Source organism: Panthera leo, chromosome E2 (genome assembly GCF_018350215.1).
Source record: "Panthera leo isolate Ple1 chromosome E2, P.leo_Ple1_pat1.1, whole genome shotgun sequence".
In the NCBI taxonomy this organism is placed as follows: Eukaryota; Metazoa; Chordata; class Mammalia; order Carnivora; family Felidae; genus Panthera; species Panthera leo.
Window position 1 is genome coordinate 28238986 of NC_056693.1, and position 70899 is coordinate 28309884.

At 51.5% G+C, this 70899-nt stretch overlaps 2 long non-coding RNA genes across 2 annotated transcripts; one reads left to right on the top strand and one right to left on the bottom strand.

Moving 5' to 3' along the window:
* The first annotated feature begins 15405 nt into the window (after positions 1-15405).
* LOC122208494 lies at positions 15406-29515 on the top strand. Its single transcript, XR_006197257.1, has 4 exons — positions 15406-15482; positions 16327-16837; positions 27676-27761; positions 29023-29515. It is a non-coding gene; the product is annotated as an uncharacterized LOC122208494 (long non-coding RNA).
* Positions 29516-42722: 13207 nt separating this feature from the next.
* Positions 42723-44794, bottom strand: LOC122208484. Its single transcript, XR_006197248.1, has 2 exons — positions 44460-44794; positions 42723-43057 (listed from the first exon to the last, which is right to left on the bottom strand). It is a non-coding gene; the product is annotated as an uncharacterized LOC122208484 (long non-coding RNA).
* Between the last annotated feature and the right edge of the window lie 26105 nt (positions 44795-70899).

The following is a 70899-nucleotide window of genomic DNA, read 5'->3' on the forward strand; positions in this document are numbered from 1 at the left end:
GAATGCAGGCGTCCTGACCTATTTCATGCCCTTTAGATGCAAAAGACCTTCAAGGGCAAGGACTGATCCTAGACGGGGAAGGGAGAGGCTGAAGCAGACCAGCCTGCTTCTCTTCCACCAGGGCGTGAGAGAGGCGGGTGAGGGCATGGCCACTGCTTTGGGCGTCTGGAGGCTGTATCCTTACCCTACTTCCCACCAGCTCTGAGTTCTGAGCCAAGTCCCCTCATGTGGAAGACATCGCCTGACCTCTTGCCTGTGTCTCTATTTTTAAACTGTAAACTGGGAGCTCCCTCGAGCTGAAGCTTCCTGATTTATCTTTGAGCAATCCACCTGTCAGCGGAGGGCACTCCGTTTATAAGATGCACATAAAACAGATCCTATACTCACATCTTGGAGTGGGGGGTGGGTGGGCAACCAAGCTCTCCCGAGATTTCTGCAAGGTTAAGGTGTCGACAGTTTCACGGTCATTGCTGGCTCTGACTCCCTGTCCCCCGCCCCATCTCCTCTCTTACTTTCTCTCTCCTCTATGACTGTGTCCTTCCCTGTCCCTGTCCCAGCCCCAGAGTGGACCCAGATTCTTTCCCCATATGCCCTGCAAACACCACTGACACTAGTCATTCCCTGGCACGGCAGACTTAGCTGGTTGGGGGTTTCAGGAGGAGGAAGGTCACGTTCTAGAAACTAACCGGTTCAAATCCGTGTTGGTCATCCTTCCCTGGAAAAGCCCCTTAGCCCTTGCCCCCATAGACATTTTTCACTCGATGCCTTTCTATGTGAGCTCCTGCTATGCACCTACTGTTTTCTCCAGCAAGCCCTTGATCCCTGCGAAACCCGTATGCAGGGCAATTCAGTTTATTACCATCTTCCGAACATGCACATCAAAGCCTAACCCTCACACACCAAGTGCCCCAGCAAGATATTTTTCTCAACAAAAGTTTCTCTTTAAAAGGGATTCTGGAACTGTGAAATGGCTTCCCCCACCCCCTCAATCAACGTGCACCCTAGTACACACCCTCTCTGGGTCTGTCTTCCCTCTCTTGTCTGTGGTGATCACCGTATCTACCTTTCCATCCCACGACCCTGTCGTGTTGGATCAAGACAGACTAATGTACAAGGAAACAAAAGGGCCGCACAAATGGTTGAATCCTCCTTGGAATAAATATTCCATGATGATGAAAATGGCTCTACAAAACTCGGGAAGAACTTTGGTCTCTCCAGTTTGGATCCCCACGTAGGAAGTTTTTGACCTTGCTGACAAAATAGCACTGTGCTCTCCCCACCGCTGAGATTTGCCAAATGCTGGAAGGATGGTCAGAAACTCTGAGGTTACCTGTTAGAGAGGAGAAAAGTTGTCTGTCTCCTCTCATTTGGTCCCTCTGTGGGGAGAGGGTCGGTTTTATTCTCTCCCCTCTTCTTTTTTTATTTTCTTTTTTTATTTTTTACCATATGCAAATCTTCCTCTTGGCTTCCCTCACAGCTTGATAAGTGATTGGTTCTTGCTTTCAACATCAATAGCAAGGCATATATTTTTTTTTACTTATGCGCGATTCTGTGTCTAAGTTCTCGGGCACTGAGAGAAAACAATATAGTTCTCCTGCAGGAGGTAGACTGTGTAAATATATATTAGTTTGGGGAGAAGGAATGAGGAATGATAAAATATTCAGAAAGCGGTCTGTTCTTGAGGGATGTTATTCTGCACAGCCAGGGAGCAGATTAATGACACCGTTTGCGAGGAAGGGAGACCAGCCCCATAAAATATGTATTAGTGGGGATGGTGGTGGGGTGGGCGGGGGTGTTTGGGGTTGGGTGTGCAGGCCCCAGCCTCAGAATCTGGTGCCCACCCTTGGGCTCCCTCATCGGAGCTCCCAACGGCCGGGTCCAGGGCCCTGGAGGGTGAACGCTCCTACGTGGGATGCACTGGCCATACAATGGGCAGCCGCAGGTCACCCGATGGGTTCTTGGGAGGGAAGAGTTGGGAGGCCCGGCCCTGCCTCTAACCTGCTGTGTGGCCTCAGCCAAGTCACTTAAGTCTCTGAGTCTTTGTTTCTTCTACTCTAACATGAAAAGTAAAGGCTTCTTAATAGGGCTTAAGTGGCAGGGGAGTGGGTAGGGTTTTTTCTGGAAACGAAGCAAGATGGCAAAGTCAAATTTGCTAGGCCTCAGGAGCGTACCGTGCATGGCTTGAAGGAATTCTCCGATAAGCCAGTTGGAGGTGGGGGGTAAGACCCCTCAGGACCCCGCTTGAGTAACAAGGGATGGTCCCCAAACTGCCCTCTGGAGTGGACAGTGCTGTTAACATTAGGGTTTGGTATGGCTCAGTAGGAGTGCAAGTTTGAGCTGAACTGCTTGGGGCAGTGGCAGGAGGAGAGGCTGAGCACGGCCAGCACTGTTCGGCCTGCCCTGGAAGGCAAGCGTGGACATATATTTACACTCTGTCAGCCTGGGTGTCTAGGACCAGGGCTGATCCCTTGGGTTACTTCTGCCTCAGCCGCTTCAGCTTTCTTTGGCCCATTTCTACCCCCGCCCCCCCCCCCCCCATTCAAGCCCTTCCCCGAGCCGAACTCCGCCAAATTTAGATTTTACTACGAAAGGTGGCCTCCTGTTACCCCCTCGGATTTCACATGGCAAGAGTAAAAAGTTTGTACAACCCACCCCATGTGCTAGGCATTGTGTTACAAGTACCATCTCATCTCGCCCCCAGAACAATCCTATCGTGTAAATGCTATGATTGGCCCATTTTACAAATGAGAAGGCTGGGGCTCAGAGAAGTCAAGGAACAAGTCCAAGGTAACACAGCGGTACGTCAGATGCAGAGGCCAAGGCTTCAACCACTGTGCAATAGCTCCATGGGACTATCTCCTCGCTTCGAATTGTACTGAAGCTTCTCAGGGGAGGGTTTTGGTTCCACTGGCCCCCCGTGAGGCAGAGCCCAGACCTGGCTGCAGGGGGCTCGGCAGACGACGGTAATCGATTGATTTCCCCATACTGGGCCTTCCCAGCCTCTCATTGGCAGATTCCTTGTCAAGTTACAGGTCTGGGCTGGCGAATCTCACGGGACATCTGCCTGGGGTCACCGAGGCTCTCATGTCTCGGATTTAGAGGACACTCCCAAGTGTGTTTGCCAGCGAGGACTCACTTATGACTGGTTCTCCTCTGAGCACCCCATGCTGCCTTATCTGTGGTTTCTAGCACCATGTGGATGAACCTGGAGACCGGCCTATGAGCCTCTGGATCAGTGATGGGTCTCCTAGCTCAGAGCCCAAGAGTTCATGCAGCCCCCACGGGACAGCTGAGGAACCACTCAGACTTTGACTGAGTCAGAACAAGTGGCCATGCATGAGACAAAAGACATTGTAGCTAAAACGGGGAGTGGGGTGCCTGGGTGGCTCAGTTATGAGCCCGACTTTGGCTCCGGTCATGATCTCATGGTTCATGGGTTCGAGCCCCACATCTGGCTCTCTGCTGTCAGCACAGAGCCCACTTGGGATTCTCTGTCCCCACCCCGCCCCCCCCGCCCCTTCCCTTGCTCCCTCTCTCTCAAAGATAAATAAACTTAAAAAAATACAAGCATTTTAAATTAAAAAAAAATAAAACTGGGAGTAAATATTTGTAAGCACGTAATAGAAATATATTCCTACCTGCACCATCCAAACAGCCTACCAAATATAAGAAAGAAGGCAAACAGCCCAATAGAAAGTAGGCAAAGGGTAGGAATGGGCAATTCCCAAGAGAGGTGACTCACAGGGCCGATGAAGCAGGGCAAGACTCAAAATACTTAGGCGTGGGCATCTGAACAGGTGCAGCCTGCCTGGGGACCAGCATGCAGTCAAAGCATCAGACGACCCTCCATCCACTCGTGATCCAGGGAATGCATGGCCCAGGAACAGTGTGGTAGAGCTCTGACAGGCCCTCCTTGGCCCTCCCCTCAGACCTGGCTTCCCTCCCAGTCTCCCCCGCAACCCGAATTCCCCAGGAAACATTCAGCTCACCGGGTGAGGTTTTTCTCAGGATTCGAGGCCGGAAGGTGTGAGTTGGTCTTCAGGTTCTGAGAATCTGTTCCCTGAAGATTCCCTAAAATGGGGCCCTCCCTTCTTACTCAAGATCAGAAGAGGAGGTGCCCTCTCCCCATCTTTCCCCGTTCTGGGAGCAGGTTGTGGGAAGTCACAGCAAACCGGAGGTCTGGTCACCTGCCTCTCTGATCTGATTTGGTACAGTCATCACAACAGGGATGGATGAGACATGCCATCTGACATCGTCCAGGGTCTTAGGCAGGATAGGCAGGAGCTTCCTCCCAGACTTCTTCTTCCCTGCAGTGACCTTGGGAGGGGGATGGATCCCTCTGTCTCGTGCTGTTAGAGGAAGCCCAAAGTGCTTAGGGGGTGCCATGCCTGGGAGAAGGGCTCATTTCAGCACTTCAAGATGCATGAGGCTGGACATCAGTCCCGGTGTTGAGCAGAGGGGAGAGAGCCCCGCCCTGCACTGTGTGAGGGCCTCGGGAGCAAGATGAAGCTGCCACCTGCACGGAAAAATACCCTTGGCCTTTGCTTTAGGGGGCACAGGTAGCGGTCACGGGGCTGGGTGAACTTGTAGGGGCGCAAAGCTCTGTCCTTCTTCCCACAGATGTAACAGGTGCAGCCCGTGCTCCTTCCAAATCCCCCCACCCTGCACCTGTTCACTACTTCCAAATCCCCCCACTCTGTACCATCTGTGGCTCTTTCTGGATGCTTCCTCTGGCTGCTGGGACTTATGCAATGGAAGTGCAGGGGAGTCAATGTCTGACAGCACTCTTACCCCGCTGGTGGGATACCTGAGGTGGGCTCTACGCAATCCCCAGTAGGAGTGAGCCTGGGCTGCCCACAGGGGACCTGCTCACTAACGCACCCCCTGACCAGCTTCTGTGCCCCCCCACTCCCTTGCAGGTGCTTTCTAGGATCACCCCCTGAATGCATTCCCTGTTTCAAATCCTGGTTTCAGAGTCTGCTTCTGGGAAGCCCCACTTAAGACAATAGTTGTATCAGAACTAAAAAATTATGGGTTTGGGGGTGTAATCCGCAGAAGCTATTCACAGATGACCCCAAAGCAAGAGAGCCTCACTGTATTGCCCAACCCTGGGACACTAGTGAATCCAGCCCTCCTCTCCTGGGCACATAGTTGTTGTTTTTTTTTTTTTAATTACATTTCCCCTGTTGATAAACCACTTGTGATTTTCACACCATAAAAACATAGAATCGTGTCTGGGGTTTCACAGTTTTGCCAGCTGCTTCAGCACGCATTTGACAGTTCTGGTGTGTTTTAACTGTCTGCAGTATCTACATCAGGAAGGGGTGCGTTCCCCTGAAGCTATGTTTGCCCACGCTCTTGCCCCAGGCTATATCAAGCTGTCCCAAGAGGGAGCCCCTGTCGCCTCTTCCCATCCCAAGCCCAAAGGAGGGCTGGCCTCATCTGCAGAAAGTGACTGTCTCAAGTTGGGCCAGCACAAGGTGACTTATAGAGTCAGGGGTGATGAGAGCCCCAGGGAGACCTTGAGGGATTGGCCTGGAGATCCTTCTCAGATGGACCGTCGGCAAGTCTAGGCTTTGCACATGAATTGTAGGCTGGCAAAAAACTGAGTGGAGATCCTACGGGAGAGAGTTGGGACAAGTCTTGAGATGCTCCATGGGGGTCCAGAATGGGAGGAGAGGAGGGGGCTATGTCCATATTTGACCCCTGGGCCTCAAGAGTTATGGGACAGATGTGCAAAGTGCCAGGCTAGAGAGACTGAGTGGTCACCGTCCAGAGGGCTAAGTCATGCTGACTTTCTCAGGACAGCTGGTGGGGGCTCTGAAAAGATGGGCAGGCAAGGGGGCTGGAAAGGTCCCCGGGTCCCCTCTGGGGGACTGAGCTCACCTCCCCCAACCATGCATCTGTGGGCCCATTGGGCTCCTGTGATGAGGAGTGAGTTTAGAAGGCTGTCACCTGCTGGATATCTGCTGGCAATCTCTCACGATGAGGACAGAATCATGTGACACTGTGATTGCCAGTGGCTTATCTGGAAGATGATCCCGGGAAACCCCAGCAAAAGAGCAGGATAGCAAGATGGGGAGGGGAGGGGAGGGTGGCAATGTGACAAAGGGAAGGACATGTCCTCAAGCGAGGTAGGGGAGCCCTGGGAGCCGGTGTAGAACATGCACTCTGGGCTATCCCGCCCCCGGAGTATTTCCAGACCACCGCCCCTCTGACACAGGAGGGTGGCTGCCCTGGGACACTGCTGGTTTTGCAGCCGTGCTGTCCTGTGGCCCGAGTGGACATGTGGGACTCTGGCCGTCAGAGAAACCCTCAGTAGGAAAGACGCACAGGCTACGGGCAGGGCAGCAACAGCCTCTACTATACTCCGGCCCCAAACCTCGCCACCGCTCGGACACAACTCAGCCCCGGCCACCTTGCCAGGCTCGCTTCACCCCACAGCCCTGTTCAGAGTGGGCCCCGGTCGTTTCTGCTCTCACCCGTCACCTTTCCTGTCCCTCCTCCTGACTTCTTCTCCTGCATGGTCAGCAGCCCCAACCCCTCCTCCTTCAGCCAGGACCTCAGCGCTAGTGCCCCGGAGGCTTCTGGGAGCCCTGACCGTCCGTGGCGCTCACTTTGTCCTAACACAGGTCGGGTCAGGGTGGTGTTCTCTTTCCCGGGTTGGGTTGGCTGGGGTAGCTTGTGTCCTCGAAGAGGCAGCACCCTTGTGTCTTATGCAGCTCTGGGTCGCAATGCCTGGAACAGCATCGGACACATAGTAGGTCCTCAGTAAGTGCTTATTGTTTTTGTTGATGGCATGGGGATGGTGGTGGTGAAGGTGACGAGGTCGCCAACGAGCAGGTCACGGGTCTCACTCTGTAGCTACTTGCTCTGTTTCTTCTTTTTTTTAAAGTTTATTTTGAATGAGAGAGAGAGAGAGAGAGAGAGAACACACGTGTGTGCGAGCAAGAGAGGGGCAGAGACACAGAATCCCAAGCAGGTTCTGCACTGTCAGCACAGAGCCCAATGTAGGGCTCAAACTCACAAACCGTGAGATCGTGACCTGAGCCCAAGAGCCCGACGCCTCACTGACGGAGCCATCCAGGCACCCCTTGCTCTGTTTCTCCGGATGGCTCACATCATCTCTCCGAATCTCTTTTCTTGTAACAGACCCTTTAGCTGGTTGTTTTAAATGGTTCCCTTTTCCTCCTGGCAACGCGGGGAACCTACGCTCTCCTGCATCCTTGGTGGTTGGGATCAGCCGTGTGACCGAGTGATGGAATGTGGCAGAAGTGACGCCTCCACCTCAGGGGTTTGTCTCGTAAACCCTCCGAGGCACATCCTTCGCTGCCTTTCTCCCATCTTGCACTAAACGTGGAAGGAGCCCGGCCACTGGCACCAGGGAAGACGGACACCCCCGTGGGGCTCCCGTGTGGGTATTACTGTGGCAAGCCCCTCAAGTGTAAGGTTAACTGTAGCCGTCCATCTAACTGTGATTAATGTGAAAATATTTATTTCTTTGCTTGTCTAATGTTTACTTATTTATTTTGAGAGAGTGAGTGTGAGCGGGGGAGGAGCAGAGAGAGAGGGAAGAGAGAGAATCCCGAGCAGGCTCCACGCTCAGCACGGAGTCCGGCGCGGGGCTCGATCCCACGACCCTGGGATGATGACCTGAGCCGAAATCAAGAGTCGGATGCTTAATTGACTGAACCTTCCAGACGTCCCTAATGTGGAAATATTTAAAAACAAGAATAATATCGACATGAATGGGCTGTCACCAACATTGATGATATGACCTGCTCAGAAGATGCCACATTAGTTTCCTAGGGCAGCCATAACAAACGACCTCGGGGTGGGGTGGCTTCAGCCACAGAAATTCATCCTCTTTTAGTTCTAGGGGCTGGAAGTCCCAGATCAAGGTGCTGGCAGGATTGGTTTCTTCTGAGGCCTTTCTCCTGGGCGTGTGGATGTCTGCCTTCGCCCTGAATCTTCACCTCGTCTTGCCCCCGGGTGTCCGTGTTCAAATTCCCTCCTCTTATAAGGACACTGTCATGCGGATATGGGCCCACCCCAATGACCTCGTTTTAGCCGAATCACCTCTTTAAAGACCCTGTCTCCAAATACAGTCACCTTCCAAGGTCCTGGGGTTTAAGACTTCAAACTATGAATTTGGGGGGGGGGCACAATCTGGCCCATAGCAGAAGCTCAGGAAGCGTTCCTTCCCTTCCTCTCCAGGAAATTCTAAGACACTCCGGTAACTAAGAATGATGTCCACAGCATGTCCAACTCGCTCTGAACTGTGGTGTCCACGAATGTCACACTGGCCCTTTGTTCAAAGTCTAATGGTTTGATGGAAGTACATCAGAGACGCTGTGACTCTATGACGTAAAATGTGACAAGTGCGAGGCCACTGGGGAAGTGGGTTGCCCACGCTGGGCTTGGCGGGGGGCAGGGCAGCAAGATGGACCATGCAGCACTCTCGGCCTTGACCCCGTGGACTTGACTTCATCTGTACTTCGGCAGGGCTTTAAGAGACCAAGCCATAATAATGACATCAACCACAATTTCTCGAGCACTTACTAAGTGTTCGACACTTGGCTAAGCACACCCTGTGCGTTATGTCACTGAGCGCTCTCTAAGTGGGTTCTCTGGTTATCTCCCTTTGAAGAGAGGCCCAGAGTGTAGACAGCTTGCTCAAGTTCACACAGCAGGGGAGAAGCAAGGATGGTGGGTCGGGCCAGCGGCTGTGGGTTGGCCGGATCATTTGATGAACGACGCAGACGTGGCTTCTTTGACATGGCCACCGGGTGCCGGTCACACCAACCGTGCGGCCCCTGCCATTTCCATCGGTGGCTTGGGCTGGGGCCTGCCCTCTTCTGCCTTCAGGGTAAGAAAGCCCCCTCCAGCCTCCTTCCGTGTTCATCCTGAAGGCTGGCCGCCCTCCCTGCCAGCGGCTGGGAGCTTTCATTCGAGTGGAATTGAGCCGAGGACTTTTGTAGCACTTCATTTACATGTATGCCAACAAGCTGAAATGTGCAGCAACCTTGGAACACTTTCAAAGGCAGGAATAATTCCTCTGAAATAGGTCTTCCGAAAGCTTTATCTTGTCCTTTCTTTTTTTGTTAATCTTGGAGCCCCTTAGCATGTCAAAGCAATTTTTCTAATGTCACATCTCTTAGACATTAGCATGAAAGGGCTTTAAGAGATGATTTGAAAAAGAATAAATGTTGAATGAGCATTTATTATAGAGTCGCTTACGCTACATTTGCATTTTGACTCTATTTCTGCCGTGTGGGCTGGAGAAGCAGGCTGATTTGAAAGTCAATGGTGTCTAAACAGGCGACGCTACAACTCTGTTTACACTCAGCTGTTTCCTCTACGCATTAATTTACAGAAAGAGAAGATTTCATTAGGCTGATTTGTCGCGGGGAATGAGATTAAGCAGAGCGTGTGTGCGCCTCACACAGAGGTGGGATTCCCAGCAGGAGCTGAACCTGTCAAGAGGCCACGAGGCAAAGGTAAGGGGAGCCCATTCTAAGTGCTGATTGCTTTCTGCACACGTCTTAGCAAATTAATTAGCGCTGTCCCGAGGAAGCCGGCCTGGCCCAAGTGGCACAGCGCAGTGGTTAGAGCCCAGCCTGTGAACAAGATGCCCTGGAGGGGACTCCCTGAGGCCCAGGGCGACTGTTTTCATCTGTTTCCTCGTATCTGTCCTTGTCTCACAGGGTTGATAGGAGAGTGACACGGCGGATGGAAGGTGAATAGGGCGGCGCTGGGCACCCAGGAAGTGCTCCGTCAATATGAGCGGGTTTTGACATTTAACATTTTTATTGGCTTCTTGGTACAATTTGGTCAGAGTTCCAGACAAATGACCCTGGTGTGTGCCAAGTATGGGTTTTTCCACCTTTGCTTCTGGAAGAAGCTCATTCTGTGGGTTCTGACCACAGGCAGGCAGGTGGGTATGAGTGGGTTCTGGGGCCAACGACGGGTGTTTCAGGGATTGCTTCAGGCCTTTTCTGTGTGTGTGTGTGTGTGTGTGTGTGTGTGTGTGTGTGTGTGTGTGTGATTGGGGGAGAGAGAGAGAGAGAGAGAGAGAGAGAGAAAATGAGAGAGGGACACAGGTCAGCTCAACGCATCCTGAGGCGCCCTCAAGCGTGAGCCCCCGGCCCCGCCCTTCCCAGCCCCCAGTCAGCCTCTGCCACTCCATTTTCCTGCAAGTTTCTCTATTTGTCCCCTCACGTCCCCAGACTGTAAGCTCCTTGAGGGCAGGGAATGGCTCTTATTAATTTTCATCAAAATCTGGCCCTCAGTTGATGCACGATGAGTTCGTACTCCATCAAGTCTGTGCCACTTGCTCAGGCTTGGTTTTTTTTTTTTAACGTTTTATTTATTTTTGAGACAGAGAGAGACAGAGCATGAACGGGGGAGGGGCAGAGAGAGAGGGAGACACAGAATCGGAAGCAGGCTCCAGGCTCTGAGCCATCAGCCCAGAGCCCGACGCGGGGCTCGAACTCACAGACCGCGAGATCCTGACCTGAGCTGAAGTCGGCCGCTTAACCGACTGAGCCACCCAGGCGCCCCTCAGGCTTGGTTTTTTAAAGCCGCCTCCCCCGTGTCCCAAGCCAACCTTAAGTGGAGGTCCAATCCCACGGAGTCTGGCAGAGCGGGGACAACGAGCTCTGTCACTTACTGGCCGTGTGACTCCAGGCAAGTTACTTAAACTCTCTGAGCCTTAGCTGCCTTCAAATGCGGATAATCATAAACAAGTTGCTTCTCCTTCCTGGGCCTCAGTTTCCTCTTCCATAAAAGTGAGGCTGGATGGTCTATTTCTAAATTCCCGTTTAGCTTAGCAGGTCTCAGACCCCCTGGTGCCAGGAGTGGGATTTGCCCCTCTCTTTGAGCCCCCATCAAAAGGCAACACAGTCGCACCTGGGCTCCTGCCCTGCAAGAAAGGCCCGGCAGCCTGGGGCGAATCCTCCTTGTTCTGTAGAAAAAGATGGAAAGGTTGCCAAACAGAGGCTACTTGAAAATGTAATCATAAGTTTTGGCTTAGGAGGAGAGATTGAGGTGGGGGTGTGTGTGGCGAGGAAGAGAGAGAGGTTTGAGAGAGAGAGAGAGAGAGAGAGAGAGAGAGACAGGGGAGAAGAAAGCCCACTTCAAGGCCGGTTTCCCTCCCCTGGCTGGAAACCTGTGTGTGTGCAGGGAACAGAGCAGAGGCAAAGGCTGGCCTTCTGATGGAGCATGGGGTGCCCACTTTGAACGGTGGCCTTTGTGCCTGCCTATTCAGGGCGGCCTCAGGACAATGGGGGGCAGACACGCAGGGGCGGACAATGACAGGGACATCGCTGCCTGCCGCTTTGCATTCCCTTTGAAGTGGCTCTGCCCTGGGCCCCCCGCAGGCTCCAAAAAGAATGCTTTTGTTGCCCGCTCCAAAGATGCTGTAAGATGCTGACCAAAAGTAACCGGAGGGGATCTGCTCGATTAAAAAAAAAAATTAAAGATAAGAAACAAATCAAGCTGGCCACGTGGGGGCTGGCGGCAGCTTTGAACCCTGAGAAGAGAAGGGACATCGTGACCCAACCCTATCTCCCCTCCGGGGAAGTGACTGACTTCTGGGGGTCACTCTCAATGGGAGCTGGGGGCCGGGGTGGGGAGTCCTAGCTTGCTGGGGTCTCCTACAAGTTCCCCAAACTGGAGCCGGGACCCGGAAAGCCCACTCCAGTGCCGGCGTTTGGGCAGAAAAAGGCTGGAGGCAAACTATAAGAACTGTACTGTTTACTGACTTTGGCCTGTGCCAAGCCTGGGGTTAAGTACTTGCTTTCTTGCCTGTGTGATTACCTTAAAAATGCTTTGTTCTTATCCATGTGATTAATGTGCGAACACAAGATAAGTCTACTTCCTAGGGGGTGGAGGTCAGCATCAGAATTACCTAAATCAGGGGGTGCCTGGGTGGCTCAGTCGGTTGAGTGTCCAACCCTTGATTTCAGCTCAGATCATGATCTCACCGTTCCATCAAGCGCAGAGCATGGTTGGGGTCCTCTTCCTCCCTCCCCTCTCAAAAGTACATAAATAAACATTAAAGAAAAAGGAGCTGCCAAAATCACGAGTCCAACCTGTTGGGTTCCGGGCTGTGGGGGAGTAGGTGCAAAGTTCCAGAGGGTGCCATTCATCCTATGGTTTTGTCACGGTACCTGCTGGAGTTGTACAGTGTACAACTTGTACATCTGCACATGGTGCCCCTGCCAGGGATGGTTAAGTGATATATGAAGGGTCCTCATCAGGAATCCACACTTCCAGTATTGTTATCAAAATCAACATCAAGAATTTGTGTATTAGCGTGAGGACTGTTAGAAGCAGTTTTTTCATTGGTGATGAGAATGGAATTTGAAATAGCTGGTTGGTTGGTAAGGTTGGATAGGCCCCCCTCCCTGTGAAAAATGGGATGTAAGTCCTGGGAAGCCCAGGAGTCTAACACTAGCTCGGCACAGTGTCTAGCTCATCGTGAGTGCTCAGTAATTGTTATAATTATCCCCATTCCCTGCTGAGGAAGCGGAGGCTCAGAGAGGGGAATTAACTTGCCCAAGCACACACAGCTGGCAGATGGCAGTGCTAGATGTGGCACTCTTGGGTCCTCCAGCCCTGGCCTCTCCTGACTTTGAGAGGATGCCTCTTTCAAGTGGGCAGTAACGGGGTCAAATCATGGCTCTGTGAATCATCGCCTCAGGCCATATGTGCCAAGGCCCCCTGCTCAACAGTATCAGGTGCCCTGACCTCGAGCCCCAGGTCCATCAGACCTTTTGGACCTGCCCTGAACATCCGGAGAACTCTTCATGCTTGCCATGCCCTGGGTTTGCCCCCAGAGGCTTTTTTTTTTTCCAGACAGTATTCAAAGGGGGCAGAATCGAAGAAGATCTTGGGTTAGTGGACAGTCATCTGGGTCCCTTTTATCATTTTTGGGCACCGAGCCCCATTTCTGTGCTGGCTCTCCTTTGGAGGACTCCTAGGGGCGGCAGCTCTCTGTCTACACCGTGGAGAATCTGAAGTGCCTGGGAGCTTGTCCTCCGCTAGAGCAGGTGTGTGAAAGCTCACTTGCCTCGCCTGGGCCCTTCAGAGTTCCCTGTGGGATCAGGTAGAAGCTGCCCTCTGTGGGGCTGGCCTGAAAAATTACCTTGCTTGGTCCTGCCCTCCCCCACCCTGCTTCCCTGATTCACTTCCTGAATGCATTGCATGGGCTAGAATGCTCACCTTGGGATCTGCTCCCCAAGGTGCTGACCCCTTTAAGAAGCCTGTACCCACAGAAAGTCCAGAATATGCAGCTTTGCTCCATCTTGCATGGGAACCAGCTTACCAAAGTGAGGCGTTCCCCTGACAGAATCCAACAGGACCATCTGGGGCGCCTGGGAAAGTGGCCCAAGGCCGTGCACTCTGCTTCTGGGGCCTCCGGAGGACTCGTCGTCCTGTCTTCTCTGATGCTCTCAGGGAAGCCCCACTTCGCCTCCAGCTAGAGAGTGGCTGAGTCAGGACTTGAACCCAGGCGTTTCACCATAAGTCTAGGACTTAAAAACAAATACCACCCCTTCCCCCGCAAACACCCACAGCACATTCATGGCCTGCAGGCCCTGTGCTGGGACTTTTCCCAGTACCTCATCTACCAACTTCCTTCCCACTGCCCCACAGGTGAGCAATAGGCCGAGAGAGACACAGAGGCCACATCAGGGACAGAGACTGTGAGCTGGCAGGAAGCAGAGGGCCTGAGAGCCCAAGATGGGTCATGACCCAAGGCTGTCAGTGCTTTTCCTGACTGTCTGTATGCCTGCCAGTGTCTCTGGGTAACCAGTCCCTTTCATTCAGACTCCTTGGGAACTCTGGTGGCTCTGGCTTGCTGGCCTCTTGGACAGGCGTCCCGCCCTCAGTCTCTGAGGCTGCCTCTTTAGAATTCCCTAGGGTTCCAAGAAGTCCTCAGTGGCTCTCACGGCCAAAGGTCTGGTTACTCTCAGCTCCTGGGCACTTAGCAGCCCACAGATTGGCACGGGCAGGCAGCCTGTGACTCCCCACCTCCTGCTTGTGGTGGGTGAAGCTCCTGCTTCAGGCACCTCCTTGCACTCCTAGGGGCTATAACCCAGTACCTGAGTGGCCTATCTACTAGACTGAGCTCCCTACCGGGCAGAGCAGGAGCCTGAGAGGGACCCTGATTTACTGGATCTAGTGTGTGCAACGTGCTACGTAATGTGTCAGGCACTGAAGGGGGAGAAAAGATGCACAATGCGAGCTCCCTGCTCTCTGGAGCATGGAGCTCAGCCTACTGCCTGGCAGGTCCCAAGCAGCCAGAAGAGCCTGGATACCAGTAGCCAGCAGGCTGAGTCAGACTGGCAGGGATCTCAGCAGAAGGGAACCTGTTCTCAGGAGGTCAGGAGGGCTTCCTGGAGGAGGGAGCATGAACTGAGCTTTGATTCCTGGAGCCACAGGACTGTAGAGAGAATCAGATCACCATTCCTGCCTTTTCCCAGGCTGTTGCCCAGGCCTGGCCTTATGTTTGACCTGTCTTATTTCCCATAACCCTGTGAAGGGGATCTTGTCCTTTCTTGATTCTAGATGAGAAAACTGAGGCAAAGAGAGGTTACAGAGCCATGCAGTTGGTGACTGGTGGGGCCCAGGTTGGAGCTGTCAGTCTGGAAGGCACACAGATCCTGCAAAGGAATAAATCGCTGTCAGACAAGGCTATATGTTCTCTAGTAGGAGGGAGGCATGCTGTGGGTGTAGGATGGGGACTGGGAGAGATGGGGAGGAAACTTTTAAAAATTGGGCTCTTGCAGGATGAGTAGGAGTTTGTTCAGGTCAGAGGAGGGCATTCGAGGCAAAGAAAACAAGTGCTAGCACATGAAGGTGAGAGAGAGCTCGGTGCCGCCAGGGAGCGGGGCTGGAGGGACATGAACCTGAGGCCAGCATTCAGCACATAGTAGACACTCAAAAATTGTTTATCGGATGAATGAATGCATGTGCACGCATGAATGCATTGTATCCCTAGGCTCTGTTAGAAGTAGGAGTTCAATAAATATTCGTTGAATGAATGAATGAATGAATGAACGAATGAACGAACTGTATTTCCTTTGCCCCCCACCCGCACCGGGCACGCCCTGAGTACTTGCTGAATGCGCGACGGAACGAATGCAGTGGCGATGTCAGGAACTCGCAGGGGACGCCGACTGCCTCAGCCTCGCCGGTCCGCCGGCCCGCGACCGCGCCGCGGCGTCCCCGCCCCCACCGGCGTGCGCGCTAACGCGGAGCAGATGGCGGGCGGCGCGGGCCGCGCGGGCCGGGCGGGGTGGGCGGGGCGGAGCGCCCGCGCGGCGGCAGCCGGGCCTGATTAGGGCCCCTCCCGCTGGCGGCCGCGGGCGCTTTGAAGTGAGCCGCTGCCGGGCCGCTCCGGCCGCCTGGCCGTCCCTGCCGCCAGGCCGTCGGTCCGGGGCTGGCGGCGGGGCCGGCGGCGCGTGTTTATCCAGGTGCGGGCTGGGGGATGGGCGTGGGGATCCTCTTTCCTCCCGGCCCATCTGGGACTTCAAAGCGCGGCGCCGGGCTCAAAGGCGGCCTCGGGGTGGGGGTGGGGGTGGGGGTGGGGGTGGGGGCGGGGCGGGCGCGCGGGCTTCCTGCGCTCCGCCGGCCCCAGGCCCGGGGCGGGCCGCCCCTCGCACCGCCGTCCCCCACCCCCGCCCCCACCCCGGAGAGCGCTTTATGGAGCGCCTACTGTGTGCTCTGCTGTCAGTGTGTTATTTCCTGACCTCTCGTTGCGTCTAGAGACGGGCGATGCTAGGATCCCCATTTTACAGGGGGAGGAAACTGAGGCTCACAAAGATCAAGGGCTGGTCCGGCACGTCTATGGCCATCTGACTCCCAGGGCCTCTCTGCATCCCTGCCTTTAGGAGCAGCCTTCTTCCAGCTCTTTCTGAAGCTCAGCCCTCCCCGTTGTGGGCACAATGGTTATAGTTTATTATAGAAGCAGTGGCTGGCGTGTCTCGAGCCCCTCCCATGTGCCAGGCGTGTGCCAGGCGTGTGCTAGTGCTTCGTCTGCCCACACCACTCTGTGAGGTGGGCGTGGCCGTTTCCCTCACTTCAGAGAGGTCAAGAAATTTGCCCAGAGCCACACAGCTAATAAATGCCAGAAGTAAGATTTGAACCTAAGGCCAGTTGGCTCCAGAGTTCTCCCTCTATCCATCAGATTCTACCCTACTCCCTCCAAGGAGCCCTCCCCGGTAGCCCCAGGTCAGGGCTCTTTCTGTCAGCAGAACAGCCGATAGAAGTTAGCTGTCTACACCCTGGGTACATCTCATCTCTTATCTCGTTACTCAGGTACCACCAGGAGCCCTGGCATCATCAGAATCTTATTAGAAATGTAGAATCTCAGGCCCCTCCCCAGACCTGCAGAGTGAAATCTGTATTTTAAAAGATCCCTGGTGAATTGGACACGCAATAAAGTTTGAGGACGCTAACATCTGGTTAAAAGTCTGCTATTGCCACTGTGTGGGAACCTATCTTTGGGAAGCTGCACCTCCTTCATCGGATTGGCAAGAGTTGAGCCTTCTCCATCAGACCAGCTATGCTTCCAGAGCAGAGGCTGTGCTTCTGGGATCTTCCCGAGGACAGGGATTGATCCTCCCCAATCAAACTGGGAATCTGGCAGAAGCAGAGGTGGTTCTTGGTCACAGGCCGGAAGCTCGCCTGAAGCTTGTGGTGCCACCCCCGTCTGACTGGCAGTCCCCAGGATCCCCTGTGAAACTTGGCTGGCTTTGGGGTCGAGAGCCACCTGCAAGGAGAGGTATCTGTTCGTGTTTTCCAAGAGGATGGAGAAGCCAGAGCGGAGGTGTGCCTTCTCTCTAGGACCCTTGTGAGCCCCTTTCTGGCCAGGGGTGTGCCTGCTAGAGGGTTCTGGAGGGGTGGGGGCAGGGGAGAGGGCAGATGCCACAGTGGGACCATGTGTGCTGCTGGACACCAGGTCTCTCTGGGCAAACATTTGTCCTTATGTGTCACCAAAGGACCACTCAGGCGGCAGGAAGCCCGCAGGCGGGTGCAGGAGTAAGCCTGCTGGCAGCGGGAGGGTATTTTTAGAGTTTTGACTGACGGCCCTTTATTAAGCTGTCGCTGCCTCTGCCCTGGCCCCCGGCCCCTTTTGGCCTGGATGAAAAAGAAAGCACATTGTCATTTTGTTACGAAGAGAGTCCTGGCAGCCCTTCTATGGTCCCTCGCCAACTGGACAGGTTATTTCTCGCTGTGTCTGGGGTCCGTGCACCCCCGCTGGCACTCCCAGTGGGCCCCACAGCCTGACCCTTCACACATCTGGCAGTGATAAATGGCTTCAGCATCGCTGCCATCACCTTGCACCCTCTGATCCCGCTCACTTTGTTCTCCCTTTAAAGCCGGTGGGCGGGTTGGGGGGGGGCGCTCTCTCTTCTTCCCCTTCTCCATCAGCCGTCTCCTGGATACTTGCAGGCCTGTGCTCTGATACCACTTGAAAGGGACCGCAACAGTCAGTTATCTGGTCTGGGAAGTCCGGCCGTGAGTTGTCTTTGCTGACTCGTGGAGTATGTGGGGTGGGAGTGCATGCCTGTGTATGGATGTATGCCTGTACATGAGTACCTCAGGCATGCCTGCGTGTGCTCGTGTGTGTGTGTGTGTGTGTGTGTGTGTGTGTGTGTGTGTGTAGATCTGAGCATGTGCTAGTATGTGTGCCTTTTAATTACTATAGCTTTATAATTTACTTTGATCTCCAGTAGGGCAAGACCACCCCATTCCTACTACCCCCCCCCCACCCCGGCCACCACAAACATCCTCTGCTCTTTTAAAAATTATTCTTGGGGTGCCTGGGTGGCTCAATCGGTTAAGCCTCCGGCTCCAGCTCAAGTCATGATCTTGCGGTTCGTGGGTTTGAGCCCCGCATCGGGCTCTGAGCTGACAGCTCAGAGCCTGGAGCCTGCCTTGGATTCTGTCTCCCTCTCTCTCTGCCCCTCCCCGACTTGCACTCTGCCTTTCTGCCTCTCTCTCAAAAATAAACAAACATTAAAAAAAATTTTAACCCAGTAGTTCCAATCTCAGGAATATGCTCACCAAATTTGTGCATAAATGTGGATCAAAAGACAAGTATCAGAATGCTTTTTGTGAAATCTCCAAGCTGGAAACTCCCCAAATGTCTGTGAAGAGTAGAATGGATAAATATGTAGTGAGATAGTCGTACATTGGGATATTACACAGAAGTGAGAATAAATGATCAACAACTCAGGCAACAATATGGATGAATTGCACAATCATATGTTGAGTGAAGGAAACCAGATACAAAAAGTACATGTGGTGTGGTTCTAGGTATAGAAAGTTGAAAACCAGGCAAAGCTTGTTGATTAGGATAGAGGCCAGGAGAGTGGAGTACCCTTAAAGTTGGTACTGGGGCACCTGGGCAGCTCACTTGGTTAAACATCCAACTTCGGCTCAGGTCATGATCTCGCAGTTTGTGAGTTCGAGCCCTGCTGTCAGCACGGAGCCCACTTCGGATCCTCTGTCGCTCACTCTATCTCTGCCCCTCCCCGCTCTCTTAAAAATGAGTAAATAAAAAAAGATGGTAGTGACTGCAGGGAGGCAAAAGGGCAGTATTCTGTTTTGTGATCTGGGTCTGGGTGACCTGGGTGTGTTCACTTTGTAAAACTTCATTGAGTTGTTCACTTCTAATTTGTGTACTTGTTTGGGTGTATGCTGTTCTTGGGTTATGGTCCTCCATAGGAATTTTTAGAACAGCTTAGTGAGTTCAATGAAAAATACTGTTGGGTTGGAATTGCATCGTATCATAGGTTAATTTGGGAAGATTTGTCCTCTTTATGACATTGGGTCTTTTCCTCCATGAACATGGTATATCCCCACTTATTCAGATCAATTGTTACATCTCCTCAGTGAAGTTTTATGGCTTTCTCCAGAGTCCTGTGAATTTCTGCTTTGGGTTTATTCCAAGGTGGCTTGTGTGTTGTTGTTATTGTGAAGAGAATGTTTTTTCTCTCATATGTTTTCAAATCTTTAGAAAACATTGGGGTAAAATACATAAAAATTTACCATTGTAATCATTTTAAAGTATACAGCTCAGTGGCATTAAGTGCATTCACCTTGCCACATCACCATATTCATGTCCAGGATGTTTACCTCTTCCCAAATTGGCCCTCTTAAACATGATTGCCGTTCCCCTCTCCCCCCAGTCCCTGGAAACCACTACTCTCTTTTCTATGTCTATAAGTTTGCCTATTATATGTATCTCATATAAATGAAGTCAGACAATATTGGTTCTTTTGTGACGGACTTATTTCAATTAGCATGATGTCTTCAAGATCGATTCATGTTGTAACAGGTGTGTGAGAATCTCATTCCTTTTTAAGGCTGAATAATTTTACTGTATGGATGTACCACATTTTGTTTATCCATCCGTTGTTGGGCATTTGGGTTATTTTCACCTTTTGGCTGTTGTGAGTCGTGTTGCTGTAAACATTGGTGGACAAATCGGCATTTGAGTCCCCGCTCTCAATTCTTTTGGGTATATACCCAGAAGTGGAATTACTGGATCAAATGATAATTCTCATGTTTAATTTTTTGAACCTACTGGTTTCCACAGCGGTTGTGCTATTCTACTTCAAATCGGTTTGGTTGGTGTGCAGGCAAGTGGTTGGATTTTTGAAAATTGATCTTGCAGTTTTGTGCATATCGTTGAGTATGTGCATGCATTGTGTGTGTGTGTGTGTGTGTGTGTGTAGCAGTCACACTAACAAGAGTATGACTTTTAGTAACTTAGAATTCTCTGGCTGCATGCCCCAGAACCCCCTGCCCTCCCCCCCCCCCCCGCAAGCTGGCTTCAAGAGCCAGGAGCTTTATTCTTTCACCCACCCAGAAGTCTAGAAATAGGGTGGGCTGTGCCCATGATAATCAGCAGCTCAACAATATCATTCTTTCTGTCTCTCTACTGCTGCCTCCTACCTACAAAGCCAGATGACTGTAAGAAGACTGCCGGTGACAGGGGGACCACGGGCTTCTTTGCCCATGTCCAGCAGGACAGAGCAAAGCCCCCCCCACCCCAGGCACGGACTATGGCTCCCTTCCTTTGCAAGCAAGTGATTCCAGTGGCGCAAAGACAGGCCTCCGAAGGAAGTTGCAGGTGCAAACCATTAGGAGCAAAGCAGAGAAGCCGGGAGTGGGGCACAGCTGCACGGGAAGGCAGAAGGCACCCAGGGGGTCTAGGAGGGTAGCCACACTGTCCCTACAGTCGGGTCGAGTTACTCAGAATCCTCTTCTGTATCTGCTTGCTCAGGCTGGCTGCTCTCATCTGCACGAGATGGCAGCCACGGGTCCCGGGTCCCTTCCAAATGTAACAATATCTGGCCCCTGAAAGGGGCTGTCTCTTCCTGTACATCTCATTTCATCAGTGAGGAAACTTTTCACAAAAGCCCCAGCCTCCTTTCCTCAGGCCTCGTTGGCCAGAATCGTATCACATGCAGATCCTGAAATCAGTCACTACGGCTGGTTGGACGACTCTAACAGATCTGAGGAGAACACCTTGTGTGGGTTTGTGGCGACACGGCGGGGGGGCGGGGGGGGGGGAGGCGCAGACACCTGTGGAGACAGAGGTGGGAAGAGAGGAGCTGAGACTCTGAGCCTTTCCTTCTGGTTGTTCTGTCCTGACCTTCAGAAACCACAGTTGCTCTTCAGGGAGGTGTGTGTGTGTGTGTGTGTGCGCGCGCGCGTGCGTGTTGGGGGGCGGGTCACGTAGTGGTGGAAAACTTCCTGTAGGAAGGGGAATTCAGCATTACAGGAGGAAGAGAAGCAGCACATTTCGGGACTTGGGGGAAATGTGGGCAAAGGGTGCGATCAGAATGAGCAGAGGCATTTTCACATCCTGCAGAGAAAATGCTGGTTGCACCTGTTGTGTCTTTTATCTGTGCAAGGATACAAAGATAAGGAGGAAAAGAGGAATGGGCTTTTATTTTATTTTCTATTTATTATTTTTTTTTAATTTTTGAAAAATGTTTATTAAGAGTGCATGCGAGCGGGAGAGGGACAGAGAGAGAGAGAGAGGGAGAGAGAGAATCCCAAGCGGACTCATGCTGTCAGCACAGAGCCTGACGTAGGGCTCGTCCTTGAGAACTGTGACCTCATGACCTGAGCCAAAATCAAGAGTCAGTCGCTTCTCTGACTGAGCCCCCCAGGCCCCCCAGGAATGGGCTTTTAAATGCAGCTCAAGACTGAATCCATTGATTCTTTCATTAATTCCACAGGTGCATTTTGAGGACCTACTCTATGCCGGTCTTGTGCCGTGTACAGGTCACCCAGCAACAAGGAAAGCAAAGCCCGTGCCCTCGTGGCATGCCGGTGAGAGGAAAAGATCACGGGCTCGACCTTCTGCTGTGGCACGTATCACAGTCTGGCCGGCTCAGATGGTCAGGCCATGTCTGTCTCCCATGCTGATTATTTATTACCCTCAGCTGGGTGACTCTGGACCCCAGCGATCAGTGCCACATTCTTGTTGCAAAGAGGATCTGCCTCTCAGCCGTTCTCCAGAATCTCCCAGTCAGGGCACAAAGTTTTCAAGGTGTCTCCTTGCCAGGCAGTGAGACGCAGAGTAAGCAAGACAGTGAGTCTGACTTTATAAACAGCCATCCCTTAATCTTGCTTGATGGTCAGTAGATTAAAAGACATCGGGTCTAGTAAGATGCTGTGATGTGCTGCCCAGAGCACCTGCAGGATGGCGGTTCACGCCCTTGGCTTCAGAGCGCTGGTGCCGCCGGCTCCGGTGAGTCCCTCCCCTTGACCGTGGGGAGCACCCTTGCCCCTGCTTCTGCCCACTCTCTGGGGGTGGTCCAAGTGTACCATGAGGCCTCCAGGGCCTGCCTATGTCTGTGACAGCTCTGAAGGCCTTTGGGACTCCAAAGCTCCCTTGGGGGTCGGCCGAAGCCTCTGTTCCAGGCACAGCAGCCCGGCCTTCCCTCTGCCCAACCCTGACCTCACTAGCCTCAGGATGGGGGTTCTGGGATGATACCTGACCCCTGTACAGATCTCCATTTCATTGTCTGGTCCCTGGGGACCCTATCTAAGAGAGACTGTACTAAATGTAAATGAAAGAACTATTTTGTAATTTTTTAAAATGTTTATTTCTTTTTGAAAGAGAGAGAGAGAACGTGCACGCCCGTGCATGAGTGGGGGAGGGGCAGGGAGAGAGGGAGACACAGAATCTGAAGCAGGCTCCAGGCGCTGAGCTGTCAGCCCAGAGCCCGAGGCGGGGCTCAAACCCATGAACTGTGAGATCATGACCTGAGCCGAAGTCAGTTGCTTATCCGACTGAGCCATCCAGGTGCCCCAGAGGTATTGTTACTTTAGATGATGAGAGACCAGACTAGGTGTCTTCAGTTTCTTTCTTTCTCAAGGTCATACAGGTAAATGCACAGCTCCCATTTAAAAACACTCAGGTGGGGGGTACCTATCAGTTAAATGTCTGACTCTTGATCTTGGCTCTGGTCTTGACCTCAGAGTTGTTGAGTTCAAGCCCTGGGTTGGGCTCTGCACTGGGCCTGGAGCCTACTTTAAAAAACAATAAAGTACATACATACATACACACACACACATTGTCGTTTTAAAGTACATGCATTTATTGAGCACTTGTTACCTGCCAGCAAAGCACTTTGCATACATTTGCCCGTCTCGTCCTCGCTATAATCATATGAAGGTGTAGTGTTATCATTGGCATTTCAGCACAAGGGCAGTGAGGCTCAGAGAGGTTAAGTAACTTGTCTAAGATCACCCAGATATGTCAGGGTTGGATCAGGGAAGCAGAACCTCTACGAGCGATACAGAAAATGGATTTATTATGGGCGATGGACCATAAGCATCACGCAGGCATCTGCATCTGCATCTGGGGCTGAGCCCAGAGTCCCTCTCCACGAGCCTCCCGGGAAGGAAAGCTGGGTGCGGATGGCTGCAAGAACAGACTGGATGCAGGGTCTGTCTCTCATCCTCTCCAACCTGGGTGCCGTGGATGACCCACAGGAGAAGCTGGTGCCCTTCGCCAGAAAATTGCCCCACAGCCCGGCCAGCACTGGGAGAGGCTGGAGGAGGTCTGGAAGTTGCTGGAGAAGCCAGGGTGGGGCAGTGGCTCAGGGGTAGCACGGCTAAGTGGCCACAGGGCCCGGAGCCCTACACTGGCCTCGGGAGCAGGAAGAACGTGGCTGTGCTAGACTTCCACCTTCTGCAGCTCACCCACAGGTCTGTTTCGGCCAACGCTAACTCAGAGCCATTTGGAAATTCGGGGGCGATGTGGTTCCAGCTTAGCCAAGCCAACAGGGTGCCCAGGCATTGCAGATACTAAGGGGCATCAGAGCCAGGGTCTGGACCCGTCTGTCTTGTGCCGAAGCCCACAGAATGTGAGTTTCACTTTGTTTAGCCAGAGCGGGTGGGTAGGAGGGGTCACACCTGATGGAGGTATGGAGTCACACCCACAAATGTGACTTCGGGGCTGGCTGGTTAATATATAAGTGGGTGCAGCAGCAGGGCACCGTGAGGACTGTAGCAAACCGAAGAGCTCACACTCTGTCTACAGTGGGGAGCCACTCCCCAGCTCCTGGCCCAGTGCTGCCATTTAGGAACGTGGCCAGACAATCTGACTTTTTTCACTATAAGCTGGAGATACTAAATTTGGAGTGTGTGTGTGCGTGAGAGAGAGAGAGAGAGAGAGAGAGAGAGAGAGAGAGAGAGATCTGCCAATTCAAATGTATTGGCAATCAATTTGCATTCTTTGGACATCACTGTGCAAATCAAACAAAATCTGACCATGGGTTGGATTTGGCTTCTGGGCTCCTGGTTTGTGACTTTGGACCCTAGTAACTTCTAAGGTCTTTTGTGTCCCAGAAGATTCTCCCCAACATGCTGGCTAAACTCTTGTGCTGCTGACTTGAAGGCTCCCTATTTTCTCAGAAGACTGGGAGGCAGCCCCCACCCTCTGGCTCCAGCTCCCACACCAGCATGGTTCCTAGAGTTTGGCTACCTTCCTCTCTCCTTGTTTTTAGCCACCTCTCAAACCGGAAGATGTCCGGACCAGACTCCTTCAGACAGAGAGGCGTGATTGGATTTGAGGCCGGGATTAGATTTCCTGAATCCCGCTCCTGGTGCTTATATAGCCCTTTCTCTTCTACATGCACCAGCTACCTGAGCACCATTTTTCCCCTTGAACTAGAGAAGATTGGTTTTGTTCTCTAATACGGAAACATTGTTGTTGTTGTTTACATCTGCCATTCATAAATGCAAAAATGTAGTCGTGCAAACTGGTAATGCGCTTTTTCCATTTTATTGTCTGACCCCCCCCGCCTTCTTTTCTCCCTCTCCCTTCCAACTCATGCTTGCAAGCCGGAAGGATCCTTCCGTGTTTCTGTCGATTTTCAGGGGCCACACGTACACAGAACACACGCGTGCAGGTGCACGGGACGCATGCACGGTTGGAGGGTTTCCTCGATTGTTGTGTAGATTGCCAAAAGGAGGCACTGCAGACGCTTCCCTGCAGGTCGCTTTTCTCCTCCTCTGCTGTGGCCTTCCCTGGGTCAAGCTCAAATGTATTCTTCATGCAGGCTGAGTCTAGGGTGTCCTACGCCGTCATTTGGTCCGTCACTTCCTACTGACGGACACCCAGCCTGCGCATGGAAGCGTGCCAGGCTTTGCCACGTGGACGTCCAGAAACTGCAGCGCCTTATCACCACCAGAGTTTATTTCTTGTTCTGTCCCAGGGCAGCGTGGTCGGGCAGCCCTGGGGCGGTGTCCTCCAGACAGGGACTCGGGGCTCCCGCTCCTTCCATGGCCAATCATGGGGTCTCCTCAGTTAACTGCAGGAGCAGGGAGGCAGAGGAGATCTCTTTCCCCCTCAATCCGTTAGCCAAGACTCAGTCACGTGGTCCCAACCAAAATGCCAGAGAGGCTGGAAAACAAGGTCTTCCTTGTGTGCCAGTCTCTGCCATGCTTTGTTTTGAGGTGGGTTTTTTTTTTTTTTGCTATTATGAATAATAATGTGTCATGTGTCCTTAGAATATGGTAGTTTCATTTCTATCAGATAGATTTCTAGGGTATGGATTGCTGGGTCAAATATACACACATATACTTAAGAGAGAGCACAAGTAGGGGAGACGGGCAGGGGGGAAAAGAGAGAGAATTAAAAAAATATTTTTAATGTTTATTTATTTTTGAGAGAGAGAGAGAGTGAGCGGTGGGGGGGGGGGGGTAGGACAGAGAGAGAGGGAGACATGGAATCTGAAGCAGGCTCCAGGCTCTGAGCTGTCAGCACAGAGCCCCATGCAGGGCTTGAACTTACAAACCAGGAGATCATGACCTGAGCAGAAGTTGGACCTTAACTGACTGAGCCACCCAGGCACACTGAGAGAGAGAGAGAGAGAGAGAGAATACGAGAATCTTAAGTAGGCTCCACGCTCAGTGCAGGGCTCAATGTGGGGCTCGACCTCATGACCCTGGGATCATGACCTGAGCTGAAATCAAGAGTCAGACACTCCAGGTGCCTGGGTGGCTCAGTCGGTTAAGCGTCCGACTTCAGCTAAGGTCATGATCTCATGGTTCGTGTTCGAGTCCTGCGTCCAGCTCTGTGCTGACAGCTCAGAACCTGGAGCCCACTTCAGCGTCTGTGTCTCCCTCTCTCTCAGCCCCTCCCTGGTTGCATTCTGTGTGTCCCTCTCTCTCAAAAATAAGTAAACATTAAAAAAAAAAAAAGAGAAGCTCAACTGACTGAGCCACCCAGGCGCCCCTAGATATATATATATTTTTTAATGCAAAATTTTAATACAACTCCTGAAGTTTTAATTCCTGTAGCCAGCTTTCTTCTTAAAAAGATTACAATAATTTGCCTGTTCAGTAACAACATATGAATGTAGCTTTCTCCAAATCCCTGCCAGCAATTGCATTACTGGTTACTGTTCTTTTAAATTTGCCTGTGTGATATCTCATTGTCAGCTTAATTTGCATTTCCCTGACCACTAATGAGTGTGAGCATCTTTTCATTTGTTTGTGGCCAGTTGGCTTCATTCTTTTGTGAATTGCCTATTCATGTCCTTTGCCATAATTTCTTTTGGGTTGTTTGCCCTTTTCTCTTCAATTTGTAAGAGCTCTTTGTATATTATAGCTGGTAACCCTTTGTCCTCTGCATCACGAATATTTTTCTGAATTTATTGTTTGTCTATTAACTTGGCTTATAGTATCTTTTGCCTCACAAGAGATCAATATTTTTATGTTGTCAAATGTGCCCGTCTTTTTAATTTCTATATTCTGGGTTTGCATTCTTGGAAGGTCTCTCCTTACTTGGTTCCTTTAAGAAACTGCTCTCCGGTCATGGGCTGTGAACTGGAAGCGACTTCCCTCTTCCCCTCTCCCGGGTATTTGCAGCCACCCTTGCTACTCCTGGCCACGTGGGCACCAAGGCCCAGACTTGATTCCTGCACAACTTTTCAGGCATTTGGGAGCTGAGCAATCCGGGTCACACAGCTGGGGGTCAGGGAGGGGCCCTGGGCTTGGAATCTGAGAGCCTGGCTACTAGAACTGGTTTTGAGTTGCCTGTGTGACCTTGGCGGAATCACTTGGCCCCTCCGGCCCTCAACGGCCCCGCCTGTAACATGGGGGCATAACCCTTGCCCTGGTGGCTTCCTAGGGTGCGGTGAATCTCAGATGATAAGATGGGGTTGAGCACTCTGTAGGCTTAGAAACACTGTACAGATGTTGAGTTGCAATGACAGCGTGACAACTGACAGTTTCTGAGTCTTGACAATGAGTGACTTTACATACATCATCTCATTTAATCCTCAGTAATCCTAAAACATAGGTATCATAACCCTCTTTTTAGAAATAAAGAAACATAGACTCTGAGTGGGTAAGTTACCTGCCCAAGATGCCGAGCAGATAAATTACAAAGATTCCAGAATCTGAGTCATTCCTAACCCGTGTGTGTGTGTGTGTGTGTGTGTGTGTCTGTGTGTGTGTGTGTGTGCACCTGTTTGTGTGTGTGATAGGCTGGTAAGGAGAACTTTACAGTATTTTAAAGACTGCAGAGCTAAAAAAAATAAATAAATAAAGACTGCAGAGCTTAAGGTTAATGTGAAAAACATGGGAAATTTTCTAAAACACACTGGGTGTTTCCTGGGATGACCACCTTCCTGACATTCAGAGTTTTTAAAACCTGTCAAAATGGACAAGAGTGGCCTCCAAGCAAGACTGGGGCCAGGAAGGGTGCATGAGGCCTCTGATATAGTTGTCCCCAGAGGAAGGGGGCAGGACCGGAGGGCTGGTCACTGGCTGAGGGCACGGAGAACTAACTCGCTGTGAGAGGCACTAAGGTACCGTGGGTCTGGGGCTCATGGGCTGGTGTTGCTGTGGGGGATGGGAGTGAGGGCAGGGCCTTAGCGGGGCTCATGTCTGGCTGTGGCCTAAATACCTGATGAGTGGAGGGCCAGGTTGATATGAATGTGGCTGCCTCTTTCCACAGACTCTAAATCCCTGTGTCACGATGGTGGGTGTCATGACCATCTCCTACAGCCTGACTCTCCTTTCTTTGTTAATAAAACTCCAGTCTTCGCGGGAGACTATCTTTCTGAAGAGGTCAGTCTTGACCAGACCAAGCCAATCACAATAATGCCTTTCTCCTGGCAGAGATGGGCCTGTGTTGCGATTCTGGCCAGTGAAGCATGAGAAAAAGCCACGGAAGGGGCCCTCCTTGGCTTAAAATGAGGCTCAAGGTAAGGATTATGAAACTGAATAAAGGAAACCTCATTTAAAGTGGAATTTGGAGGGGGCACCTGGGTGGCTCAGTCGGTTAAGCATCCGACTCTTGGTTTTGGCTCAGGTCATGATCTCATGGTTTGTGAGATCAAGCCCCACATCCTGCTTAGGATTCTCTCTCTCTCTCTCTCTGCCCCTCCCTGGCTCTCTTTGTCTCTCAAAATAAATAAACTTAAAACAATGGAATTGGGACGCCAGTAGGGGGAGCTCTTGTGCCCTTCCACTTGGGCCAATTGTAGACGCAGCAGGCCTGAGAAGGACCCTGCCGGTCAATACTGTTTTAGCTGTTGCAGCAGGAGGAAGGTTTCCTCTTATCCTGACAACAGCCCAGCCAATGGGAGACTGTCACAACTCAGCCAATGAAAAGCCACTAGACTTTGAACTCCCAGTGTACTCCCATAGACTTCTTATTTATAATAGTCCTCCCTACTTCCCCCTTTGTTTTCCTTTGAGGGTACCTTTCCTTTGTTCTCTGGACTTGTTTATGGTTTTGCTATAGCTTTCTTGTCCCAAATTGCAATTCTCTGCTCTTCCCATTTATTCCCTAAAAATAAACCCATTTTTACTGGTAAAATAACTGGCAGTTTTACTTTTAAGGTTAACAGGATATCTCCTTTTTCCTGCTTTGGCTATTACTGTGTGAGGGCATGATGCTTGGCGCAGCTGCAGCCATTCTGTAATCATGAGGTGACAGGTCTCTAAGGGTGGCAGAGCAGAACCAGCAGAAACATGGTGGTTGGAAGTGGTGATGCACTTGAACCAATGAACTGACCAAACCCAGAAGGCCCACCCTTTGGACTCATTGGCCTGTGAGATGACACATTTTTCTTGCTGTGTAAGTCACTTCGAGTTGGGTGTTCTGTCCATTGCAGTCAAATGCAGGCTGTCTTTGCACATTTTGCAGGGGTAGGACCAGAGAGTGAGGGAGATACGATCTACTTAAGATCATAATCAAGTGCTTTCATCTCAGGACAGCTTTGCACTCTTAAATTTATTGAGGACTCCAAAGAACTTGTTTTTTTGTGGCATGGAGCTATCAATATTTACTATATTTGAAATTCAAACTGAGAATGCTGAAAAAGATTTATGTATTAAATCTTAAAAAGTTCCACCTTAGGTTAACATAAGTAACTTTTTTTTTTTTAAATGAAAAAGAACTCGATTTTCCAAAACAAAAGAGATTTGGTAAGAAGAGTGGCACTGTTTCTGTTTTTGCAGGTCTTCTAATGTCTGGCTTAATAGAAGACAGCTGGGTTCTCATATTGGCTTCTGCGTTCAATTTGTTCCAATATCCCATGTCATGAAGCCCCTGGAAAACTCCGCTGTGCAAATCCTGGGAGAACGAGAGTGAGAAAAGCACCGGCCATCACGGGATTTGTATTAGTTTTCTGTGGCTGCTGTAACAAATGACTGTAACCTTGGTGACTGACAGCAGAAATGTATTCTCACAGTTCTGGAGGCCGCGAGCCTGACGTCCAGGAGTTACCAGAGCTGTGCGGTTCCCAGAGACTCTAGGGGAGAACCTGGCCCTTCCCTCTGCTGGCTTCTGGTGGCTGTCCATGTCCCTAGGCTTGTGGCTGTGTCACTTCATTCTCTGCCTCCATTTTCATAGCACTGTGTTTATATTATGACATTTGTCATTGGATTCAGGGCCCACCCAGATCATCTGGGCTTATCTCCTCAACTCAAAATCCTTAATTGTATCTGCAAAGACCTTTTTTTTTTTTTTTTTTTTTTTTTGCAAAGAAGTTTCTATTCAGTTTCTGGGGATTAGGACATGGGCCTATCATTTTGGGGACCACCATTCAACCCACTACAGTATTATTACAAAAATAATTCAGCCTGTGGAACCCCTGAAAGAGTCGTGGGGACCCCTGGGGTCACACTTTGGAAACCAGGGATCTATGACTTCCACACATATATAAGTAGGCAGATGGTGGAAGGAGGGCCAGATACACGTAGCCTAATAATCCAGTGAAAATAAAATTTCTAGATAGAGTCCTAGAGGGAAGATTCCAGCAAAGGGGAACGAGAGGTGTCCAGTGTATGAGAGAGGACCAGGGCCAGTGGAAGACCACAGACTGGGGAGGAAGATGGCAGGCGAAGGGCTTCTAAGTACAGGAATGCCTAGTTCGGGGTTGTTCCTGTGTGGTACCATGCTATGACCCCCCCCTCTCCCCCGGTCGCCTGCAAACTGATCCAGGCTGATATTCACCAAGAGCTCTGCGTGAATGATGCTGATGCTGGTGGAGAGAGGGACAGTCCAGGGAAGCAGCGGCTGGGGCTCCTATCTGAGGCAGTTACAAGACAGGACGTGGCAGGCAGGATGGTGACATGACCCCACACTGACCAGGTCAGATAAGAACTCAGAGGTCAGGGGTGCTGGAGAAAATCTAAGAGACACCCCCGAGATTGTGAGAGAGAGGGGTTCCCATCTTCAAGTCTGTGTGAGAGAGTAGCCTCGCTGGTTGGTCGGCAAAAGTGGATGAGCTTCGCAGGTCAAAGGACGGGTACCCTTAACCAATATCCAAGTGATTGGGTTGAGTGGGACCAGGAGCCCAGGAAAGAGATGGGCGAGACCCTTTTGCAGGTGCCACCTCCCCAAGCGGCCCATGAGGAGTCCCAGAATCCCTAAGGCAAGCGGATCACATTTAAAACAGATTAATCCCTCCCTCCTCACTTTACAAATGGAAAATCATAAAGAGAATGGCTGATGATTGTCACGTCATACCAATGCAAAAAAAAAACAAAAACAAAACAAAACAAAACAAAAACCCTCCACAAAACCCCCACAGGCTTTTAGGTCACAAAAAATCACCTTAAGAATGGAAAAAAAACCACCTCGGGGTACCTGGGTGGCTCATCGGTTAAGTGTCAGACTTCCGCTCAGGTCATGATCTCATGGTCTGTGAGTTTGAGCCCCGCATCGGGCTCTGTGCTGACAGCTCAGAGCCTGGAGCCTGCTTTGGATTCTGTGTCTCCCTCTCTCTCTGCCCCTCTCCCACTTCTCTGTCTCTCAAAAATAAATAAACAGTCTCGCTAAAAAAAAAAAAAAAAGAAATGAAAGAAATGACCAAATGTCTATAATGAGCTATAATTTTTCACCTATCTGTTTGGCCATGACTGGCAATTAAAATAATTGATAGTATCCAGCTCTGGCAAGCGTGGAAGGAAAATTGACCCTTTGCGCCGCTGGAGGGAGAATTAATTGGTACAGTCGTATGGAGGGCAGCTAGAAAATGTGAGTCAAGATGCAAACTGTGCCTGCCCTTTGACCCTGCGGTCCCACTTCTGTAAAATGGGGACAATGAGACTCCCTATTTCAGTTAATTGTTAAAAGGCTCAAGTGAGCTAAGCCATTAAAAGCATTTAACACAGTGTCTGGCAGAAAGGGTTTAAGAAATGTTAGCTATTATTAGCAATGTATCCTGGGATATAAGCTCCCATGTGCAAAATGACGTGAGTACAGCGGATGTTCCCTGCAGCATTGTTTGCAATAGCGAAACACTGGAAACAAATGGATTGTTCCTCAAGAGAGGCAAGGAGGCGATTTCCAGGAGAGCAATGCCTTCTGCAATTGCAGGCTGAACTGGAAAAGAGCTGGAGGTCCTTGGCTGACACTGGTCACAGATGTGTTCACTTTGTGAAGTTTATGAAGTTGCATCCTTGTGATTTGGGCTCTTTTCTGTATACATGTTCTATTTCAAAGAAGAGTAAAAAAAACATAGGGGCGTCTGGGTGGCTCATTCGTTAAGCGTCCCACTCTTGGTTTCTGCTCAGGTCACAATCTCCTGGTTTCGTGAGTTCGAGCCCCGCGTCGCGCTCTGTGCTGACAGTGTGGAGTCTGCTTGGGATTCTCACTCTCCCTCTCTCTCTCTCTGCCCTTCCCCCACTCACGCTGTCCCTGTCTCTCTCAAAATAAATAAATAAAATCTTAAAAAAAAGAGTAAAACACATAAAAAGCACCCACCAGCACTAAAGTGGGATCTCATCTAAATAAATACTACATGTATATGTACAGAAACAAGTCTAAAGGGACATTTACTCTATTGTACTCAAAGTTGTTTCTGGGTGGGGGGACTAGGAGTAATTTTTGGTTTCTTTTGTATGTGTATCAAATTTTCTGCTTGTCTTCAATGGTATGTATTACTTTTGTAACAAGGGAAAAACACCTTCACCGTTAGGACTCTTTGTTCTAAGAGTCAAAAATCCAACTCAGTCTTATGGAAAGAAAAAAAAATGTAATTCATTGGCCTGTGGCTGAACATTTTGGCAATGGATTTGGTTTCAGGCTTGGAACCAAGCTCGAAAGAGGTCATGGGGAAATTGTCCCACCCATTTCTCAGCCCTCTTGGAGTTCGTTGGCCAACAAGAAAGGTGAGAGCCAGGGGTGTGTATCTATAGGTCCAAGGGACCAGAGCTGCTGTATGGTGCAGAAGAGGGCCCCCCAGAGTGCTTCTCAGAGGAGGAAGCCATGAGGTGAGTCTTGAATGATGGGCAGGATTCTCACGGGCAGTTAGGGGAGAAAAGAGTTTCTCTGCAGAGCAAAAAGTGCTACAAAGTGCTGGGTGTATTGCAGCACGAGGAGCAGTTCAGTCAGTTGGGGTATGAAGCTCATTATTAGAGATAAGAATGAAAAGCTTGGCTGAGGCTTGATAGACAGGAGCTTCAGTCCTAGGGCATTAGTCAACATTATTTAGGTTTGTACTTACAGAAGTCCCATTCAAACTATCCAAAAGTTTGGATTTTAGGCACAGCTGGTTCTAGGTGCTCAAACTATATTTGCTATCAGGACAGAGACTCTCTGATTGTCTTTCTCTTGGCTCTAATTTGCTCTCTGTTGTCTTCATTCTCAGCGAGTGCTCCCTCACCGTAGCATCAGGCCCATATCCTACTTAGCACCTCCAGGGAAAATAATATCTTTTCCCCACCAATTCCAGAAAAAGCTCCAGGATTGATGATGATGAGTCTACCTTGATTCCTGTGCTCATTCCTACATTAGTCACTGTGGCTGGGGGCATAGTGTCTTAAGGATTCAGATCTGGTTATGTGGCCACTCTAGGAACCAGGGGCTGATTCATACAAGTGACTCCACACCAGTCACTCGGGCACAAGGAACTGTGGTCAGATTAAGAGGGCCTGCTTTCTGGGTAGACACAAGAGCAGCTGTCCAATAAAGAGACGACACCCTCCTCTACAGGCGGTGCTTCAAGTGACCCAGAAAGAAGATAAGCCGTCAATGCGTGGGGGGCACTAGAACAGTGAGTCTGGTTTTACCCTTAACGTCTCCTCATCCCCATGAGGCCAGAAGCTCCCTAAGGTTGGGTGCCCACTCTCGTCTACTGGTGTATTCTCCACGCTGCCTGGCATACCACGGATGTGTAGTACATCCGTGTTGACCGCATTTCATGGAGCCCATGTAGTGACCTGTTTGAACCAGATCTCTTTACCTTGCAAGTGACGTTCTGTTCTAGTCGCCATAAACAAAAATGGGGAATGTATTGCCTCTCATATAATTAAAAGTCTGCCGAGTATTTTGCTTCAGGTATGGCTGAATTCAGTTATTTAAAAGGATGTCATCAGTTCTCTCTCTCTCTCTGTCACCCTTCATCTTTTAAAAATACCTTTTCCAATTTGGCCTTATCTTCAGGCAGACTCTCCCATCGAGGCAGCAAACATAGCCCCAGCACCAAATACCCCTTTCCTCAATTACTCCAGCCAGAGTCCTGCCACAGACACTTATTGGCTCAGCATCGGTCACATGACCAATTCTGAACCAATCACTGTGGCCAGGGGAGGTACACTCTGATTGGCCAGCCTAGATCATGGACCTAGAGCTACAGATGGCCCGTCCCTAGAGCTGTTGTTGCAAAGAAAATAAAAGTTACTGGAATGATGGTTGCTGGCCAAACAAAACTAACGGACATCTTACCTGCGCTGACACCGTTCCCTCGCTTTGGGAGCCAGTAGCGTTGAGCCCATAATAAACACCCTTATCAGAAGGACCCTGGGCTCCCACCTCCAGAGACTCACCCTGAGGGGGGCAAGGAGGGGAAAGATCAGGGAAAGCGGCTATCCCTCTCCTCTGAGGCCGCGGGTGCCGAGCTTCTGGCTGAGCTTCCCTTGGAAGACTGGATCACAAAGATCTGGAAATGGATGTTTCAAATGGAAACGCAGACACACAGTTAATTACAGCGTCCTGCTCGGCGCCACCCTAATTAAGGCAGTTCTCTGATGGGGGCCAAGATTTAATACTCTCTCTTTTACAGTGCGCGGTGGCAAGTGGCGGCCCTGTCCTCTCCCCTCCCTCTGATGCAGCCTGGCTGGCTGGCCAGGGGCTGGGTCGAGAGGGCTGCCCGGCTGGCTGGCTGGCTGGCCGGCAGGCAAATGAGAAACACTATGTGTGCGCCATTGCAGGGACATAGCCGCCCTTCCAGGACAGAGGACAAGTCGGGTGCCATGTGGGAGGCAATGTGAGGGACAGAAATGTTAATCCTAACTCTCTCCTTCTGGGAGGTTTTCGAAGAGAAGTGTTAGGAACCAACTTGGCTCTGGGGCCTTCCAGGAATTGGGAAATGGCTCCCAGAAAGCACTGGTGACCTCGCTGGTTAGGAGCACAATCAGGTCCCGATGTCTGGCTTCACGACCTACCCTGATGCAAATGAAACGGGGAGGCCAGATCTATTGCCAAAAAAAAAAAAAAAAAAAAAAAAAGTAAAAACACCATAGAATTTCATTTGAAACCTATGGAATTTCTCTCTGGTATCCACAATATAGAATTGTCCAGTCCATCATTAATAGAATTCATTGGATGGCAGGACAGGCAGGGACGTAAAAATCATTTCACATTAGAGGTGAAGAAATTGAGGTCAAGATAGAAGGGATCTTCCCAAAAGCCTAGAATGTGTTCGATTGGCATAGATGGTGACTGGCAACTAGATCTTACCTCAGGTGCCACTGCTGAGTGATTGGACAGCTGGAGGCTATGACGATACCATTCAGGGACATCTACTTTGCTCTGTGGGGAATAGACTCTTGATTGATTAGTGATGCCTACCATGGGCAGCGGAGGGTGTAGAGTGGTCCATGTGCCAACTTTTTGCCATCCCAGTCTAGATGTCAGAGAGATGCTCTGAGATAGGTTCTGAAAGCAGGCAGTCTTGCAGGGTTTTGGCTGGCTAGAGAAGCCAAGCGTCAGACCACATTTGCTGAGAGAGGCGTGAAATCCACGCAACTCCTCGATGAATTGCCAACAGGGTGCCATGAGGGATTTGTGGTCAGAATTGCGACAGGGGAACTTCCAAGGTTTTTCACGTTAAGGAACATTCTGGTAAAGCTTGGGCTATGTCTTGGCATACCTACCTACCGCCTGGAGCTGTGAATCTCCTACGCCTGTCCCTTTCTTTACGGGCATATGGGTCAGTGATCCAGGTGGTGGATCCCCAGAGCCTTGGAAGGGCAGGGTCTTGTGTAGAGACGTGCGTCGGGATGCTGGTCACGGAGTTCAGAATCTTGAATTGAAGGGCCAGGGCTGAAGGTTGGAGTGTCAGGACACCTAAGTTCTCCTCTTGCCTCTGCTGTCACAGCTGTTCTTTCTCTGCTCAGCCTCATCTACACAATGAATGAGGGCACAGTGGCCTCGCACTTGACCAAACAGTCTCCTTTTTTGGTGTGTGTGGTAAAAGGCACATAACGTAAAATGTACCATGACAACCATTAAAAAAATTGTTTTATGTTTATTTATTTTTGAGAAAGAGAGACAGAGTATCAGTGGAGGAAGGCCAGAGAGAGAGAGAGAGAGAGACAGAGACAGAGACAGAGACAGAATCCGAAGCAGGCTCCAGGCTCTGAGCTGTCAGCACAGAGCCTGACGCGGGGCTCGAATTCTTGGATGGAGAGATCATGACCTGAGCCGAAGTCAGACTCTCAACCGATAGAGCCACCCAGGGGCGCCCATGACAGCCATTTTTAAGTGCACAGTTCTGTGGTATTCGATACACACACCACCATCCCCACCAACGGTCTCCAAAACTTTTTCATCTTACCTAACCGAAACTCTGTCCCGATGGAACACTAACTCCCCTTTCTCACCTTCCCCTCCTCATCTCCCGGAAACCATCATTCTTTCTGTCTCTATGAATCTGACTGCTCTAAGTACCTCATATGAGTAGAAACCTAGAGTATTTGTCCTGTTGTGACTCGCTAATTTCACTTACCATAGTGCCTGTGTCTTCAAGATTCACCCATGTTGTAGCAGGTGTCAGAATTTCTTTTCTGAGGCTGAATAATATTCCATTGTACACATATTCCCCATTTTGCTTATCCATTTGTCTGCTGAAGGACACTGGGGTCGCTTCTGCACTTTGCTATGGCAAATATTGCTGCTATGAACATGGGTGTCCAAACGTCTGTTTGAGTCTCTGTGTTCACTTCTCTTGGGGAAATACCCGGAAGTAGACTTGCTGGATCCTATGGTCATTCTATGTTTCATTTTTGAGGATTTTCGTACCGTCTTGCAAAGCTGCTGCACTGTTTTTACATTGCCAACAGCAATGTGCACGGCCTCCTGTTTTACCCCATCTCTACCACACTTGTTTTACTTCTGTTTTTTTTTTTTTATATTTTTGATAACAGCCATCCTAATAATATCAAGTAGCATGTCGTTGTGGTCTTGATTTGCAGTTCCCTAATGACTGGTGATGTTAAGCATCTTTTTGTGTGCTTATTGGCTATTTGCACATATTCTTTCGAGAAATTACTCAAGCCCTTAACTCATTTTTAAAGTGGATCGTTTAAAAACTTTTTTTAACGTCTATTCATTTTTGAGAGATAGAGAGAGACAGAGTGCGAGGCGGGGAGGGGCAGAGACATGAGGGAGACACAGAATCCGAAGCAGGCTCCAGGCTCTGAGCTGTCAGCACAGGGCCCGACACGGGGCTCGAACCCACGGACCGTGAGATCATGACCTGAGCCAAAGTCAGACGCTTAACCGACTGAGCCACCCAGGTGCCCCCAAAGTGGATTGTTTTAAAGAAATAAATTGGATTGTTTATTTCTAGCTTGGTTTTAATCTCCTATGAGGGCCCCAAAGGACAGGTGCTGAGGAAGGGTAATTTTTTTTCCAGCCTTACTGAGGTATAATTGACAGCAAATGTAAGATATTTAAAGTGTACGACATGATGATTTGATATGTGTGTACTGTGAAAAGATCCCCACCATCAAGTTAATTCATAGGTCCGTCACCTCACATGGTCACCTGTGCATGTGTGTGTCTGTGCGTGAGTGTATGAGAATGGTTAAGATCTCCTCTCTTAGCAAATTTCAGATCTATTGCACAGTTTGATCAACTAGAACCACCATGCTATACATTAGATCCTCGGAACTTACTCATCTTAACAACCAAAAGTTTATGCCTTCTCACTAACATTCATGTTTTCTCTATCCATTTGCCTGTTGACTGATGCCTATGTTACCTCCGTGTCTCGGCTACTGTGAATCACGCTTTAGTGAACATGGGAGTGCAGGTATCCCTTCCAGATAGTGATTTCGTTTCCTTTGGGTAGGTACACAGAAGTGGGATTGCTGGATTATAGGGTAGTTCTATTTTTCATTGCTTGAGGAACCTCCGTACTGTTTTCCATAGCGGCTGCGCCATTCACATTCCCACCCACAGTGCACAAGGCTTCGGAAGGGTAATTTTTGACGGAAGAAGGAATGTAGATAAAAAGGCTCAAGGCTGAAACGCATCCCCCCACCCCCCACCCCTTATCCTCAGTTTTGCTTTCTGCGGTATCAGTTACTCGCGGTCAACCACGTTCTGCAAGCAAATGGTCCTCCTCCTGACATGTCACAGGAAGGTCGATAGTTAGCCTAACACTAGCTCACAATGCCTACATCAGTCACCTCACTTCTTCTCATCAGTAGGCATTTTATCATCTCACATCATCACAGGAAGGGTGAGAACCCAGCACAATAGATATTTTGAGAGAGACAGAGAGAGAGAGAGAGAGCAATTTCACATAACTTTTATTACAGTAAACTGTTATAATTGTTCTATTTGATCATTAGTTATGGTTGCTAATCTCTTACTGTTCCTAACTTCTATTTGTTTTAATGTTTATTTATTTTTGAAGGAGAGAGAGAGAGAGAGCATGAGGGGCAGAGAGAGAGGGAGACACAGAATCGGAAGCAGACTCCAGGCTTCAAGCTGGCAGCACAGAGCCCGACGTGGGGCTCGAACTCACAAGCTGTGAGATCATGACCTGAGCCGAAGTCAGACACCCAACCGAGCCACCCCAGTGCCCCTTACTGTGCCTAATTTCTAAATTAAACTTTATCGTAGGTATGTACGTGTAGGAGAAAACAGAATACGAAGGGTTCGGTATCTCCACGGTTCCAGGCATCCACGGGGGGTCTTGGAACATCTTCCCCGTGGATAAGGGGCGACTCTTGTACTGAGTCTGGTTTCCCTCTTCATCTGGGTTCTTTCTCCAGTGCTCTCTTCACTGTGGCTGCCGCGGTGGTGGCTTCCTCCCTGGCTTTCCAGTGGTCTCCTCTCCCACCCAACCCCAGTTGCTTCAGGGCCGCCTCAGGGGTCGCCAAGATAGACGGAGCCGCACTTGGCGAAGGAAAAACTTCGCAGCACACTCTGCAGAGCGAGTTTCCCCAACCGTCCAACTTAAATCCGGGGCCTGGCTCTCGCTGGACTCCTCTAGAAGTGGGAGGTGGAGACTCAGGCCCCCCTGCTTTCTGCACGAGGCTGCTGTGGCCACAAGAGATAGAGCCCCTCAAGTGACCTCCATAAAATCTCGTGACGCTCTAAGAATAGGAACGGTCGCTGCTCCGCTGAGTGCCTTGGGACGGGAAGGGCATTCAGGGTGCCAGGTGGCTGTCCCATAGGGCTGTCTGTCTGTCCCCTCAGCATGGGGCCCAGGCTCCTCAGCCCAGAAGAAATACCCTGAAGGCGACTCTCCTGCTCTCCGCGGACTTTCCCCTCATGCCCCCCCCAGTCCAGAGCAGGGACTCAGATTGGCTCCGTGTACCAGGCCTCGACCAGATCCATATGACCCCGTCTGCTCTTGGCCCTGGGTCCCTTGCTCCGTCCCCAGCCGGAGTGGCCCCAGCCGCTCTGGCGCGTGGGAAGCCCCGGCCACCATCTCTTGTCATCGCATCTCTTGGCACCGCTAGCTGTCTCGGCGACCCTGGGGGCAAAGCTCGGGCTGTGGCACGGCCTCCTCTGTACTTGCCCAGGTGGGGAAGGGAGCAGCTCCCGTGCGGATCCAACGGTGCCCACGGAGGCGCTGGCAGCCGCCTGGAGGGGCCGAGTGGCACACGGAACCTGGACGAGTGAGAGTCAGGAGGCAGAAGTTTCCCACCGTCCTCGCTTCCACAGGCTTTTCTGAGATGGGTCTTCTTCCACGGGTCCTCTGTGAAGATGTCACTCCGCTGGAATTTCGGGAAGCCGGGACCAGCTAGGTCACGCTCACGTTTGAATTTTGCTTTCCTTCTGCTCCTCTGGGTTCCCTTCCCTCTGCGGGAAGTTTACTGGGCGTGCACTCGGGGTCCCGGCCTGTGGACCAGCAGTTCGGACTCAAGGAGAAGTGGGGGGTGATGCAGTCTCAGTGGGAGATCCGAGGCTGGAGGCACCCTTCGGAGTTGTCCTGAGTCGGGGTGAGTGAGGGACAGGGCCTCTATGCCCCTGCTGATCAGCCAGCGATGGGGCTGCTCCCGGAAGGGCATATAACCAGGGGACAGGGGACTTCAGGAGAGCAATTCCTAAGAGGGCGGGCAGTTGGGGCCACCTGCCCCCAGCACTCCCAGAGCTGGGGAGTAAGTTCTCCACTTCTGAAGGGGGATCCACTCACCCCCCTTCCCGGCTTCACTTACCCTTGCCCGTCATTCTTGCTTCCCGGGATTGTGTCTGTCAGTCACACGTTAGCAGGTAAGCTTTGACGCAGGCTCAGCTTTCTGGGGAATCTGGGTTCGGACACCCACTAGTCCACCTTTTTGGGAGATCTTTGTGTTGCGATGTACCACAGGCTATTTGCTAGTCTGTGGGATAGCTTTCCTTAGGTCAGGTGATCGACCCTCGACCAATCGTCTCTGGTCAGAGGCAGGGTGAGACAGACGTCAGCTACCTGTGCTCCAGGGACGGTGTGTCCCCTCTTCCCTCAGCAGGGGACCATGAGGGGGATGGTCTCCAGGACTGACGCATCCACTACACCTGCGTGTCTGCTATTTAATGGGCCTTGACTGGGCAGGAGACAGGCAGTGCAGGACAACAGACAAGGATTCTGTCCAGGGAGCTCACAGCTCAAGTGGGGTCACCCAGCTTTTCCTCTCAGAGCCCTTGGGGACGACCCCAAGCAGAGGCGGAGGCCAACACTCTTGACTGCCCTCCCCCATCAGCCATTCCCTCCTACCCTCACGGTCTCAGGGGGTGAACTGTGAATGTTCTAACCCCATTAGTGTGGCCCATGATCCGTTTGAGTCTGGGCATGGGACTCAGCTCAGTCTCAAAAGTTAGATCTGGAAAAGGATTTCCTCACCAGTGAAACGCCGCACACCAGAGGAAATTACTCTTTTTACCGAACTGCACGTGACTGCCTGAAAACGCAAGTACATCGTGGCCGTGCGGGATGCGGTGACGGTGGCATCTTTGACGATGTCGCTGAGCCACGGAACTGACCCGCCCTGCAAATGGCTCCACTCTGGGCTTGTGGTTATACGAGGTGTCAGTATCCTTATCGGTGTAGCGACCAAGAGTGACACCTCTGAAGCCTAGCTACCTACCACTCATTAGGTGTGTGACCCTGGGCGAGACGCTTAACCTCTCTTGCCTCAGTCTCCTCGTCTGTAAAATGAGTGTAAAATAAGATCCACCTTGTAAGGCTGCTGGGAGGTGTAAATGGGTTTGCATGTGTGAAGCGATTATTATAGCATCTAGCACCCAGGAAATGGTATATTAGTGTTGATTGTTATTTAGGCCCCCTTTAAGGACAGACCTAAGTTAACAGGTAGACAGAATTGGATTAATCACAAGCCTTGGTTTATGACATGCCACTGGTATATTTATTAATATAACGAACATCCAGGAACCCGTCGCTCAACTCAAAACTCAAGAACTCGAATATTGCCCATTGTAGTTACCCCCTGGTACGTGTTTCTCTCTCGAACTAGCCCCCTGATCACCCCACCCCGGAGCCCCCCTGTTGAGTAGTGCCCTGAATTTTATATTTATTATTCCTGTGTGTGTGTGTGTGTGTGTGTGGTTTTGTCCGATATAAATGTACAGCCAAACAGTACGTTACTTTGTTTTGCCTGCTTTTAGGCATCATAAAAGGGTACATGCGGCATGGTCTTCTGGGAATTTTTCTTTCCACGAAGATGCTTTTATTTGGGGTGTCTGCTTTTCACAGCCAAAGGAATCCAATCCCATAGCACCTTCTCGAAGGGAGAAAGAAAGGCCCACTTTCAATGGACAAGAAACAACAGTTAGATCTTCTTCTCTTCTTTCTCAATTCCTGCACTTAATTTGGCCGTGGAAGTGTGCTCGCCCTCATAAGGGTCCTTCCAAAAGTGCCTTTCTTCTGAACTAGTGTGTGAGGGCATTCTTGTCCTGCGGGCCGGCCGCCCTGCTGCGCAAAGAGTCCAGGTATGAAGCCCCAGAGATGCTGCTGCTTGGAGCCCTGGTCCCCGTGTGGAGATGCTGCGGCCCCTGTGGAATTTTTCTGATGCCTTTGAATCCCCACCGGGATTCATTTTCCCTTTTCCATCCCAAATACGGTCTAGGGCCCTGGAAGGCGTGGGAGAACTAATTTGAGGCAAGCATAAACACTTCCATGCCAGTGGAACCCCGGCCAGCAGGAATTTCAAGCCATCGGAGAAGTCTGCCAGCCTCTGGCTGGACTTTGGCTGGGACCCTCTGCTGTAGCTACTTTTAGCTGGGAACATTTTTTCCCAGACTCTTGAAGGCCACACTTGAAGGATGATGATTTACTCACCAAAGACCCCAAACTGACCAGGGGCATTTCTATATCAAGTTAGCCATTTACATGCCTGCCTCCCCAGTTTCCCCATTCTGGGTGGTGGAGCCTACTTGTTAAGACCCAGAGCTCAGGAGGCAAACAAACCTGGTTCTACCCCTGGGTCTACCTACCTCTTATTGACTTTGGGCCAGTGACCTAACATGTCTGAGTCTGTCTGTTTCCTCATCTGGAAAACAGAGATGATGATGATGATGATGATGATGATAAGATACCTACTTTAAGAGTGGTGAGAATTAAGTGAGGTAATAATGTATATGAACATACTTGCACCGAATAGTGTTTGTATCAGTCAGTCCAGGAGTAATTATGCTGCAGTAACAAACATCCCCCAAAGCTCAGTAGCTTAACACAACAGAAGTTTTTTTTTTTTCTTTTTAATGCTTATTTATTTTTGAAAGAGAGAACATGAGCGGGGGAGGGACAGAGCCGAGGGGGACAGATGATCTGAAGTGGGCTCTGCACTGACAACAGCCCAATTCGGGGCTCAAACTCACAAACTGTGAGATCATGACCTGAGCCAAAGTTGGATGCTCAACAGACTGAGTTTATTTTTCACTCTTATAAGGTTTGCTGTAGACCTAGGCCACTCCCCAGGGCAGCTTTCCCCCATGCGTGTGATACATGATCCAGAAGATCAAATTCTGGTTCCCCCATTTCAGCAAGAAGCCCCCATGTTCACTGTGGCAGGGGAAGAGTTTAGCTAAAGAATTGGGAAGAGCCCTTTTGCCCTCAATTAATTGCACAGAACTACTTACATGGCTTCATCTAACAACAAGGACATTGGGATATACAGTTTTCTTTGTGTTTGGGGAGGAAAAGTGAACCAGGTACCGGGGAGAACTCAGTGTCTCCCACAGTGTTCAATAAACATTAGTTTCCTGCCTTTATTTTCTACCCTCAAAGAGTTTAGAACCTGTTCAAGGTGACAAGGCATAGATAGATGAAAAGATAAACATATTTTCTTAGTTCCTTAGAAGCATGAGGTCCTTTGCATTTTGTAGAAGGCTTTTCAGCCTCATTTCCATAGTCTCCCGGGGAGGATTTTTCCTGCTGGTGTATGAGAAGGAAGACGGGGAATGGCATGTGGGAGGCCCATGTAGGGACTGGACGGGAAAGCATCAGAACCATCTGGTTTTGCGGAGGAGATCCAAGTGCACCAAGCCTCCCAGGAGGGCAGAACTTGAGGCTAGTAACCCAGTAGCTGTCTGTGGACAAACAGAAGGACAGACCGTGAGCCAGGCATCAAGCCAGTGCTATACGTACTGTCAGTCATGTAATTACTATGAGTACCCCAATTTTACAGATGAGGAAACTGAGGCTCAGAGAGGTGAACCATCTTGCCAAAGACATGCAGCGATGGCACAAGGGAGGAGGGATGGGGGGGATCCGGAAAGTCTTTGGGCTGAGGAGTGGGTCAGGGATGCCTGGGTCCTCCCTCATTCCTTCTGCACGGGCTCCGGCTGAGCAGGCAAGACAGGGGGCGCTGTCTGCAAATTGCCAAATGTGAAACACGCAAGAGGCTCTTTGCAAAAATCCAAAGCGCTCGCGGGAATTTTTTCACAAAAAATAAGATGAGACTTTTCAGTATAGAAGCAGCCAGCGGCTCCTTTTTGGATAGAAGGGAGTTGGGGGAGGGAGGGGGATTCTGCAGAGCGAGGGAGGGCACTCTTCTCCACGTTGGGGCCTTAAGCTGGTGGAGATCCGAATCAAAGTGTCCTTCCCTTGTAAGATGGGGACACTGAGGCTGAGAGTGGGGAAAGGTTTGTTCAGGGTCACACAACCAGGAAGTGGCAGAGGCAGGTGGGAACTCGGGTCTCCGGATGCCTGTCCCTCCCGCCACCCCCTCCACGGCTGCCTCGCGGGGCAGAGTGAAATGGAGGTCAGAGGGCACAAAGTCAACACCGAGCCCTGTGTGCAAGCAGGACGTGGGACCTCTCCTCGGGCTTGGCCTATTCCCGCAAGCTTGCAACGTCCCAGAGAGGAAGGGAGCAGGGAGGTGACACCCCCATCATGCCTCAGTCCCCTAAAGTATCTCGTTTTCCATAAGGGTGATCAGCAATCTGTTGCCGTGACTTTTTTTTTTTTTTATTTTAGGATTCTGATATGAGGGCAGAAAAATCAAGACCAGGAGGCATCAAAAGGGGATCAAACGGGAGATACCCTTATTTTTTTCTGCCTTGACCAGGGAAGCAGGCCTCCTAGCCAGCTGTGCCCCGGCCTTCCCAGACTCCCCCTCCTGACCTTAAACTACAGCTCACGCCCTAGTATGTGTGTGCCTTGCTCCCCACGCCCTGAACTTGGTTTTGCCGGGAACTGGAGTGTGGAATGTTTCAAACGTGGATGGGCTGCCTGCAGGGGGAGGCCAGGGTGGGCTTCCCATCTCTGGGGCGCAGGGGCTGAGGTTGGCCCCGGTGTGGCATGCCGCGGGGGGGGTGGGGGTGGGTGTCCCATGGGGGATAGGATGTCTCCCCACCCCCCCCACCCCACCCCCCCCACCCCCCGCTTTGGCTTGTGTTTGGCTAGTGTTTGGCTAACGGGACGTGGCGCCCAGGGATCAGTCAAGCCGTTCATTCCCTGCTTCTCTCCCTGCCAGGCCTCAGCTCCTACCTGGCGGCCTCTCCAGAGCTCACCCCTTCTGGGTTCTGGTACCTGCTCCGAATCCTAGTCCTTTCGGGCCTCGCTGGGGTAACCGCTCACCACTGGTGCTCGGTCCTCTCAGGGTGCCTCGCGGCCCACGTCAGTTCCCCTTCCCGCGTGCATGGCCCCGTCACAAAGTCCCCTCGCCGTCCCTCTGGAAGACGCCATCTGTTTGCCGCCGGGGCCTGGACTGACACAGGCAGAAGGGGTAGGACGTCCACCCCCGCGGCCCCCGTCTTTCCCGGAGGCCGCGGTTCCCAGGTCCTACCGCTCTGCCTGGCGTCCCGGCATTTCCGACAGCCTGGCCCCTCCGCGTGCCAGGCCCGCGCCGAGCTCCCGCCAGCCTTATTTATTTATTGAACAAGATGCAAGCACGGTTTCCTTTTGTGTCTAATGTGTCAGCGTTTCAGCGGATTCTGACTTCAAGGCGGGGATTTTGTTGACAATAATGAGATCACCCAGACAATTACCGTTTGATTTTTCCGTTTGCCAGAGAGGGGAAGATTAAAGAAAAGTTAAGAAGCTTTGGCTGTTTCCTGTTATCCATTTGCGGGGAGGGGTGGGGGTGGGGCGGAGGGTTGGGAAGAAGAGAAAATCTAACCGCTTAGAAATGTCCACGTCGGGAGGCACTCAGCTTCGCCCGTCGCTGAGGCGCCCACGTGGGACGATCCGAGAGGCGCCCGAAGCTCCTCTCTTCCCAGGTTCTTCCCCACCTCAGGCCACAAGATCTGAAAGTCCACCGGCTCCAATATCCATTCCTGCAGCTTACATCCTGGAGGGAGACACGGGGGACTGGGATTCAACACACATGTATCATCATCATTATTATTAGGGATAGAAATATTATTGTCTTGGTTCAGCCGCTAACTTGTTGGCATGGGGTTGGCTTTACTCCTCCGGCCTCAGTTCCCCCTGTGAGGGATGAATGAGAGGATCCAGACCCCCTTTGGCCCTGACTTCCACCGCCCGGTGCTTCCCCCTGATTTGGGTGGCCAGATTTTTCGGATGGGGAGACCCTGGGAAGAGCGTGCATGGGTGCTGAAGGAGAGGAGGGTGCTGAAGGCACAAGTAGGGACTGGAAGCTTCTTGGCTCCCGTCATGCGTTCCTAATGAGACCTCAGCCCCAGGAGGCTAGGCCTCGGCTGGGGGCATTCAGAGCGTGTCCCATGGAGTTCCTGGGGGAACAATGGTGCCGGGTAACTTAGGCAAGCTGGAGAATCTTCTCCCTCCTTCCATCCCCCATGTGGGGTTCCTAGTGGGGCCCCTCCTGTGAACCAACCTCAGTGGCAGACATCATCTGGCTTCCATGATCAGAAAGACCATCTAGAAAATGACTCTACCTCTGGGAATGTTCTCACGGCCTCTTCTACACCTTACACCTCTTTCTAGAACATCACAGAGGCTGTCACCCCCAGTGGGTTCTGCCTTTCCCTCAACCTATCACCTTCCCTCTCCCTCCCTTCCAGCTCTCTGCCCCCTCCTGTGCGTGAACGTGTCACCATCTGCTCCTGCCAGGTTGTCACTCCATTGGTCTGTCCAGGTGCTGGCACTTTCAAACAACCTGCTAGGTACAGTATGTTGGAAGGTGATCACTGGGACAACACAGTTTGTCACCGAAAAGAGAAAAAAAAGACGAGAGAAAAATCATAGCGGGGTGAAGGGACTCAGAAACTTTAAGCAGAAAGAATGCTAGACAAATGGGAGAACCGAGGCCCAAAGAAAGGGGTGGCTCCACACTGTAGTGCTTCCTCTAAGGCTTGCGTCCCCCACGGCAAGATAAAGCAAGCCGAGGCAGTTTACTGAGTTTTGTTTTGGTATTTTTCTTTTTGAAGTAGGGTTCACTCCCAGTGCGGAGCCCAGTGCAGGGCTTGAACTCATGACCCTGAGATCAAGGCCTGAGCTGAGATCAAGAGTTGGACACTTAATCGACTGAGACACCCGGGCGCCCCTGAGTTTTTCATAAAGTTTTTTCTTCTGAGAGTTAGTCCTTCCTACTTTTGCTGTTTTAATATCCACTCTTATGACATTGTGGTGATAACGCATAGTTGCTGATTTTCTTTTTAAATATCCTTTTGCATGGGGGCACCGGGGTGGCTCAGTCAGTTAAGCATCTGACTCTTGATTTTGGCTCAGGTCATGATCTCACGGTTCGTGGGATTGATTGCCGTGTCGGGCTCTGGGCTCACAGAGCAGAGCCTGCTTGGGATTCTCTCTCTCCCTCTCTCTCTCTCTGCCCCTCCCCTGCTTATGCACGGTCGTCTCTCTCTCTCTCTCTCAAAATACCTAAATAAACATTAAAAAAATCCTTGCTTGGCATAAGACACAAATTTTAAAAATTGGCAATATCAAATTGATAAGCCAGATTTGGGTGAAATTTGACTGTTGCATGATGGCCAATGTCTGGGAACGTGTGCCTCCTAGCATCAGGAGAAGGCACAGGCCAGCGTTTGTTAAACTCCTCTCCTGGTGGGGAGCTCCCTACCTCCCCTGGGAGGTGGTTCTGAGGAGCACAGACTTAGGGAAGCCAAGGCTCACAGCGACCCACTGGCCCGGGCCCGAGCCCCACGGTGGGAGGGAGGTCACAGGCCCCTGCCACATTGGTTCCTGAGGCCTTATGTTGCTGTGGGCCAGAAAACGCAGGACAAGATTTCTCCTGCCCAATCAGTGATTATGGGTGATGTTTCACTTTCTTTACTGTTTTCACTTTTGTCTGAATTTTTACAGGCGGCAGAATAACTTTTATAGCCACCTCCAATAAATCCTCTCTACATTGGAGAAATACAAGCCCGCAAACCTTTGTCCTCCATTTTCTTTTTTTTTTTTTTTTAATTTTTTGTAATGTTTTTATTTATTTTTGAGACAGAGACAGAGCACGATCAGGGGAGGGGCAGAGAGAGGGGGAGACACAGAATCCGAAACAGGCTCCAGGCTTGGAGCTGTCAGCCCAGAGTCCGACGCGGGGCTTGAACTCACAGACCGTGAGATCATGACCTGAGCTGAAGTCGGACGCTTAACCGACTGAGCCACCCAGGCGCCCCGTCCTCCATTTTCTTAAAGTTTATTTATTTATTTTGAGAGAGAGCGAGCGAGCAAGCATGCGTGAGGGAAGGGCAGAGAGAGAGAGGGAGAGGGAATCTCAAGCAGGCTCCACTCAGCGCAGAGCCGGACTCGGGGCTCGAACTCATGAACCATGAGATCATGACCTGAGTCAAGATCAAGAGTTGGACGCTTAACCAACTGGGCTACCCAGGCACCCTTGTCGTCCAATTTTAAAGTCATAATTGCTCATGGCACTAAATTGGAACACCCAGGGAAGGACAATGAGAATGTCTGCCTCCCACGAGAGAGTGATGGCCAGCATTTTGGGTCCTTCCTTTCCATCCTAGGACCACGCAGAAACAGAGGACACAATTGGCTGTTCCCTCTTGGGGTTCCTCTCTCTTCCACACTACCCACCCGTTCCCTCTAACCTCCCCAGACGCTGATGCCAGCCCAGTAGGAGCTCCCCTGATAAATGTTTGTGGAGCTGAATGAAAAGGCAGCGGAGAAGAGCCAGCCCCTGAGAGGTGGGCCTCCACTCCCAGGCCCCCCGGAGAGCGCTCTTTCGGCCAGACTTTGACAGGCAGGGGTTTGTTTCTTCATGTTGGTTAGCTCAGAACGGAGTTAAGACTCCTAATCATCTCAAATGACCTGAAATGGTTTCCCAAGCAACCTGGGTAGACCCTGGGGGGTCCAGAGGGCACGCAGGGGCCCTGGGCCTCTGAGGCTGGAGGCCTGCCCGCCCCTGCTCTGCCTGACACAGATTCCAGAAGGGCAGCAGATGCCTGATGCCGAAAGCCTGGGGAGAGTGAGCATGTGTGTGTGCCGGGGTGTGTGGAGCGGGGGGGCTGGGAGGGGAGCAGGGGTCTTGCTTGGGCCTGGGGCATTGTCTCCAGGGGCAGGGAGAGGAAGTGGCCTGGGGGCATCGCTGGGGACAGCGATGAGTGAGAAGAATGGGGTCATTCTTCCAGAAAGCTGAGCGCTCAGAGCTGGGGTAACTCCCAGGGGCAGGGGGTCCTGGCTGCTGTTTGCCCAGGGCAGGACGGTCTGGGGATCAGTGCCAAAGCATGGCTGGAGGGTTCCCCGTGGGAGTGGCTAGTCCCAAAGGGGAGGGAGAGCTGGTGCTGGCCCACCATGCAGTCCTGGGATCTGGGGCTTTAGGACGGGGAAGGCCTTCCCGTCATCAACAGTGTGGGGAAACCAAGGCCCAGAGAGGAGCAGGGACTCTCCTGAGCTCCCTTAGTGAGTTAGCAGCAGAGCTGGGACCTTAATCCAGAGGACTCTGGGGACTGGGGTTTGAGACCCAGGTTGGTCACTTAGTAGGTGCGTGTGTGAGCCCTGGGGCCTCAGCTTCTCCGTCTGAAAAATGGAGATAAATACAGTTCCCCACGGAGCTCGTGCAGGAGCCTGGCTAACGTGTCACGGACAGTTTTTAGCTGCTATTTATAACCGACTCTTAAATCTAGCCTCCGGGCTCCTGCTGGATCCTCAAGGCCCCTTACAGCCACTTCCCTGCTCCTGGCTCCTCTGTTCAGCTACTTGAGGACACCTGTTCTTGCCCTGTTCTCCGTGTTTGGTCCCCTGGTGCCCAGATGAGGATGAGCCCGGGTCCCCGTTCTCTCCTGCGTTCCTTGTGGTTATCCTTTAAGAACAGATGGCTGGGACAAAGGCCTTTCTCCCAGTTCCGGGCACGGCTGATCGGCAAAGGAGACAGGGAGCACAGCTTCCCAGGAACCCGTCTGACGTGCCACCTGGGTTACTGGCTGCCGAGAATGGGGGTCTGCCGGGAACCGGCGTCTCTGTGCACAAACCACGTATGTGCCTGATGTGTGATAATCATTTAAGCCTCACAAAAGGCCTGTGATGTTCATGGTATTTGTTACCGTTTTGCAGATGAGGAAACTGAGGTCCAGTGGGCCAGAATCACTTTGCTTTGGACGTTCTGCCTCCGTGTGGCCTAAATCCTCCAGGCCAGGAGCTCGAGCTCTGTCCTGCTCCTCGCCGTGACCGGGCACCTCAGGGGCAGGGCTGGGTGCCCTCTGGCATGGGAGCTGGGCAGGCTTTTGGCTGGCAGCAACTCTGTGGGTTCCCAGTTAGGAGGCGACCGGGAAGCCAGGGCATTTCCTGGGTGCACATCCTAGCCTTCTCGGCGCAGGAGGCCTGCGGCCCAGGGGAGTCAAGGCAGCTCTGTGGCTGAGGCCTTGTACTGCTGTTTTCCTAGCAGCTCTGCCCTCCAACTGGGTGGCCCTCAGTTTCCTTATGGAGCCTGGGCCTTGAAATCACCCTCCTGCTCTCTTGTATCTCCCTGCCGGGTCTGTGAGGCCAGAGGCAACTCAAACTGGTCTTGCCTCACCCCCAGGAAGGTGAGGCCTCAGAGAACTCTGGGCCTTCTGTCACCTGCGAGCTCCCGGAAGACCGTGACTCGATACACCCACCCATCCCCCTAAAGGTATAGGATCCGAATGAGTTGGACATAGGCAGCTTCGTGGAGCCAGAGGTCTTGAGTCCTGGGAAGTGGTCAGGCCAGGCCAGGTCCGCAAAGGGCTTGCAAGTCCCGCTCAGCCAGGCACCCATAGCCGCCTGTCATCAGCCGCAGTCTGACTGCTCAGCTTTCTTGGACCTCTGCTTCAGAGGCCACGGAATTGCTGCCAGTTTTAAGGCACAGAGATCCCAACAACTAGAGATTTCTACCACCAGGTCATTTATTATCTCACACAAGAGAAGCCCAGGGACAGGGTAGCTCCATGGCGGTTCCACAGTCTCTCGCGCACTCGCTTCTGTCCCTCTGTTCCCTCCACTGTTCCTAGCGTCAGCGTGACCTCTTGGCTCGGCCATCCTCATGGCCTCAAGATGGCTGCAGGATTGCATGCCCATGGGCACTATCCAGTGGGGAGGAGACGGCCAGCTTTCTCTCATGTGTCTCTCTTCGAGGGCAATAGACCCCCTGCGGGAAGCACCCCCAGCTCACCCCTTACCTCTCACTGGCCAGAGGACACCATTGCCGTGAGGAGTTTTGACCAGTCAGGATTCATCCCGGCGACGGAGTCTAGACTCCCTCCAAAACCCATTACTTTGGACCCGAACAAAATGTTAATGAGGTGGAGGAGGGGAATTCTAGCAACAGGCATTCAAACACGTTTCCCTTAAATCTCTGTGTAAATACGCGTTTGTGTGCATATATACGTACACTGACGTCTGTTTCATCTTTAAAGCACCTATTTTAATATTATTGAATTCTGATGCTGGTGCCACCGCTGAGATTGCATTTAGTTGGTCGGGTCTCACCTGGGCTTCAGGATTGCTGGCAGTTGCCCAGGAGATGCCAACAGGCAGCTCGGGTTGAAGACTGAACAAAAATTTCCCTGAGCCCGTTTACGTCCCCCTGCTACCCTGGCCAACGCTCAGTATTAGCTTCATTTTCGCCCGTCTGAGAAACAGGAAACCGTCCCTCGCTGCTGTTCTCATCGGCATTTCCCTGGTTACTCTGGAGGATGGGTATCTTTGGGGATGCTCGTTACTCATCGGTGCTCCCTACCTCAGGATTCTTTCCCCGCACTCCTGCCCGTCTCTGTCCCTCACAGAGCCGGGGCCCTTCCATTATCCTGTCTCACTGGGTCTCCTAGAGGCCTCGGAGGACAGACGGTAAGGTGGGGCCCGTTTCCCACTGTGGAGAAATGGACATCAAGGCCCAGGAAGGACCCCAGGATGCGCAGCGGATAAGAGGCAGAGGTGAGCTCACACTGGGGTCTTTATACTTAGGTTCGTCTCTGTTTCCAGGACGCCAAGAGCTTTGAAAACATTTTAGGTAAGGAAGTTTCTTTTGACATCTTACATACAACCCCAAGTAGAGAGCAGGAGAAAGGCCTGTCCTTGAGGGCTGGGTGTAAGGTCTGTCCCCTGCAGCTCTGTCCCCTGAGGACAGGGGCTGGGTCTTCCAAACTTCCTTGTATCCCCAGTGATGCCCGGGCAGTCCCGGCCACCTGTGGGATTCCACAGGTGCCACTCATAGTGCTGCTTTGTTTGGCCCACGGGGTGATTTTTATTTTATGTTTCATGTTTTATTAAGGTATGCTTTTTCCTGAGGTGTAATTTTATTGTATAACTTTTCTGTAGGAAAATTCACCCTTTTCGGTATTCGGTGCTGTGAGTTTTGACCAACTGTCACCACAGCGACATATAGGTAATCTCCATCGCTCCCCAAAATACCCAGAATGCCCTTCTCGATCTATCCCTGCCTGCATCCCCAGCCCCCGGCAATCACCGATCTGTTTTCTGTCCCTATGGTTTTGCCTTTTCCAGAATGTCATAGAAATGGAAACTTACACGGAGGGGTCTTTTGATTCAGTGCTCTATAACTTAGCAGAATGCATATATGAGTAGGTGGTTCATTCCTCTTATTGCTAATTGGTGTTCCATTTCATTGAATGTACCACTATTTATCCATCACCTGGTCGAGGGACGCGTGGGTTATTTCCAGTTTTTGGTGATTACAAACAAAGCTGTCATAAACATATCCTTCCAGATTTTTGTGTGGACGTAGATTTTTTTAAGTTTATTTATGTATTTTTGAGAGAGAGAGAGAGAGCGGAGGTGGGGCAAGACAGAGGGAGAGAGAGAGAATCCCAAGCAGGTTCCATGCTGACAGCACTGAGCCTGACCAGGGGCTCGAAACCACACACTGTGAGATTGTGCCCTGAGCTGAAGCCAAGAGTTGGCCACTTACCTGCCTGAGCTGCCCAGGTGCCCAGAGCATAAATATTTCTCTCTCTTGAGTAACCCCAAGGAGTTGGGTTGCTGGGCTGCACAGCTGAGCGTACGTTTAACTTTATAAGACACTGCCAAACTGTTTGCCATATAGTGGTACTGTTTTGCATTCCCTCTAGCAATGCAAGAATGTTCTGGTTGCTCTACCTACTTGCCAGCACTTGGTATTGTCAGTTTTTTTTGTTTTTTGTTTTTGTTTTTTAAGAATTTAGCTATGCGAATAGGTGCCTAGTGTTATCTTCGTGTGGTTTTAATTTGCATTTCCGTGATGACTAACGGTGTCGAACATCTTTTCGTGTGCTTGTTTGCCATCTGTGTATTGTCTTTGGTGATGTGTCCACATCTTTCATTCAGTTTGTTTTTAATTAGCCTTTGAGGGTAATTTATATATTCTGGATACAATATAAAGGGGTTTTTAAAAATCGGAATCTGTTTGTAATATTCAAAGAGATTCCAGGAGATTTCATGTCAAAGTTGGCTTTCTGGTTTAAAAAAAAAATGGGAAGATCTGACAAGGTTGAGGCCAGCATCCCGTGTGACAGCAGTGGCTGAGGCAGGGTGGTGCCTGCATCTTTTTATATCGGCTCCCTTCCCCAGCCTCCTGCCTGTTTGCACGCCAGCCTGGCTCCTGCAGGCATTGGAGTTTGAGACCCTCTGAACGGTGTGTTTAAGGCTTGTCCTGTGGGTTGGCCACATAGACAGCGCCCCCTAGGGCTGAGTTCAGGCTTTGCACCGTTTTTCTTCCCATCTTCCCAACAACCCCTTGTCTGAGATTGAATCCCCAAAACCTACTTTTTCAAAAGAACACAAGGCTGATGCTCCTTGGACCCTTGATGTTCCCCACCTGGCCACCATGTGGTTCATTCACATGGTAGCTTATGTGGCTGGTGCCCCCTGGAGTTGTGCAGTGCACAACCCACATTACCATACATGCCAGCCGAGGCCTTTGTCGCGCCCTAGCCCAGGGCTCAGGTGTTTATTGTTTGCTCACCAGACGGGAGGATGCTATGTAGCATGTACTGGAACCTGAAGTTGTCTCAAGACACCCTACCTTCTCGGCCTTTGGTTTTAAACTTATAAATTCACAAAGAGGATTATACAGGATGAGTGGTTCTTAAACTTTAGCATTTGCTAGAATCTCTTGGAAGCCTGGCTAAAACATGGATTGCCAGGGTTCCTGGGTGACTCAGTGGGTTGAGCATCTGACTTCTGATTTCAGTTCAGGTCATGATCTCATGGTTCATGAGTTCAAGCCCCGCATTGGGCTCTGTGCTGACAGCTCGGAACCTGCTTGGGATTCTCTCTCTCCCTTTTCTCTCTGCCTCTCTCCTAGTCTCTCTCTCTCTCAAAATAAACAACAAACAACAACAACAAAACATGCTTTGCTAAGCTCCAAGAAATTGCATTTCTAACAAATTCTCAGGTGATATAGATGCTCCTGGTCCAGAACCATGCTTTGGGAACCACTGTTCTAGATCATTCCAGAGGGAAGGAGAGAGAGACGAGTGATTCTGAGTGGGAGAGGTTAATTTAGGGAGAGGAGGTCATGAGAAGAAAACGAAATGCCCTGAGAGAGAAAAGGGATGTATGGGATTCTCAGGTCCCTAAAGGACAGAACCAGGGGAGAAGGCTGTGGCAGTCCCTCTGAGTGACATGGCTACACCTGGGCTGGCTGGATCGCGGCCCTGGGCCTTCGAAAAGGTGCTGCACCCAGGTGAGGCTCAAGGCGGCAGAGGTGCAGCCTTGGGGGAGTGGGGGAGGAGGGGGTGGGGGGAGGAGGGGGTGGGTGGGCCCTGCAGGGCTGTCAGGCTCTGCCTTGGGCTGGAGACCTGTCAGAAGTGATCAGGACCCCGTGTCTCGTCAGGCTGCTGGGAGAGTGCTTGGAATCTTAATTTGATTTTAGAAAACCAAAATAAGGACTTTATTTTACACATCGAGATCATGGAGTAAAATTCACAGCCGCCGTCCATGATTTCACTGTGAGCGCCTCTGCCTTCACAACTGTAGGGGTTTTAGCCAAGGATAAAATAATTCCGGGGTGCCTGGGCGTCCAGCTTTGGCTCACAGTCATGATCTCAGTTTTTGGGTTTGGGCCCTGCGTCGGGCTCTGTGCTGACAGCTAGGAGCCTGGATGGAGCCTGCTTCAGATTCTGTGTCTCCCTCTCTCTCTGCCCCTCCCCCGCTCTCTCTCTCGCTCTCAAAAATGAATAAACATTAAAATGAAATTAAAGGAAAGATAAAACAATTCTTTCTTAAGCAGGCAGAAACCCATGGTGGAAAGAAGTCAACAGATGATGAAAATCAGTTTGTAAATAGCCTGCAAAGTAGAACAGTCAAGAGGGGGTTGAAACTACTGCTCATTCTCCCTACCTCGGAATCTGTGTAATATCGTAGTGATCAAAGGTGCAGAGGTGATCAAGGCATGAGCCAGGTGCCGAGGGTCTGCTGTATCGGGCACTATGGGCAAGAATTTCCAAGTACATTACATATTTTGAATCTCCCCACAGCCCTGTGAGGTAGGGATCTATTGCTCCCACTTTATAAAGGAGAAACTGAAGTCATAAAAAGCACTGTGTCTGAAAGCACACAGCCAGGGGCAAAGGCGGGATTAGAACCCAGATCTGTCTTACGATTTACGTTGTGGATTATACGCTGTGGGAGCGGATAATCTCTCAAATCCCCTTAAACATAAAATGGCGCTCCACAGGAAGGGTACGGGGTGATGGCCAAGGGCAAGGGCTGGGGGTGGACTGGACCTCAGCAGGTTTCTCCCTGGCTCTCTGGGGCCATCTGGCCTCTGTGTCTATTTCTCCCCGCACGTCAATTTCATCCTTCTTTCCTTTGGGACACTGCATCATCCGGCTTGCCTGTGGTCCAGTCTTGGTCAGCCCCAGCATGGTTTAACAGACTGGATCCCAGTCCCTACTCCCCAGGAGGAAGGAGCTGATGGGTCCAGCTGGGGTCAGGTGTCTCCCACTGGTCCAACTGGCTGTTTCAAGGGAGGACGTGGTGGTCAGGGGAAGGAAGTCTAGCCCTGGGTGAAACAGCTGTCCTCTGAGCAGGTGGCCCCCGTGTTGTATAGGAAAACCCAAGGCTCTGAGACTAATCACCCAGCTCACGATGCACTGGGAATGAAGGCTGCTTACTGGGTTTTGAGCCAGGCAGATGGGGGTGGATCCCTTGGCCCCACTGTGTAAACTCGGACAAGTTCTGGAGCCCCTAAAGCCTTGGTTTTCTCAACTGTAAAATGTAGAAACCGTAACCATCTCATAGGATCTTTGTGAAGAGTGGGTAATGTCTTGCTCCTTGCACGTAATAGACCTTTAGTGTTAACATCACACATCCCTACGTATAGGAAGGCACCTTTGGGGCTGTTTCTTTTCCAAAATAGCTATAGTACCAAAATATCCAAATGGAAGAGGACAGATAAATGCTAATTCCCTGTGTCTTGTACTTCTTGATTCTTTGCGTCTATCATTAACCTCTGGGGGGACCTCAGGGTGGCTATTTGAATGGCACAGGGCCTCAGTTTTCTCATCTGTAAAATGGGCACAATTATTTCCTCACCACCCCCTACCATCTCCAACAGCAATGCAGAGGTTCCTGCAGACCCAGGGATGCACAAGAAAGAACTTCAGGGGAATCGATACTTTACAGCAACAGGTTAGTATTATTTTTTAAGGTACCTGAAGAGACTTGAAAACCCCTATGCCCCAAGGATCAGGAAAAACCTTCAGAAAACTGGTTATCTCATTTCAGCTATAGACAACCAGTATTGCCAGATCATCTGATTTTTAAGGAGAAATTAGAAGGAAAATACTTGATTTAAGGAATACTTGAGTATCTGGTCTATTTTAAAAATCATTTAATATTTGAATTAGTATTCATATCAAAAATCATCATGGGGGTCAAATAAGACGCTCCCCGGGGCCACCAGTTTGAGTCCCCTCCCCCCACCCCCTGCCACATCAAGGCAGGCAGGGGGTTCGGGGCCTCGCTGTGAAAGCTGTCCCCCCACTCAAGCTCTGGTCCAAGCCTCTGGCCAGGCTACAGAGGCGGCCTTCCCCCAGCCTCCTCCCTGCCTGGGGCCAGGGATGACTTCAGCTGGAAGACAAAGGGGCCTTCATGTTCAAAGGCCGGCAAGACGGTTCATCCTCCGTCCTCCACAAACAAACAGGGAGGCTTTGATCTGGGTGGGGGTGGAAACGGCAGCTCCAATTAGGAGATCAGCCCGTGCCTGGGCTAAAGAATGTTTGTAATAAAATAAAAGATCTAAGTGGCGGTAATGAAGGGTAATAGAAAAATGGTGTCACTCAGGATTCCCCCTGAGCTGTCCCATTTGAAGTGGATGAACCGACTGGTGCAGGAGACGGGACAAAGGGCCAGTCCGCCAGTCTCTCCCTGCCTTCGCCCTCACCCCCACTCTGGGTGCACGTAAAAGGGCCACCGGGAGAGACAGCATGGCCGTGTTTGCGGAAGCATGCCCCTCCTCACCTTTGCGGACATTGCCACTATCACCCAGGGGTGACCACCCTCCTTCCTTCAAGACATGCGAGTCAAGACCTTCCCCAGGGACCTTCCGACCGGGAAGAAGTCCCTGCTGTCTCGGCCTTTCTTCTCCTTATCCTGCTGTGAGTTGCTTCACACTCTGGAAGCTGATCCGTGGGGTTTGGTCCTGCAATATAGCAGGGCTTGGGCTATTTCTTGCTGGAAACTTTTGTTGAGGGCAGAGGCACTTGCAGATTGGAGATGGCAGTTCTTCCTCCGTGCTGACGTCCACCGTAAGGATGGAGGAAGGTGCATGGAAAAGAATGAGCTGAAGTCGATGGTTTGATATGTAAGCTTACACAGACAGAGGCACAACACATCAACTGCTTTATGTTCGTCATCAGGGCTGCTATGTATGGTTGCCTGGATCGTGCACTGCACAATCCTAGAGGATGCCATTTATAGTTTAGGGAGTAACTACTTCCATAATTCCATTTCTCTTCATGATAAGGCTCAAGGCAGTCGTTTTGGTTCCCAGATAAGGAAATTGAGGCTCGGAGGGGTTGTATGATATTCTCTAGGCAAGACAAGTAAGCTAGGAATGTGGGTCCTGCTGGCCAATGAAACCCTTGTGTTACCACATCAGGATACGACACTGAAGGTGATGGCCCAGAATAGGAATTTAGAAGGCACGCTTCTCGGGCTGTATCTTTATTAATTCCTTGAATCCTTCCACATCCTGGTGAAGTGGTAAGTGATTGTCATCTCCGTTTCCCAAATGAGGAAGCCGGGGCAGAGGGTGGGCTGGAGGTAGCTTGCCCAAGGACATTTAGTAAGCAGAGCTGTGGGTACTTGAAGGCAACGGGCTGGGTGCTCAAAGCCCGTGATGTTACCCACTGTACTATCTTGCCATCATCGTGACCCTATTTCCGGCTCCTTGGTCCGACGTGGTTTCTATCCCCTTCCAAACTGGTGATTCCATTTGTCTGAGAAAGCCTGGGGGTAGAATATGAGTTCCATCCCTGACCACACTTGTCCCCCTCCACGACGGCAGGGATCCCTGAACAGAAATTTCTGGGGGCGATGGGGTCTTGCTCCTTCTTGACCACATCATCCAGCACCCCTCTCCCTGCTCTATCCGGAGGCAGCAGACATCACTCCTGCTCTCTCCTCCTCCCTCAAGGGGGTCCTGCTTCTGGGGAAACTGCCTGAGTACACCCGGATTTATCGACCATTATGAAGCAGAAGGCAGCTCTTTTTTTTTTTAAATTTTTTTTTACATTTATTTATTTTTGAGAGACAGAGTGTGAGCGGGGGAGGGACAGAGAGAGAAGGAGACACGGAATCCAAAGCAGGTTCCAGGCCCCACGCTGTCAGCACAGAGCCGGACGCGGGGCTCGAGCCCACGAACCGTGAGATCGCGACCTGAGCCGGAGTCAGACACTCAACCGACTGAGCCACCCAGGTGCCCCCCGGAGGGCAGCTCTTGCCTCGACATGGAAGTCCTTTTAGCTTTTATTTTATTTTTTCTGTTTCTTATTAGTAGTTTCAACTAACCTGGTATGCCTTGACATGGGTTGCCTCCCAACTAGCAGTGAGTAGACGTCATGGGGGGACATTAGCCTCATTCCTGTGTGTTCAGGGACGCGAGACACGCCTTTTGAAGAAGACGGGAGGACTCCCAGGGAGCAGCAGGCTCCCACCCTCCTGGTGGTTCCAAGGGAGAGGGACAAGGCAGGTGGCTCTGGAACCGGGACTTGGATTTAGCCCTTAAAACCGAGGAGGTCACTGAGCCTGCAAGGTCGGGCCGGTCCCCCTCCGAGCAAGGACAAGCAGATCCAGAACGCCACTCTGGAGTCAGCTCTAGAGCCACACGTGTGTAGTTTCCTCCTCGCCAGCTGTAGACTTAAAATCCGCCAGACGTTAGAAGCTTTTGAGTTAGGTTCAAATTTCACAATCGCCACCGGCCACAGAAGCCAGCTCCTCGGAGAAGAGGTGGAGATCTGCCCCTCAGGCCCACTGGCTTGGCATCCTGGGGGGAAGGTTTGAGCGCGTAGAACGACATAGGCCACTCCGTGGGCCACGGCGGGGGTTTTCCAGGGTAAATCTGACTGTATTCGGGTCTTGCCCTCCTGGCGGTGAGCGCCTGGTACCCCCTAAACTGCACATTCACACACACCGCTCAGGCCCCGTCCCCTCCAGGTTTGCTCCTTCACCGGCACATCCGGTCCTGGGTCCCGGCTACCTCTACCTCAAGGCTGACACCTGGGCAGCTCCCGCCTCCCCATCCCACCAGGTGGGTGCTCTCCTTTGTCACAGACCCCCAGAGCGAGAGTGAGTTGTTGGGGGGGGGGTGACACATAGGGGTGTGCTGCGCCCATAGGGAGGTATGTGAGCACGTGTGCCTTCTAGAGAAGGACCCCCAGGCAGCGGATGCCGGATTGCGTGGGGTGGGGGGCAAAGGAGCTGGGCAGGGGCCAAGCAGGGTGAGCGAGCTAAAGAATAAAATCGATTCTCTCCGCCCACTCCAGACGCATCCCACTTCCACGCATATGTTACCGGGGAGGTTGGTGGAGGCCCGGAGGGGGCTTGAACCCGGGCTGCTCTGCTCCTAGCTCTCCTGGGCAGGGGAGGGGGGGAGCAGGTGGCTGTGACAGCTCACCCAGGGTCCTCCTGCCAGTCAGTGCCCTGTCTGCAGGCAAAGCCAGGGTCCGGCTCTCTTGAACCATTTCTTGCCGTGTGCCCCCGCCCCGCTCGCACGCACGTGCCCTTCAGGGCCTAATTTCTGTCATCTGGACAGGAAGGGGTGTGTCCGGCTGGAGGCGGTTTCCAAACCTCAGTTTTCCCTGCCAGCATCTGCCCCCTGGCCCTGGCAAAACCAGAAAAGGGAGGACAATGCAGTGGGTTGTTCGTACATCTAAATGCATTCCGTTTAACGGACTTGCCTTTCTTCTGACAGGACGCCCTTCTTCTTTTTTGAGATTTAAATGCCCTTTTAAAAATCAAACGATAGACGACGCTGGGTGTGTGTGGGCACGTGTGCACGTGCACGTGTGTTTACATGCATATATATATATACACATATATATGTGTATATATATATATGTGTATATAATATATATATATGTGTGTATATATATTTAAAAAAGCAGAATGGCAAAAGGCAGAGGGTTATCGAAGCACGGTCTGAGAATGCCCGGAGGTCTCCCTAGGACCCTTTCAGGGGGTCTGCAAGGTCAGGACTATTTTCCTAATGATCCTGAGCTGCTGTTTTCCCTTTCCACGCCAATGGTGCAGGAGCAATGGTGGGTAGACCCACTGATGCTGGAGCATGATGCCCTCACAGTTAACACAAAACACCGAGGGGCGCCTGGGGGGCGCGGGTGGTTAAGCGTCCGACTCTTATCTCGGCTCAGGTCCTGATCTCACGGTTTGTGAGTTCCAGCCCCGAAATGGGGCTGTCAGTAGAGAGCCTGCTTGGGATTTTCTCTCTCCCTTTCTCGTTCCCCCTCCCCGGCTCGAGTGCTCTCTCTCTCTCTCTCTCTCTCTCTCTCTCTCTCAAAATAAATAAATACATAAGCAACCATTAACAACGACAACAACACAGAAAGAGACAGTATCACTGAGGAAGGCCCTTGAGGTGGGGACATGGATTAATATGCATTAATTTCTTGACCCTCGAGACAGCCGTTTTAATATTGTCGGTCACCAAATGCATAAAACGTTCCTCCTACAGACTGAAATACGGTAATTGTCTTAAGGAGAAGTCTTTGCACGGTAGGCTGAGTTGTGAGCTGACCTAACTGAACACCGCTTTTACTTTGAGGGAAAAAAAAAAAAAACTAACCGAGAAATTACGGTTATTCCGACTTGAGTCCTGGCAGCCAGTAAATGAAACACGTGTCACTTCAAGGAAAATAATGGAGAGTATTTGCTGCCAATGATAAAATTCAAGCTTTCAAATACCTGGAATGGAATGAGTGTCTGATAAATGCTTCTATCCCTTTCCCTCCCTCTCCTGCTTCTTTCCTTCCTTCCTTCCTTCCTCCCTTCCTTCCTTGCTTCCTTCCTTCCTTCTTTCCTTTCTTCTTTCCTTCCTTCCTTCCTTCCTTCCTTTCTTCCTTCCTTCCTCCCTTCCTTCTCTTCATGGTGGAGATTAGCTCCTCGGCCCTGGATGACGAGACCTCTGAGAATTTAGTGTGAGCAGGGAGAAGAGGTGTCAGTTAGGGCACAGGGTAAATTGCCGGAAGAATAGTATCTCCAAGTACAGCGACTTAGATAAGACAGAAGGCTCTTCCGCCTACGTAAAAAACACCAAGATGGGGAGCAGTCTGGAAGTGGAGGGCAAGTGGACTCCGTCAAGTGGGTCAGGGGCCCAGGCCACTTCCATCTGGCTCTCTGCCCACCCCGCATGGCTGAAGCTGGATCTTGGCACCCTGTGTGTGCTCTAACCCGCCAACAGAGGGCAGGTGCATGCATCCCCGGCACGCAGGGCCACACTTAGCTGCAAGGGAGGCCGGAAAGTGGAGGCTCTCGCTGTGTGGCCATTCTATTTCTAAAACAAATACGGACAGAGATGCTGGGGCGGGGTTAGCCGCTTCTGCCGTGATGGGCGTGGTGCAGGACGGGAGAGGAGAATGTGGGGAGAGCAGGACGTGGCATCTCTTGGCTCCCACTTCAAAGAGAGGCTCACAAGGACTCAGCACCCTGGCACTGATGCCTCTTCCCACCTTGTCAGTCTGTGCAGGTGATGTGGGCCACGTGCCCTCACGCGTACCCCAAGCACCTGACCTTGTTAGACCTAGAAGGGACCTTAGAGATGCACCCTCATTCTATAAAAGGGGAACTGAGCCCCAGAGAGGGGGAGACTCTTGCCCAGTGGCACACCGTGAGTCAGGGGTGCTACCAGAACCAACTCTCCTTCCCCTGGCCCATGGCCTTCCTGCCGCACTGTGCACCCCTCCGCCATGTTGCACCCTGCCTGCTTGCCCCTGGATGCTCCACGTGACTCCGTGCCCGAGCTGACCACCCAATTCCTTCTCCTGTGTGACCTTGAAAAGCACCGGGAAAGGAGTTAAGCACACGGAGAGAAGAACAAACAGAAGGCTGTAGCTGACAGAAGCTACATCCTGAGGAGGGGTTTTCCATCCCTTCTCACGTGTAGATCCCTCGAGATCCTTTTGGCAGTAGGAGCAAAAATCCCACTCAACCCTGCTTACACAATTAAGGGGGAATTTATTGGCTTACGTACCCAACAATTCCGTATTTTTAGGCTGGGTTACTTTCTGCACGCCACTCCCGGTACCAATTTCTAGATCACGTGAGGTGTCTTGTTGACCAGTGGCAGCCCCAGGTGCTGACTCACCTGAGCCGTTTGGGCCTTCCATTGGAACCCCCCACAGAGGACTGGAGAAAGGACTGGACAACTTGATCTGGAGGCTGTATCTCAGAGGATGTCAGAACAGGGGATCTGTCAACTTATGCTTTGATCGCAGCCAACTTCCACCCCTGAGATCAAGGGCCAGGTCTGGGGAAAGAAATTCTGATGGCATGCCGACCCCTGTCTGAGGTCACAGAAAGGTGCGGCGAAGAGGGGGAGACATGCCCGATAGACAAAAACATGGTGATCACAACCTCCCATCTCCCCGTGGGGGGACACTGTCATTCCCTGCATTTATTGGGTCATGCCATACGGTTATGGCTTTTATTGTCAAGTTTTAACTTATAGATACACACAGAGCCTCTGTCGAACAGGAGGCAGTACATATATATAGTAGTGAGAAAATCTTGACCCAACATTCAGTAATCGTATAACCTTGGGCAGGTTATTTAACTTCTCTGAGATTCCGTTTCTTCCTCTGTAAAACGGGGGTGAAAATTCCCTGCTGTCGAGATAACGAAAGACAGAAGTCACCGAAGGATCTTGAAGTGGAGTGGCAGTCCATCAACAGTGGCGACATTTATCACTGCGGTCTCCCTCCCTCTCTACTCTCTTAGGTTGGGTTCCCGGGAGCAGCTCCCAAGAGGAGGGGATGTGTAGGAGGTGGGGAAGCGGGGCCAGGAAGGGAAAGTATCAGTTAGGGCACAGATACCCAAGCAAGCATGTGATATCGAGGCCGTGATAGCCAGCAAAGCAGGGAAGTGATCTCAAGCAAGCCTGGGGTATTGAGCAAGGATGTCATATCAAGAAAGGATGGATTTGATATCAAGGATGTGATGTGACATCAAGCAAGGATAGGGCATCAAGCAAAGCAAGGACGGGCTGTCGTGCAAAGACCTGCCGGAGGGTCACGGGGGCTCCCTTCCACCTGGGTGCCCTGGACATGTATGCGTCATGCCTCAGAGTTGCAGAGGAGCAAGGGAACAGGGGTAGGGATGCCCTCACTCTGCTGGGTGTTGGCCGAGTTCTCCAGTCGCCCGAAGGGAGCTCGCCAACAACGAGACACAGGTTCTGGCTATCGGGACTCAGGGCACACATCGGGGTCAGGCAGAGGGGTCCGAGGAGACATGGGCGGACCTACCGGCCTCAGCAGCTCTTTCATACTCGCCCAGGAAACCTGAAGCCGGGAATGATTTTCATGGTGAGGCCAGAGTTAAAGAAGGCCCAGGGGCAGGCCCAGCAGCCTCCGTTCTCTGGATCAGAGCTCACCCACTCTGGCTCCAGGGTGCAGCCCTTGGAGCTGCCAAATTGCAAAGCACTTCCAAACAGGAGAATCAACGTGCTCAGCTCAAAAGCTGGAGGTGGTTATTTGAAATACCGACCTGAGGAATGAGGGATTTCGACCCCAGAGGCCCTTTGCACTGTGGCCTTGCACCAGCAGGCGCTAAGCTGGGCCAGGCATATATATATACATATATATCAGCCCAAGCTCAACTCGTATTCCCGCTGCTCGAATTTTGAGGGTATAGAGAGACGCTGGAATTTCTCAATTGGCAAAAGGCCTCCCTGCTCAGGTGTCCTCCCAGTGTCTCCTAAGCACCTACCAGGCACCAGGCACTGGCCTCAGCCCTGGGAAGACCTCAGGCCTCACAAATTCATCGGTGACTCCAGTTGCGGCTCAGAAAAGACAGGCAGACCACGTGTGTTGGAGTGCCAAGGAGAGGATGCCACTTCCCACCTGGAGGGGGGGAGGCCTCAGGGAAGGGATAGATTTTGAGCTGCCCTAAGAAAGGATCTGAACTCACTGAATTGGGAAAGGGAAATCAAAAGGGCCTGAGTTCACTCACGGCCTAGAGCAATGTTTTAGAATATTCTAGAATATTCTAGAATATTTTACTATTTATTGAGAAACATTAACAGGGCACTTGTATGTTCTAGGACAGGTTCAGGAGTTTTTATATTTGTAAAAAGTATGAAGGTTCAAGGGATGTTGGGGATTTGGGCTCCCTAGCATCTGACCCTATCCTCTTCAGGAGTCATATATCTCTTCTTTCTCTTCTAATGGCTAAGGCATGACCGGGCCAATGGGATGCTTCCCCCTTCAGAGAAGCAGGGGGAGCCAGAGATGCCCACCCTGCCAGCAGCGGCCTAAGGATCCAGCACCCAGAGTCCAGGTAGCCAGCGGTGGTCTGTTTCTCACCTATGTGTCTTCTGACCCTGGTCCCAGCTGCCTGACACTTCTTGCTTCCTGCCTATTTTCTCAGTCTGATTTTACAGCTACCTGTGAGTCCCTCCTCTGTTAGGATTAATCAAGGTTAGATTCTGCTTTGGCATGCAGAGTCCTGACAGGTCCAGAAGAGAAAGTGAGATGATAAGGCCGGAGAGAGAAATGGGAGACTGACTGATGAAGGCCTTGAATGCCAGGCTAAGCATCCTTTTGGCCAGTCGTTCTTTTTTTTTTTAAGTAGGTTCCATGCCCGACGTGAGGCTTAAATTAAACTCACGGCCTTGAGATTGAGAATCACGTACTCTACCGACTGAGCCAGGCAGGTGCCCGTAGGCCCGTGGTTCTTAATCGGGCATATGCTTCAGAATCACCTGATGCATTAGTTAGATATGGCTGCAATAATGCTGCATAACAAGTGAGTCCATGAGGCATATGACAGCAAAGATTTCTTTTTCTCACTACAGGTCTGAAAACCAACTGGGGTGACTGATGAATCTGAGTAGAATTGGCTGAGCCAGACTAGGGGTTGGGTTCATATCTGCTCTGCGTATCTCTCATTTGGGGACCCAGGCTGAAAGGCTATTTGGGGCAAATCCTTCACGGTGAAAAGTAGAAGTGTGAGAGGGAGGGGTGGAAATATGAAATGCCTCTTACGGCCTTGGCTTGGAACTGGCACCGTGTCACCTCTGCCCCTATTCGACGGGGCAAGATAAATCCCACGGCCAAGTCCTGCCTCCTGGGTATGGGAGAGCCTCCTCCGCTCACCGTGAATCGTTCAGAAGTAGACAAGGAAGAGCCGTGGACAAATCGTTTCATCTACCACACCAGCAGTGTTTCCACAATCTGATACCCTGATTCCAAGCCCTCGAGTGGAATATCTGTATTTTGAAAAAGCCGTCCCGGTCATTCTGATGCGCACTCCCATGGGGTATGTCCTCCTTCTGTGGACAATGAGAAGCCATTGAAGGCTTTGAGCAGAAGCAGGACATCATCAGTCCTGTGCGTGGGAAACGGCTTTGGCCAATAGATGGATGTGGAGGCTGGGACATCAGTCGGTGAGCGTGTGGTTGCCTCTGAGCCAGAGGAGACGATGAAATCTTGGGCCTGGAGTTCAGGTACGTCCGCTATGTCACAAGCCACCATAAAACTCAGTGGCTCAACGCAGCCACCGTTTCATTGTCTCTGGTGATTTGAGGGGTTCGCCGGGCTCAGCGGGGACAGTCTTGCTCGACGTGATGTCGACAGGGACCCCAGTCATCGGGGGACTCTCTTATGTTAGACACCCACAATGGCCGTTGTTGCTGGCTGCCGGCTGGACACTCAGCCGGGGCTGTCTGCTGCCACGCAAACATGACCTCTCCATGTGGCTTGGGCTTCTGGCATTGCGGCTAGGTTCTGAGAGGGAATGTTCCAGAAGCAAACATTCCAAGTGGGAGAAAACAAGAGCGGCTCACCACTGCCACCATATACTCTGTTGGTTCAATGGTCACAGGCCAGCCCAGACTCAGGGGGAAATAAGCAGCTCTGCTTAACAGGGACAGTGACAAGTAGGGACAGTGACACATAAGAGTGGCCATCTTCAATCAGTCACACCTGGGCGGCGGCAGTGTGGAGGGAGGGGCTGCAGATCTAAGAGAATGGACGCAACGTGGCACCTCATGGGTCATGGAAGGAAGAACGGAGATGCCCAGAAAGCCTGGCCCTGGGGGTTTGTCAGGGTGGCTATGGGGATCTCACGTGGAGTGGCCCCTCTGTCATGTATTGTGTTCCCCGGGAGGGATGGCAACGGTTTCCCATTATCCTTGGAGGCCCAGGGCCATCTGGAGAAGGGGGTCTTCTGGTTCTAGTCACCAGGAGACAATCCAAAAATCATCTTCCTGAACACTGAGACCAGGCCTCGGAGGGCAGCCCCGGATCAGAGTATGATACAGATTTTTCTTTTTCTTTTCTCAACCTCTGGCTCCCTCACAGCTTTCCTTCAGATCTGTGGCTTCTGGTCTCCACGTTCACCCGTGTCACCAAGGACGGTTGCTCTCTGGCCACTCAGATTGTTCAGTCTCTCATTCCTGTGTCTCTACTGTTTTCTATTTCCCTTTCCCCGGGGCCAATTTCATGGGGTCAAGTCTACCCATTTGTGCATTGGAGGGTGGAGTTAGGAGGATATTCTGCCTTCCTCAGGTAAGATAATGAGTCCTGTTCCCTGCTTCCTTTGGGGGCCTTGTTCCTTCCCATCCAACGCTGTGGTTGGGGGTGGAGCCACCACTCAACTCCATCAGGCCACAGGGCTGGTTGGGTACCTGACTCAAGTTGGACCAACCAAACGCCTGTAGTGATTGGTTCAGAAATGTGCACATGACCCACCCTGGACCAATCAGAGTCCTTCCCCAGGATTTTTCTCTCCTGAGCTGGGGAAGAATAATTCTCTTTTCACGCTGAACACAAGGTTGTTTGGTTATAAGTCTGAAGCTGCTCATGATCTGTCTTCCCAGTACCTGGGTTATGTGACCTCATAAACTAACTTTTTTCTTTCTTTCTTTCTTTCTTTCTTTCTTTCTTTCTTTCTTTTTTTCTTTCAATTTATTTATTTATCTTGAGACAGACAGCATGAGCAGGGGAGGGGCAGAGAGAGAGGGAGAGAGAGAGAGAATCCCAAGCAGGCTCTGGACTGCTGTGGAGCCTGACGCCGGGCTCGAACTCATGGACCGTGGGATATTTACCTGAGCTGAAACCGAGAGTCGGTCGCTTAACTGACTGAGCCACCCAGGCGCCCCAAGCCCATACATCTCCTTTCTGCTTGGGCTACTTTCAGTTGGGTTTTGTCACTGCCGTTTACAACCAAAAAGTGCTAAAGAAAACATTATTTTTTGGTGTTTTCATGAATGACAATGATGACGGCGATGACGACATGATGGTCCCTTTTATCACAGGTCTGTTATTTGCAGGCTCTGTGCCAAGTGTTTGCACACATTGGCTGGTGATTCACCTTGGTCTGTGGTTATTTGCATGCACGGTGACACTTCCCATGAACCTAATCTCCTGGCTTCGAGATTGGGTTTGTCCCAACACTGTGTAGGGCACCCAGCTTGGTGCCTGTCCTGCACGAGGTGTAGGGCAGCCTGATGACAGCCCCTCAGTGGGTCACCTCCGACTTAGCGTTCGGTGTGACGTGAACGGGGTGGTCAGTGCAGACGTTCTATTACCACACAGATTCCACAGGCCACCTGGGTTTGGTCCTCTGGCCAGAAGTTGTGTGGGGCCTGATCTTCGGGAGGTGGCTGCCTAAAAGTGGCAAGGACCCCCCCTCCAGCGCCTCCTGCAAACCCAAGCCTCTGTTCCTCCTTCCCTATTAGTATGTTGACAGCTGGCTCCAGAATTCCTTCTGGGGACGGTGAGGAACCATGAGGAACTGTCCATTTCTACTGAGTCACTTGGGCTGGAGGCAAGACCTCCCCAGGGCTCCAGCTGGGGGTTCACATGGAGGCTGGACAGTTGGCACGTGGAGGAAGAGGTGACATCTACACCGGCCCTGAAGGATGAGCAGGGGCCCGGAGTGGAGAGCGTAGGGGGCAGAACAGCAGAGAGAGGGCATGGCCTCAGGAGCCTGCTTGGGACTCTCTCTCTCTCCCGCTCTCTCTGCCCCCCTCCTCCAGGTAAATAGGTAAACTTAAAAGACAGAAAAACCTGCTAACTTGAATGGAGAGCCAAGGTTACCTTGACTTTCCAGAGGGACCACAGCTTTCCTCTGTTTAAAACCTTATTTATTGTGATCTTGTGCCCATTGTCTGGGTTTTTGGTGAGGCCCAAGAGCTTTTCAGCGGTTTGCTAGTCCTCTGTCTGCCCCTCTGGACCATCTAGGCCCCCTGCATGCTCTTATGCAGACAGCTTAATGTTTAGGGGACGAGAAGGAAGAAGATGGGGTGGGGCTCCCAGGCCCCATTCTCAGTCCCTCCTTCCTCTCCCCGCCTCCACCCCCAGACATCCAAGACTCAGCGTGTGACGACAGAGGACAGCAGGTAGTATGGGCCCCACCTCACCTCACACAGTGTGGGACCTCAGTCACCTTGCTCCTAGGTTGCAAACACCAAAGGTCGACAGTGATGTGCAGCCTGGTGAATTCTTGAAAGATGGTCTGATGCCCGATGAAACTGAGAGCCATGCGAGTGTCTATGCAGGAGGGAGGCCTGGCCCATCCTGAGCATGGTTCCCATGGTGGGAGGTCACAGAGGTGATGTTCTTGACGACAAGGCAGCATGAATGATGGATAACGTCTGTGGAGAGCCCACCCTCAGCGGGGGAACTGCAGACCATTTTACAGACGGAGGAAGTGAGGCCAAGTATCCAGCCAAGGCCACTCAGCTGGCAGGTGAGGAAGGCAGAGCCATCTCGAATAGCCTAGAATCCCTCTCCAATCGTTTCAGCATGTTCCTTTCTTAGCTGTAATCCCCATACACAGATGAGAAAACTGAGGGCAGATATGGGAGACAGGAAGCACTGATGCTCTGCATGGTCTTGGTTTCCCTCAGGTAACCACGGAAGGCAGAAGGTCTGGGTAAAGGAGGGACTCGTTTCTTCACCAGAAGCAAGATTTGTGCCGGGAAGAAGGGTCTCAGGGGAGGCCTCAGACTCAACATTCCTTGGCTGAGCCCCAGGCCTTTACATTGATAAACACTTAATTTGTCATAATTTTTTCTACCACGGGTTGGCATGTACAGTTGCACAGTGTACACACTGCCCAACTTGAAGTGTTATGTGGGCATAAACCTGGACGACCCATCTTGCAGTACGCAAGGGCTTGGCTGGCAAGCACTGGGAAATCCAGTCTCTGCAACTGGGTTGAGAAGCTCCATTCCTCTCCTTGAACCTGTATCCTCATCTACAAAGTGGAAATGATAATCAGAGTCCCTTCATTTCCAGGGGGTTGTAAGGATCATGTGGGATGACAAAATGTCCGTAGCCCTTCACACAGGGCCTGGCAACAGTGGGCTTTCAGTACAATTTAGCTTCTCACACTTGTCTCCTTGCCTGGACTCGAGGGCAGGCAGGAGCCCCACCTGATTAATTCCTGCATCCTTCCCGCCCAGCCTGGTCCCGGCACATTGGAGAAACTGGGTACCCCTTTGCCAAGGAACTGAAGGAATAACATTAACTGGGGGGGACACTGGAGCATCAGGCACCGGGCTGGCATTGCCACGCCTAGTTTTCCCTTTTGGAGAGAGCCTGGGACCGGGTGTGAATTACTACCTTCCCTCTCCAGTGTTCATTGTCTCTGGATGAGTTTACCTAAGCAGAGGGTGAAACCAGTGACCACAGGCTGGGTTCCAGTCGGGATGCATGCTCCGTGTGGCCTGGGCCGCACTTAAAATCTTTACAATTCGTGGGGCACCTGGGTGGCTGAGCCAGTTAGGCCTCCGACTCTTGGTTTCGGCTCAGATCATGGTCTCACGGTTTCGTGAGTTCGAGCCCCATGTCGTGCTCCACGCTGATGGCGTGGAGCCTGCTTGGGATTCTCTCTCTCCCCTTCTCTCTCGGCCTCCCTCCCCACTCGTGCTGTCTCTGTCTCTCTCGAAAATAAATAAATATACTTACAATTCATGGCCAACTTAAAAAATTTCGAAGATTTCATTTAGAAACCCGGATTCACAGCTCCTTTTGAAAAATCCAAAGGTCTAGCAGCTCCGGGCCCTCGGGTGGTAGCTGGTGTTGAGCTGCGGCTGTCTCTCAAGGCTGGGTATGTGCCACCAGACCTCCCTGGCCCCTGCCCTTCCCTTATGTTTCCTGCGCTTCCCCTGGTGAACCTGTGACCAGCGCACCCCCCACCCCCCGGCCTTATGGAGCTCCTGTGCAGTCCCAGTGACCTCTCAGACCTTGGTTTGGCATACCAAACTGTGCCGGGGCCTTCCTCTGTGTGATGCGTGTACCTTACTGGCGACAATGTGGAGGTGCTCTCCAAACGAGCTGGCCAACGCTCACAACCCAGCCTGCATTGTAACCATCCTGTGGACCTTCTCTCCCCCACCCGCCGCCCTCCCTGCCTCCCTCCAGTCAGCCAGGCTGCTGCATTGTTTTGGGACGCAAACATACACACGTTATTAGAACCCCAGATCAAAGGCGGCATCCCACAGCCTGCCTCTCAATGGTCCCTTTGTGCAGACAGAAGCCTGCACAAAGTCAGAACCCAGGGACAGAGGGAGGGGCTGGGGAGGGGGGCGCTCAGTACAAAGATATTTGTCACCCAGAGAAGTCCGCAGATCATGAAGCTAAAAGGGGCGCCAGGTGGAGGATGCACCCCCAGTAGCTGTGGGAAGATGCAAACAGAGGAGAAAACACCCATCCCTGCGGTTTCAGAGGGGAGGACAGCCGCGGCCCGTGGCCCAGTGCATGGCCCCCATCTGTCCCCTTGCCCTGGCTGGGAGCGGAAGCTGCTTGGAGCGATTGGGTGGCAGTGACCCGTTGGGCACAGAGTCAGAAGAAACAAAAATGATGTGGGAGGGGCCTGGAGAAGACCCAAAGAG